Here is a 60,867-nt window from a genome sequence, read left to right on the forward strand (position 1 = left end):
TCTCCTGTGTAATCTACAAAGAAAGCTATGAAGACATGATGTGTTAAGAATAGACTGAGCACAAGCGCACTGAACACCTTTGGGATTAACTGGAAGTGAAGCTTTCTCGACACTCTAACATATCAGCACCTGAGCTCACTAATGCTCCTGTAGCTGAATGAACAGAAATCCACACAGGCATGCCAGAACATCTAGCAGAAACCCTTCCCAGAAGACTAGAGTTCATTATAACAGCATATCTGGAATTCTACACTATATGGACAAAAGCATTTGGCCAAACCTGTAAAGACATTGTATCCAAATACATATACTTGGAGTTGGTCCACCTTTTCCATCTCTAACAGCTTCCACTCTTCTTGGAAGGCTGATTTTGGAGTGGTTCTGTGGGAATTCCTGCCCGTTCATTCTGTAGAGTTCTTTTACGAGGTCAGGCACTGATGTTGGATGAGAAGGCCTGGCTTCTCCAGTTCATCCCAAAGATGCTTGATGGGGTTGAGTTCAGGGTTCTGTGTTCAGGCCAGTCAAGTTCTTCCACAACAATGTCTTTATATCGCTGTTAAAATCATCTCCAGAATATATTTATAGTCCTTGCTTTGTGCATTGAAGCAGAGTCATGCTGGAATAGAAAAGAGTCTTCAACAAACTGATGCCAAAAAGTTGCATAGAAGCAAAGCATTGTCCAAGTGTCTTGGTATACTAAAGCATTAAGATTGCCCTTCACTAAGGGGCATAATGAAGGGCCTGACTGAAACAATAATGAACAGGTTTGGCCAAATACTTTTGTCCACAAAGGGTATATTTAGTAGTTACATGTGATGAGCAGGAGTGTACAAACGTTTGGTATTTAAACGTATTTGGGAATATCAGTACACAGACAGGCATACATGGGTTAAGTGTTTAGAAGCCACGTGGCTTTATCTTACCTGTCAATCTTCCTTATTCTGTCCTTCTCGTGGTACTATCTCTCACCTGTCACTCTTCTTTTTTCTCTCTTTCTTGTATTTCTATCTTTCACCTGTCACTTTTCCTTATTCTGTCTTTCTCATGGTTCCATCTCTCACCTGTCACTCATCTTTTTTTTCTCTTTCTCATGGTTCTATCTTTCACCTGTCACTCTTCTTTTTTTCTCTTTTTCTCATGGTTCTATCTTTCACCTGTCACTCTTCTTTTTTTCTCTTTTTCTCATGGTTCTATCTTTCACCTGTCACTCTTCTTTTTTTCGCTTTTTCTCGTGGTTCTATCTGTCACCTGTCACTCTATTTTTTCTTGTATTTCTATCTCTCCTCTGTCACTCTACTTATTCTCTTTTTTTCATGGTTCTACCTCTGGGGTATTGGTGGTTCAGTGCCAGGTTTCTCGCCTGCCATGCGGAAAGCCCAGGTTCAATTCCTACCCAATGCCCAACCCTCAGCCACTGGATGCAGTGCCGGTCGCAAGCCCGGATAAAATGAAAGGGTTGTCTCAGGAGGAAGGGCATCCGGTGTAAACCTGTGCCGAGCTGTTGTGCGGACCGGGGTTCCACTGTGGCTACACCCTGATGGGAGCAGCTGGAAGACTAACATCAACTCATGGCTCCATCTCACACCTGCCACTCTGTCTTCCTCACTGTTTGTCAGCTTGTCTCTGTTTATCTCGTGAATATTTACTCTCTCTCTCTCTCTCTCTCTCTCTCTGCGCATGACAGAGTCTGTTGGACGTCTGAACCTTGATCCAGTCGATTTAAAAACGGAATTCTTCTGCGTTGTGCTCTCTCTCTCTCTCTCTCTCCCTCGTGATGTCATCCAGAGGGGGCGGGGCATAGTGAAAGAGTTCCGCTCGTGTAGATGCCCTCGCGCGTTTCACTTTCTCTCCAGCGCGCACAGCGTACCCAAAAAGCGCACGAGAGGACCTGAACAGGAGCGCACGCTTAACTAATACAAATAATAATAATAATAATAAATAAAAAGGACAGACCAGGAACAACAAACTTTGATTCAACGACTTTGTGATTATTGTTTTAAGAACTTATTTTTTTGGAGGATTTGATTTGTGTTGTATGTTGGATTACGGACGCGGGGGCTGTTTGTGTCTCCGGTGCGCGCGCGGAGCAGGACGATGAACGATCGCGCGTCGCGGGGACAGGAGACACAGTGGCTCCGAGGTGCAGAGGTAAGTGTGTCTGCGTGCGCGTGTGTCTGCGCGAGAGAGAGAGAGAGAGAGAGCGCGAGCTCTGGTCAGTTAATGACTCACACATTTGCCAGCGCAGAGCGCACGAGAGCTCCTGTAGTGTTTCTGCAAAGTGCTGCAGAGGAACAACAGACACAGGAGGACTTCATTCATACCACAAACAACAACAACAACAACAACTACTACTACTACCATTTCTTCTTCTTACTGCTTTTTCTCCAGTTCATTAACATCTCCATATTAGTCACACTGATAACACACACACACACACACACACACACCAAAACCAAACCAGTCTTTTACTGAAGAAACTCTCAGGGTGGTGTGAGGAAAACTCTGAAATTATTTTACATTAAAACATTTTGTAGCTCAAAGAATTTTAGCCATTTTTTGTTTTTAATGTTTTTTTTAGTCAAGTAACTTAAAAAAAAAAAACATTTAACACAAACAATGACCAAACTGCTGTACAATCCTAAAATAGCAGTAATAACAAAAAAAAAGAAATAAAATCGAAATAAAACTATAAACAGTAATAAAAAAAAATCCACTAACATCGTATACAATAAGCAAATTTAAACAGTAAAGCAATAAATAAATAATAAATAAAAAATTATTATTTTACATTATATTATATCACATTATATTATATATTTATAATATTTTTTGATATTCCAATTCCATTTAAATGCTACTTTATTTTATTTTATTATTTGTATATATTTTACATTTTTACAGCTAAACTTTTTCTAATTTTTTTTTTAATATTTGTATAATTTTTCTCTTATTTTTGTTCTTTATTTTAAAACTTTATTTTAAATAATTTTTAGCTTATCGGCGGTCATATATTCACTGCGTTTCATACTGTCTATGACTGTGCATTTGACAAAACAGAATTAAATAAAAATAAATGAAAAAAAAAAAACAGTGAAACAAATACCTTGTCACACTGTATTAAATCCCAAAGAGCATAAAGAAGTCTTGAGGTGAGATTTAAAAATATAAAGAGTAGGACCTCTGCCTGATGTACCGGGTCGGCTCATTCCAGAGTTTCGGGGCTGCTTCTGAAAATGCACGGTCGCCCCAACTCTTCAACCTGCATAAACCTATGTAGTTTATATAATAAATAAATAACATATAGAGCTCAGGATTGTGCAGTAAAAAGTGATACGTCCTTTTTTTTTAACACACCCTACTGTAGGCGATTTGATGAAATTTATGTTAACCAACTATACAAACATAATTGAGAAAAAATGTAAAAAATGGGTGACATAGGCAGAGAAATAGCACAGATACACACAATTATGGTTTTCTGGTTGTTTTCAGTTGTTTTTATGACCAAAAGAGTCATTTTGAGAGATCTTCATTTTTGCATATTCCGGTATGTAAAATTTTACACGTTATAAAAATAATGATAACTTTTGTTCTACCCGACGTATCCAAAAAACAAAATACACAGTCTGAAGCCTCCTCGTTAACACACACCTGCAATTGGCTTCCATATACAGTAAGCACTATCCTTTGTCTGAGGCTGCTTTCACACTAGGGACTCGGGCACGGATCTGAGTATACTCGCACAAAAACATCTGGTACATTTGAGTAGCATGAGGACTTGAAAAAGTGTTCTTGGTCACGGTTCGAATCCATACCAGTGACCAGCATGTGAGAGAGTTGCTGCTGAAATCATCACAGTAGTGAGAAGATCGAGTTCTCTTCAGCTTCATTACTGTATGTTTAATGCTGAATCGCAAGCCTGGCAGGTGCATTCTGCTGTGTCGCGGAGTGTAAAAACGCATGTGTACTCGGGTATGGAACAATATTTCTAATGTGAACGCTAAACAGAAAGGGAGAGTGTGGGAACCAGGAAGGGGGTGATGGGAGGTTGGGGGTATTGCACTCAGGCAGGGTAGAAAGCATGTAAAAACTAGCCTTGATGTTGTGGAATATTTACAAAGCAAATTATTTCCATATGTTCAAGCGTCTATGAAATCTCGTTCCCTCACTAGTTTCTCTCTCGAGCATTTGGCTTATATTTTACCCGACAGAATCACAACAAAGGACCTAATCATTACAGAGTTTAAATAACTTGTATAACATAAAGATTCCTCTGGAAATGAATGCATTAATTGTTATTAATCTGCAAATTTTGCAAAAACTAAAGCTCATTATAATATTTGACGAAGAAAAACAAGTGACGCCGCTAACAAAAAAAGAGACACTGGAGAACAGTAACATATTCTGCAAAGAAGAATGTTAAAAGTTTAACCTTATAAGAGCTTATACAGGGTATGTGTTTATGATTTATGAGTACTGTAATGGACGTTAATGAAAACTTTATGAATATTTCATCATTTAATATTTAATATTTAAACATTAGTGATCAAACTCTGTACAACTATGAGAATATATGTAGATATGAAATGTAGAGTAGAAATCATGCAGGGTTTGTTTTATAGGCACAACAGTTATTTCCGACTGATTAATCTGATTGGATGAGAGTTTTCACGAGTGATGATATCATACACTAACAGCACTGGGATGTTTAACTGTATGCATCATTCGGCGTTGTACAGTGGTTATGTAGGCTATCTGTGGGTAGCAGCATGAGGTGAGAGTGTGATAAATAAACCTTACAATTTAACCTACAGTAGAAGTGTTAAACCAACACAAACCATTTTTTTGCCATATTATATTATAGTCGGACATCATCTGTGGCATTTTGTAGACACCCTGGGATTTAAACTAATGACCTGATTGTAGCCTTCAGGTGAACTACTACTGCCCTTATGGCCCATTATATTATATTGTGCTCAGGTACGTGATATGAACTCCCAGGACCAGGTGGTGTACAGATACCGTGAAGATGACAGGAAATTACTACGATCTGGACATATTTTGGGATTAATAATCAAAACAAACCAAATGTCCAGTGGTGGAACGTCTACCATACATCTTCTCAGAGGACAAGAGATAAGATTAGCTATCATAAAACACAGACTCTTGGTAAGTGAAAATAACAGCTCTGTGACGGACAGGCTCGGGTTCGTTTAGACTCGTCCACTCTTCAGGAACAGAGCGGACACTGGAGATATGTGCTGCGTAGTAAAGCGTGGAAATCACTTTTTAAAAAAGATGTGTGTGTGTGTGTGTGTGTGTTGCATATCACCTGTCAAAAGTTTAAACACTGAACTACAGCAATCATTTTGGATGTCATTAAATGCCCTGGGTTACTTCAGTCTATTAAGTGTGTGTGCATGTTTGTGTGTGTGTGTGTGTGTGTGTGTGCACCATTAAAGTTCCTCTTTGTCCTGTTTAATGAGTCTGTTTTAGTGTGTGTATACACTTATGATGCTGATATTCTCCCAAGGGCTTGTGTAATGATTTTGTGTGTGTGCGTGCGCGCATGTGTGTGTGTGTGTGTGTGCGTGAGTGTAGTTTAATAAATTACTCCTGCTTTTTGGCAGTCTACAGGAATTCTGTAATGGGACACACACTGTGGTCCCAGATAACACATAATGTACATTTACATTTACATTTAGGCATTTGGCAGACGCTCTTATCCAGAGCGACTTACATTTTTTTTTTTTTAATGTCATTACACATCTGAGCAGGTGAGGGTTAAGGGCCTTGCTCAAGTGTGTGTGTGTAATGTACACACACACACACACACACACACACACACACACACACACACACATAGTGAGAGAGAGAGAGAGAGAGTGTTTACCTGTTGATACTGAGAGTGACTACAGGAGGCAGAGTTAAAACAAAGTAACAAAGTATGTGTGTGTGTGTGTGTGTATTAATCATAGATCATTAATATTCAACATTGGCCAATTATTGAGCAATTATTCTATATCAGCCTGACAGCTGACCTCATGTGACCCTCCAGTCAATTGACCCTAATATCAGGTCACATGGTCTTTATGCTGTTCTCTGATTGGCTCGTCTAGTTTTCCTGATTGCGGTAGGTCATGTGCGACAGGGTTAGACTGGCAGTGTGTCTGCACTTCCTGGAACTCTGTAGCTTGTGATGTTACAGATAAACCTTAAGAAGCATAACATTCTCTAAACTTAAACAGAAAATGAAACGCTACCTTGTAGCTTTATCTCAGAGGATTACAAAGCATCGACACTGGAGACTCCTTCTGTAAAAGGTCTCCACGCAGAAAATGTCATCAAATCGACAGATTTGGCGATTTTACCTAGACTACTCCAGCCACAGTTTTCCAACTTTACTACGTCTTTTTCCTTTTTTCTCTGTAAGTGTGTGTGTGTGTGTGTGTGTGTGTATAAAAGGTAATAGCTAATGGAGATCTCCCGGATCAGTGGGCTCTCCTGAGAATTTAATCAAATACTCTTTCAGACACGAGCGTGCATTGATTTCTCGCTTCCTTCGGACAATGACTCTGGATCAGTGACCCACTAAATTACCTTCTTTTTTTGTGCTTATAGAATTTCATTCAGCTTCAGCGAAAGGTTCTTCTTTTGATTTGTAACTACTTCAATCTGTTTATAATCTCACCCTTAATTCATCTTACTCTCTCTTCAGTAAACTCATTGCCACTACAGGTTAAAATACTGAAATTGGTTTACATAATAAAGCCTAAACCAAGCCATGATTAGTTTTGCTTGAATTTCATTAAAGGTTACAAACGCTCGTCCTAATCAGCGGACCAGTTTGTATACTTGCTCTTAGTTTCTTTCTCATTTGGATTGTGTTGCTTTTATGTTGCAAAGCAAATTTCATTAGCACAGATTAGAGCCATGTGATTGAATTGATCGCTGATCTTTTGTAGGAGGTTAGTTCTTAAATATAAATTTCGTATTGCAAAATGCATTTTCACATTGGCAATAATGTAGGATGTACATGATGTAATGGAGTGTGGAGCAAGACAAAAAATATACTAGACATGATATTAAAAAAAATCAATAAAACAAGTTATGCAGTTTTTCGGTGTTAATTATACAACAGTTAGTCCCGACCGAGTAATCTGATTGAAGGAGGGGGCATTCCACGTATGCTGATATAGAATATAACGGCACTGGGACATTTACCTATTTGCACCACTCTGCATCACACTTGTCTTAACAACCATTGCCTCCTGAACAATGGCACTACTTGGTGCATGGAACAAGGGTCTGTACACCCTTAATTGCTAGGTTTCCATTTGACGCTATTTGGGATTTAACCATTTAATTAGACATAGGAAACTCATGAGATTTGCCCACCACCTCCATGGTTTATTCTTCTTACCTTTTGAATTAATTTTACCAGTTAATAACACTTTAAATTCACATATTAATTGAACTGTTGGCCACCAATAAGTTGTTCTGCCAGACACGAAAGGATATTTGCTGAAAGAGTAAAACAACTGGTTTAATATAAAAGATATTACAGCTGTGCTGATGTTCAGTACAACAGCACTCCCTCTCATGTGACATTACATAATAAAATACTTTGAACTTTTGAAATTTTTAAATTTCGCATCGTGATTCCCCTGGATGTTTCTCAGTGTACAAAAAAAACTAAAAAAACTAAACTAATCCAAACCAAACCAAAGGGAAAATGGGGAAAACCAAGGGGAAAATGGACCAAATTCACATATTGGTCCACTGGTTCAGACTAGCGCAAGGTTTGAACGAATTTTAAGTGAGGCTCTTTATCAGCTCAAGTGAAGTGCGTTGGATGCGGGATTGAGTTGTTGCCCTCAGCACAGCAGCATCTTCAATTGCTTTTAGAGCCACACTGTGTTTCTCATTTTGCTGTTTACGACACTCATTGGCCTAAATAGCCTTTTACCCAGAACTCTTTGAGTTATTGGTTAGTCAGAGTCTCTGCAGCATGGCAGATACAGAAACAACTACAACAACTTTTATCTCGTTGAACAGCATTAGGTTGTGATGACTGTTTGAAGTTTTGGGAAACTCAGGGGTCAGGTCTAAAGAGATAATTATAGAGACATCTCCGCCTTGAAAAGTACAAAAGGAATGTGAGTTTCTAGCAGCTGAAGCACAATGGATGCATTTGTAATTGCTAAGGTCGTCACCTTTTGACCCACCTGACACAGTTTGTGTCCTGTTGCCCTGACAATAATCACCATAACAATCTGTATGCTATGTTTTTTAAGCTCAGTAGTTTCCAGTCTTCACAACTGAGCTGTCATATATTAATTAAACAGGAAGCCTTAGGAGTTGGGTGAGAGAGAAGGACATGTGCATGAATATTAGACATTCCTGGAGGCAGTGTGATGACCTGGGGTTGCTTCAATTGCTCAGGTCTATGCTATGCGGCAATAAAATTAGGTCACCTGATGATCTAAATGTACTAAATGATGGGGTTATCACATCTATGGTATTTTTTTCCCAGCTAGATTCCAGGAAACAGAGTGTGAATGAAGGGGTCTGGGAGGATGACAAATCAGTTTAATGCGTTAATTCACCACCACATCGCAATCTTTAAACGTTTAACAAATAAATCTTAGATTGTGCGCCTTTTTGTTTGGCCAGACGGTAGATGATGTACATTGTGTAGTGATTCGTATCTGGGCAGCAGTTTCAAAACACTGATATACTGATCTTCTTTTTACTCTGAAACCATTTCTTTGTTCACTTGGATTTTTTAAAGACTTGAGGACTGAATGATGGACAGATGGAATTAATGTATATATATATATATATATATATATATATTATATATATATATATATATATATATATATATACACACACACACACACACACACACACACACATCGTTATGGTAACAATTCTGAAAATAGTTTTTACAAATTTCAAACTGGTGTATTATTCTGCAGCGCATAAATATTGGCCCTCTACCGTATAACCCCTCTACCCTACAGTATCTATCAGTATAAATGGCTTTATAGACAATCTGTATCTCCCCTGTACAATGTTTCGAGGTTGTATAATACACTGTATGAGGAAAAAAAGATAAGCATCTAATTGAGTATACAGTGTGTACATCAATTTATTAACTACTAATCTAGCAAACCTGCATATAAAGAAACAAGTAAAGCATTATTTTACAGTATGTTAGTTTTTTTTATAGCAGGTAATTAAATTTAAGACCTAAATGTTGTGTCACTGGGTGTAAATCTTAATCCTGATTGAGTTCGAGGCTAATAGACATGGATTCGTTGAAGGTGAAGTGTTCTCTGTAAATTCCTCACATAACCCAGTTACTGCAATGAAATTTGAAAGAAATTAAGGGGTAATTAATTTTAATTAAAATACATGCGTTAGTGTTCTTGTACACACTTTTTCCTGAGACGTACAGTCATTCTCTCTCTTTCTCTCACTCTCTCCCTTTGTCACATCCAATACGAGCTCAAATTTATTACTGTTAAAGTAGCGAAGGCATGAAAAAACAAAACAAAACAAAAAAACAGCACCATGGCAATTGTATAAGAACAAATGAAAAAAAGTTTACACGTTTAATGATTCATCGCTCTTGAAAATGGGCCCAAGAGATAGCAACTAAACAAACATTTGTGTATAGGTGGGGTTTTGGATGTGTGTGTGTATACACACATTAGTGTTGCTTTACAACCAGTCACCTAAGACACTATTCTGAGGTAAAACTAGCGACTAAGTTACTGCTAATAAATTTGTGAGGTGAAACTAGCTATACTAGTTATTGTGAGGTAAATTAGAGTTCAAATTTAAACATCCATTGACTGTAAAAACAAACTAGAGAATGTGAAATAAAACTATTCAGGTAAAATTAGTGACTCTGAGGTAAAACTGGTGAACGTGTGATGTGGAATTATTGAGTCTAAGCTGTAACTACACTAAGTCTAAAACAATGAGAGCTACAGTATACAAAGTGAATAAACCTAGGAACTAGTAATTGTGAGGTAAAAGTTGTGTGGGGAAAGCAGGTCTGAGGTAACAAATTGTGATTTACAGTGAAACAGCTGGCTAGGAGAAAATGTATTTGTGATTTTGAGATATAGCTAGTTACTGTAAAGTACAGGATGGGCCATTTATATGGATACTAGCAGTTATATGGTTATTAACAGTTTGCTAACTGTAGCATGGGAGATGGGTGTAGGTCTCGTAGGGTGTCTTGCATTGAAATTTGCTGCAATGACCCGGTTACTGTGTTCACCAGACATCAAAACACAATTCTATCCACTCCTCACGTGTCATTAGTATTTAAACTGCTAATAACTGCTCTAGAAGTGGAAGTTAAACCAAGCACACCATTGTTTTTCTTGTGAAATCCCAATAAGTTTGATGTGTCACATGACCCTCTTCCTATTGACAAAAACAAAAGTTGGGTTCAAAATGGCCGACTTCAAAATGGCCACCATGGTCACCACCCATCTTGAAAAGTTTTCCCCCCTCACATACACTAATGTTCCACAAACAGGAAGTTAATACGCATGGTGTTTCTATGTCCTTGTTTGATTCTCATATGAAAACCATTAAGAACAATTTGTTTGACAAACTTCTTCCTGTTTGAATGATGTCCATACTGTAGTCCTGCCTGTTTGATTAAGTTCATAGTTACCAGGTGTAAATGAAGAGAAACAGTGACGAGAGAATTCAGTGTGACAGTAGAGTCCTCGTGATTCTAAGGTAGTACCAGTGACTGTGAGGTGAGGCTAGAGGATGGGTCAATTAAGGCGTGAAATTAGGTACTTGATGTCAATTCAAATAAAGAGTATGATGTAAAAACAGGGCATAAATTGTAAAGGTTTGAAGTAAGACTTGTTATGAGGCCAAGTAGTGAATACGGCAGGTAAAATTTGTAAAAGAGTGAGAGAGGATTTAGAAAAAAAAAAAGTATGAATAATGGAATAAGCACGGGACATGTGGAGAACACAGCAATGTTTGCACAAAGGTCAGTTTGTAAAGAAGTGTGTCAGGGGAAAAAGGAAGGTAGACCTCTGGAAGATGTGTGAAAGCCCAAAATTCTGCAATCCCTTTTAAATTAAACACTTCAGCATATTCACTGTTTGTGTTTTCTATTCCCCTGCTGCAAGACATATTGAATACTGTTCAATAAAGTGTAGTAAAACACTTCAGATTGTAGAACAGCCTTGAATTTGGATTTTTTAGGATGGCTTCGATTTCTCCTGATTTCACCTCTTTCATATGGACCCTATATAATATCATTAAAATACATAGTAATAGTGTAATAGGGATGCACCGAAATTTCGGTCGCCGAAAATTTTCGGCCGAAATAGCATTATCGGTTTCGGCCGAAACGTAAGAAAGCGCCGAAAATAAAAGCCGAAATTGTCGCCACGCCTCTCCCATCCTCCCGTCTCGTTCGCGCTGTCATTACGCATCAAACACGGAGTATGTCAGCGGTTCGGAAGCACTTGGAAGCAAGTTTTGTTATTGTTAAACAGCCTTATTACTGTTATTTATTATCAATAAAAGTTTGATTGCTTAATTAATTTGTAGTTTTTTTTAATACAAACAAAAAGAAAATATTTTAAACATGTTTTTTAATGAAGCCATTTTCGGTTTCGGTATCGGTTTTCGGCCAAGTGCATCCAAATATTTCGGTTTCGTTTTTGGCCCAGAATTTTCATTTCGGTGCATCCCTAGTAATAGTGTATAGGGCTATAATGGGACTATCCCTAGTATGGTAACATTGTATTTAAAATTAGACGAAACAGAGAGGTTGGTGAGAGGTCGTGCTTCATGTAAACCTTTTACCAACAGTAAAGCATCCTGAGACCATTCATGCGTGGGCTTGTTTCTCAAAAGTGATAACTTAGTGGCTCAGGGAACAAAACATCAAAAGGAACCCTAATTTCATTGAGAACTTGTGGTCAATCTTCAAGAGACAAGTGGACAAGCAAAAACCCAAACATTTTGACTAAGATTGGGCTGCCATCAGTGTGGATGTGGCCCAGAAATTGACTGACAGCATGCCAGGGTGAGTTACAGAGGTCTTGAGAAAGAGTCAAATATTGACTCTTTGAATAAACTTAATGTAATTGTCGATAAAAAGCCTTTTGTCTCTTATGAAATGCTTGTAATTATACTGGCGTATACCATAGTAACATCTGTCAAAAAGATCTAAAAACACTGAAGCAGCAGACTTTGTGAAAATCAATAAATTAAATCAAAACATTTACCCACGGCCGTACTTAAATTATTGAGAAACTCCCGACTATGCATATATTACATGTAATAAATAGCAGCCTTTTACAATTAAATAACTGCACAGTTCCATATCACAGTTCGATTTTTATGTGATTAATTGTGCAGCTCTGTGAAGGAATGAGCATTTGTACTATAGCTAATATAACTAACATGAGAACATGAACTCATTTGCTCCAGGGATGTTAAATATATAATACCTATAAACAGGTACGACATGCCATCCTGAGTTGTGGAATAAGAGCAATGTGTGTGTATATGTGTGCGTGTGTGTGTGTCCGTGTTTTCCAGCCCATATGGTTATGTGTCATCCTTGTTTGCTGCCAGATGTTAAGCCTGTGTTTGTGTGTCTGTTTTGTAGTTGCTGTGTGTGACCATAAACCTATGCTGACCTCCACTGTCTTGTGTGTGTGGGTGTGCGTGTGTATGCATGTGTGTGAATAAAAGTTTATAACAGTAGGGTGCGTCTGGCTTCATGATTAGGGGTTGAGGAGGAGGGGACTCAGGAACAGAAGTTTAAAGCAGGACATTCCTGAAATTCTCGAAGAAAAAGCAGGGAAATATGACAAGAGACAAAGACGAAGGTGTGCAGAGATGTTTTTATGGCTTTCAGCTGCACACCATTTTACAAGACACCCAGCTAATGCAACTGTCAGGTTCAAATTTGATTATTTTGGATTTCAGATATTGTTCATCCAGATCCAAGGATTTTATTACACCAGTGCAAGCCTTTCATGTCTGACATCACATTCTTCAAAATGCGATTTTATTTTCATGCGACACTACGCAGCAGTGCAGATGGTAACGTGAAAACCTTTGCTGTAGGCAGAACACAGTCCAGCTGTGTGCCCATACACACACAAACATACACACACAGGGCTGATTTATGGCTGTTTAACTTTGTTTTGAAAGTTTGCATCACTGTCTCTCTATGTTTTTGTTTTTCCCTTCTCAGTTTGACACCTCTCTCTCTCTCTCTCTCTCTCTCTCTTTTTACTTGTGTGATTCATGGCTTCACTAGACCTCACTGTTTACAGTAATTTACACAAATGCATTGTTAAGCCAATGATCTGTAAATCCTTCCATTTTATGGACAGACAGTTATTAGCAAAAAACTCTCAAATGACGAAAACACTTTATGTTTAGGTTTCGCAGTTTTATCATCGAGTTTATTTCTTCCAGATGAGCTTTCGACATCCCTGCAAACATCATATTTTCTCAAGTGGAGATGATCACAAGACTAAACAATCACCAGACGATGTTCAGCCTAATCAGCTCATTACCTCCTAAACACCCTGTTGGTTTATTTGCCCCATCACTTCGTTTCCCAGATCTGGTTTTCTTTGTCGTTTATCATCTGTATGTTCTGCTTCATTAGCCTGCTCGTGTGAGATGAATAATTGACAAGCACAAGTGTAAAAAAAAAAAACCTCTGTAACTGCCTGTTTAGGCAAAGGGAAAAAAATTTACACACATTCCGGTTTTAAAGTAATTGCGAGGACCGGATGTTTTTATACAGTATTAGAGTGTTTATTCAATATGATATTTTATACACTGGTACATCAAAACACATGATGAGAAATACATTGTAAAAAAACAAAAACAAAAAAAAAAAAACACGCTAAATAAATAAATAAAACCTGAAACACAACATAATTCTTCTGAGGACTCGGAATTAAAACTCCAAATTTATAATGATATGATTTACCTAGGGTGTGTCAACACAATCAGGCCCCATATAGATATTATAACAGTCCAATACATTACACCCCTGGCACCGCCAAACACAAATAAGTTAGTATCGATGAGAAACATATCTAGAGACTGAACACACATAAGCAGGAACTTGACAGACCTACAGTATGACCTGAAAGCAAGGAGTGCTACTGTAGGAACTGGGAATCAAAGCAAAAAACTAAAATGGTGCACAACACCCATGGGGGTACACTGACAGCTGATAACTGATAAATATTCAAAAACATTGTTAATTTCATTTTCATCACTTAATGGCAACATCTGTTCTTTTCATATGGTACACTGGGATATTATATAAGTGTACTGTTGCATGTATCAACGTTTCCTACTTATATAGATTTTAGGACACACTGTATAAATGAGTATTAATTGAAATTTGGACTGTGTAAAACTTTTTTGGGTGCAAACAATAGCATAGATACACACAAAAATATAAATGTCATTAAATGTGAGCAGCTAAAACATGATTAATTTAGTTATGGTTCAGTTTTTGCCTTCTTACAGTACATTGCCCCTAGACAGTGTTAAATTTCCCAGTTTCCATTAATTGGTTTTCATTCCTTATATGGCAGTATTTCCCATAATCCCATCTCTGCACAGATATCCATGCAACTTGTAACTGTTGCAGTTCGTGTATAACAATACAGGTGGTTTGCTTTAAACTATAAAAACATGGGAAGATATCACTGCATCCCGCACAGAAGAAGTAAAATAATTCTTAATTTTGTTTTTTAAAAAAATCTGAAAATAATAGAATCAGGATATTTATGAAATCGTGTTACTTCACAACTGAAATTGTGTTAGAATCGCAATACAAACTGAATTGGCACAGCGGTATTGTGATAATAATGTATCAGGTGGCCCCTGGTGATTCACATCCCTGTTATTTTATATATTCTGCCTTTTATCTGGAGTGGAACTAATAATTCCTAAATCTATTTATTTTATATATATATATTTAATTGCCTTAAAACACTTAAAAGCACAAACAATGTGTAAACAGGATATGTGGATGTATTAAAACAAAACAAAGTACCAGATAAATGTTGCATTCGTGTTTGATAACCTAATAAATAAACCAGATTTTATTACTGGACTCAGATATTTAATTTGGAATAAATTTGTACATTTATAATGAATAATGAGAATAATGTTTTAAGTAAGATGGATGCTCGATTACGCAGCAATCGTACTCGGCTAAACATATCTCCTGTGTCTCCTCTTGTCTTTAAGTCCATAAATATAAACACATCACAGAGAGATAAGCGTGCTCATTTGTCACTGTCATGTTTTCATATAAACGTTCCCCCCCTGAAGAGGTCAATTTCCGTATTGTTACACTTCTGATGATCCAGCAGGAACATTGTTTATAATGTTTGTGTCTATTTTCCTTAGAAATTGACTCGACATCCGTAAAATAATAGAAGCCATAAATGGTTTTTGTTTTACCATTTAAAATGCAATTTAGATTTGTTTTCCAAAAAGGCCAAAAATATAAACAATCATACATAGGGAACAGAATTTATTGTTTATTTTGTTTATGATTTATTCTGACTGGTACTTACTATTAACCGTGACTAAAAGTGCCACACAAATGACAAACCATTTATGAATATACAGTTTGATGTGTTATGTCTAATTTTCAAATTCAGCTTTAACCGTTTTAATGTAGTAAATTATTAAGTTTTTTCTTTTCATTTTGACTGAGAAACATTAAGCAAAAGTTACTAAACACAATGTTCCTTGTTGTGTGCAATATTTAAGTTGCATATACTCAGCCTGGCTTAGTGGTTAGCATGTCGCCTTGCACCACCAGGGTCTGGGTTTGATTCCCAGTCAGGTTCGATTCCCGCTCAGTGTATCAGTGCTTGGTGGGTCTCCTCAGGTCTAGGCTCAGTAACGTTATGTGGCAATCGCTCTGACCCAGTTCAGCGATCACAGTTTCACGTTATTTCACGATAGCTATAGTTACGATACAGTATGTAGTCACAATGGCTGTGGGTCGGACATGTTAAGCAGCAAGTGAACCTTTTTTTCTGAGGTTGATATGTTAAAAGCAGAAAAATGTGACAATGGCCAAATTGTTATGGTTTTTGCGATTGGTTCAGAGCAACTTCAAAACTGCAGGTCTTGTGAGATGGACATGCCTAAAGTGATAAAGAAAGGAAAACCAGTGAATTGCTGACAGGGTCATGGATTGCCAAGACTCACTAATGCACATGGGAAGTGAAGTCAGGCCCATGTATTCAATAAAAGAGCTACTGAAGCTCAAACTGCTGAAAGGGATAAAACAACAAAGGATGCCGAAGACTATTGCACAGTACATATTTGCATTATACACTAAACACTATATAGTATTTTTATAATTCAAAGCCAAATGGCCAGCTACTCCAGCATCAGTATTAATTACCAACCTTTGAAACGCTGAAACATGAGCTGGTTACTTAATGAAGCATGCTAATACTACAAGACTGTTACGGCAAGTCACTTACAGCAATACTGTACTATGTGTTAATAGTGTTTGAGAGCAAAAGGATCTATTTCATGTCTATATGTGTTTTGCTAATTATTATTCCAGAGCTGCCTCTGAATGGTCACAGTCTCTAAGAGCACTGACCCCATTGATGAAAACGAGAACCTCTCCTCGACAAAATCCATCTTTTCGCGAAGAGCGACGAGTCGTTGCTTACTCAGCCATCGTCTTTTCCACTTTATTTTCCTTTCATCCCCGATTTAGTCAGAGCCCAAACTGTATTGCAGGGTTAAGAACAGAATTTACATGAAAGGGGAAAGAAATGGGCTTATTATGTCCAATGATGAACACTCCAGTCCAGAATTTAAAACTAGATTAAAATAAACCAGCAATAAATTGCACTCATCATAATGTTTGTCCAGTTTCGCACATGAACGCTTTAGAAAAAAAAGAGCATTTTATTAACCAGGTATCACTTCTGTCGTGACACACAATAATCTATCTTAACGTTGTCTCATATATAAGCATAATAAACATTACTAATGGAAATTAAGCTAAGAAAGCCACACAAACTCCCACTCAATTGAATAATTACTCACTCATCATCTATACATGGGTCGGGGGGCTGTAGCCTGTCCCAGGAGACTTAACACACACATACACACACTTGCACACTACGTGCAGTTTTGGGAACGCCAGTTAGTCTAATCTGAATGTCTTTGGACGGTGAGAGGAAACCAGAGTACCCAGAGGAAACCCACCAAGCACTGGGACAACATGCAAACTCCATGCACATAAAGGCGGGAATCGAACCTGGCCGGGAATCGGACCCAGACCCTGGAGGTGCGTGGTGACAGTGCTAACCGCTAAGCCACCGTGCCATCTTCAATCCTATTAATAAGTACCAAATGATCCTCAGACCATCACTGACATAAAGGTGAGAAGGCTTGGAATGTCCAGTGCGTAAAAGGTGGGAAAGCAACATTTGAGACAGTCCTCAAAACGTCATTGAGATCCCAAGTATTCACTGTTTAGTACTATTCAGTGTTCACTTTAGATCCAATAATATTTTATCTATGAATAGGAACAAGTCTATTTTGTAAATAGTTGTTTTTTTAAAGGGCACCTATTATACAAAATTCCCTTTTTACTCATTATTAGACATTCACATGGGTCTCCAGTTTCTGCTTATTTGAATTGAAGACAAAAAGACTTTTCCCCCTTAATGTGACCTCATACAGTATAAGAAGATTCCCGTCACCAGGCTCATCGCTTAGCATTGCTGTTCTCTGACGGGGTGTTCCGCAGTATCTCATATACATAAACACTGAAATGCCATGTTCAGAGAAGGAGTGAAATGGAGGGAAATTGAGGTCTATGCGTTATCTGAGATGTATTTCAGTTGCTTCTTTATTGTCCTTGTCTTTAAATGCTCCATATTGCATTACGTTACAGCATACTGAAATATGAAACATTTTAAGTATAAGGGATAGAGCTAAGCTGAGTTGTTTTGCTCCTTGTGTCGAGCTAATTTATCAGAAAATCAGGAAATATGACAATTTAATTAAAAAATAATGACTGGCAATATTCCCACTTTCTAAACTATCAAAGAACTTGTAAACTGTTACAGAGATGGACATATACTGTACTTTTAACTACTTTTAAACAGCTGCATTAAATCTGTTTTCATTCATTTCAACATTATGAAGAGAAAATGTGCCAGCTGTGCCATTTCATCTTCCAACTTTTCCCCTATATTATTATGTTATTGACACAGAAATTAAAACCCTAACAGATCTGATTGATTTCAGTCATGAATGCAGCTAGCATCAGAGGTCAGTGAAGTGTGTTAAGCATTAGTGTTATTTCACAAGCTCAGGCCGTTTAATCACATACTCAGGCTGCTAATGCGCTTTTAATGAGAGTATTTATAACGGCGTTAAAATGAAAAACACACATCATTTTATTTAAACACACACACACACACGGTCAGCGCTAATACGTCTTAGCCGTGCTGAGTGAACCTCGTCTTTGGGCCACTTTTCATTTGCAATAATACGCTCGGAATTGGGAATTACTGTATACATGAAAGCAGGGAAGCTGTGCAGTAATCTCAGTGTGTTCTAGTAAAGTTCACTCCGGTCGCTACCACCATGGAGTTTCGGCATGCTAACATTTCTTTTATTTTAAAAGATTTGCATTGCATTAAGAATTGAAGATCATTGTCAGAGGAGCGTTCAAGTAGGCGTAAAAGCGATTAACATTTACAGAAGACTTCAGCACAGTATGGTAATGAGACTCTTAGCCGCGGTAAAACATTTGAATGGTGCAAATGTTTCAAAGAAGGCCGTACGTCCGTGAATGACGATCCAAGGCCACTGCGGACATTCAGCGAATGCAACTTACACATTAGCCATTGCATTGCAATAATATGTTGAATCGAGTAACTAAATTAATTAGATAATTAAATATGAATAGATGCAAACACTGAAATAAGCAAATGAGCAACCTTTTCATTATTTTTTGTAGTCTGTCTCTCTCGCTGTCTATCAGCAGCGGGATTTGTGCTGGAGTGTGTATTCTCAGAGCGAACAGTGTGTTAGTAAAGTGAAATCGAGAGCGTGATGTTCATTATCGATTGCATTACCTGTGGGAGTTTCAGTTGCTTGGCACAGGTTGAGTCACTGCTGGTTTTCTGAAGCCCTGTGTGAATGTAAGAGAGAGAGAGAGAGAGAGAGAGAGAAATGGAGTGGCAGTGGATCAGAAACAGCATAATTACTGCAACACAGCAGATAATTTGCTTCCCCACACACACACTTTAGGATGTTCGCTTTCAGATTAATTAGCGATGTGAGAAGCACGTGCTCTCACCAGGTGAGCATTGCTATAGAGGTTTGCTATCTCTTACTCTTTCTCACGCTCTCGCTTTTAAACACACACACACACACATATATGCACACACTATACAGACTATACAATATGTTCACCTATGTTGGAAAACGTTTCTCATGACCAAGCAGATTTGCGTGTGTCTGTCTGATGTACCTTCATGGAAATATACTCGCTTCAATGATATCTGGAGTCACTCACTCTCCAAAGAGATGTGAAGCAGCTCGGTCCTCCAGCAGTGTGACATGGAACAGAATGGAATTTGAAACGTTTTAGCCAAAAAATGTTTCCACGCTCAAGGTGTTTTTTGCAGAAACGTTTCAGATTCCGTTCCGTTCTCCGACTTCGAGAGCAATGCCGTCTCCAAGGGTCCCCAGCGGTCACCAGAAGGTCTATAACAGAGGAGCACTGCCTTCAGCAGCACAAGTTCAGACATAAACATGAAGTCCAGCAACCACCGGGTCCAAGCACTTCTCAAAAATTCTGTTGTTGTTCTACTTTCCGTGTCCTTGTCGAGGGTTTTTGTATTATTTTGTATTTGTATTAATATTTGTTACTTTTGTAAACTTTAGAGGACTTGTATTTGAATTTCAGCTCAGCTGTACATGTACTTCCTGTGTGTCTCAATAAAGCATTACTTATTATTCACTTACTTCCTTACTTACCCTATAGCTATAGAGCTGTGTAACTGAATTTATATAGCAATTAATTTATTTATAAAGTACAAGGGGTGTCCAAGTCAAACCGGGATTTTCTGTTGTGCAGAAAAATTACTGAAAGTAAACACTCCCTTTATTTCCTTATATAATCCCCTGCTACAGTAATGCACCCATCCCAGTGTTTCACTACTGCTTGGACACCATTGAGGTAGAAAGTCTTCTCAGTACACTTGAGCCATGATCGTACCCCATGCTTCATGTCTGAAACGCCGGGCTCCCAGGAATTCCTTTAATAGCCCAAACATATGCAAATATCTTGGCACGAGGGCAGGACTGTATGGGGGATGTGGCAATAACTTCCAGTTCAGTTACTGTAATGTGCAAGTGGGGCTCCGAGCCACCTCGGCCGAGATCATTATAAACGGATGTACAGCCTTCTCTTGGATGTTCGCACCGTTCAAACGTTTTGCTGTGGCTTAGAGTCTCATCACCATACTGGCTTGAAGTCAATTGAGGTCAACCTCTTATCCAAACCATTTTATCTTCCTTTTTTCTTTTTAAAATGCAATTTTGGGTTCATGTAATACTGCCACCTACTGGACCGGAGGGTGATCAGCAGTGCTTTGTCCGTGACATGACATTTAAACAGTCAACACGTTACACAGCATTTCATTGTTTAGACAGTTTTTTTTTTAGTAATTTAAAGGGTGTATAAGGTATAGCTGCTTGGGACAAAATATATAACTGATTGAAAATCCCAGTCATCAAAAATAGAATCGATGGGTTTGCCGGGGATTCACAGGTCTGTTACCAAAGATGCCATTTCCTTGGTTCAGGTTGAGTTACCGTTACCACTCTCGTTTGCCAAGACCAAAATGTTTTCATAAAGCACAAAGTTACAAAGTGCTGACAAGGGAGACTCCTTCCTTAATCGTTCGATCACATCTCTACACTAAGCGCCACAGTTTATTGATTACATTCATTAATGAATTCATTTGCAGCGCAGTACTGAAAACATGGCCTACTGTCAGAGCTGCTGTTATAGAGAATTAATCAACACCTTCTGACCAATCAGAATCCAGAACTCGTACTGAGTCATTTGGTTATACATACAGCATAATAAAGCGCTTTCTTTAAAGTCAGGTTTGTAAGAAAAATGTCAGGTCAGAGATGTAACAGAGTGAATTAGAGGATGATCCGATTCTTTAAGTTTTTTTTTTACTCTTGGGTAATTAATATATAAACGTATTAGTTATACTCTTGTTAAAACCGTACAATATTTTGTACTCTTAAAAAAAATAAATCTTCACACTACTCGACCTTATGTGTGTGTATTTGTGTGTCTGTGTTCATGTCAACATGGAAAATCTCCCTGAATCCTCAGAGGTCCCCACTCTCATGTCTGCCCCCCTCACACACTTCCTGTTTACCATGTTATCCAGGATCGCATGAATATGAAACTAAGGATAATCGTGACGATTATATGTACAGCGTGTTATATGAACCCATGTTTTATTCATAATAGCAGAAGTTTTTGTCTCTCTGTGCGCTTGATATGCAGGGACGAGACGTTGCTGTTGTTGTTGAGTGTTTCACGTCGAGGATAGACGCGTGTGGTTTCATAAGCCTCGCGCTATAATGTGGCGTGGAGGTGTGCTGAGAATAAAGAACAGCCTTTTAATGCTGTAGGTGTATAGGGACTAATGGGTCATTATCTCGCATTCTTCCCTCCAATTCGAAAGCTGTTTTCATGCAAATTAAACAATATAAGATATTCTGAGAGGAAATGCTAAAAAGGGCATCCATCCTCTGGGTTTATTGAGCACACAGACATGCTGAAGACAGATGGATTGGCTGAAAACTATCTGAGCATTTAAGGTGTTAAAGGTTAAAGATCTTGCTCATGTGTCCTACAGGTGCTGGGATTGAAGGACCTTATAGGTCGGAAGGTTGATTAATTTTCTATAACAGCAGCTCTGACACATTTATACTGATGCACAATATTTTAGCGGTTCTGTCGTAATACTTTCACGTTTCACAAAGACAACTTTAACACAAGCTTGTGTATTTATTTGTGTTGTAAATGATTTCTGTAAGAAGATCTTTATGTAACAGTCTCCATTTGCCATCATTTTGTAACAATCAGTGTTAGAGCTGAAGTTTTTAAACATACTTCCTTTTTATACCTCTATTTAGGTTCAAGAAAGGAAAAACGAGAGACCTTGTGTAGCTCATTGTTCATCAAATTATTGTGGAAATGTTATTTGGATGAATATGTTAAGTTGATAAATATGAAAATTACAGTTACTTTAAAAAAATTAAGATGGACCAATGTTGACTAAATGATTGTTTTTTTTTTTCGGGTAATGTTGAACACATTAAAGTTTTGCATTTAAGATGTCAAAACAATATTTTGTTATATTTCATAATTATAATATATCCTTGAAATGCCCATCCTGCACTTTTTTATGGCTAAGATTGGTTCCTTGATTGGAACTCGAACCCAGGCCACTGCAAGGAGAACACTAACACTAACACTAGTGAGTTCTAGCCACTAATCCAACATCAGACCTACTGCTGATGCTGATAAATGAACATACTGTACATCGAACATTGAAACAATCTGGGTTTTGGGTTTCCTCTGGATGTGGCTCCACTGGGGCCTCTGGGTGTGCGCTGTGGTGTCTGATAGCAGGATGCTGGCAGCGGATCCTTCGGGTTGTGAGGTGGTGCCTCTATGGATTGGACTTGTTTGTGGAGGCTGGGTCGGCGGCCTTGGGCTCTTTGCCTACTGGGCCTCCTGGGCTGTGGTGCACCGTGAGTTCTTGTGCCCTGGTATTGTGCACAGCACTGACAGTTCTTCCGTGAGTTGTGCTGCATTGGCTTTTTTGTGGGATCGGACCATTCGGGCTGGCAGCTGCTTCCCAGAGGCATAAAATGAACCTTAGGATCCCAAGTCTCATCTTTCACTAGTTTACTGGTATCTAAACATTTTGAGGTTATTTTTGAAATACATTGTGCGGATCGTTAATTCAGCATTATCCCAATATAATTTCAAAGATCTTCCGTCATAAATGAAGTAGTTTGTCATTGTTGGTGTTTTGGGTGGCAACAGCATTAGGGAGTCTGATGGGGAGCAGCTAGAATGTTAGTGATGATGTTTAGATATTAAAATTTAACATTAAATGTAATTATAAACAGAACAAATGTTAATGTTACTTAACAACATGCTGTACGGCTTGCGCAGGAATGTTAGTGATTTTGATGTAACGTAAAAAAATAAAAATTAAAGCACATAATCAGTTACATTTTCCCAGTTAACCTTTTATGCTTTTTATTTGTGCAGGTGCTATGTTAAGGGTAGCAGGGTGATGAATTAATTCTCAGGCTGAGGGATGTCCCTGCGGCTGCTCCTGCTCCTGCTCCTCTTAACATTCTCCTCACACACACAGGTAAGACATACACACACACACACACACACACACACACAGAACGTGAGTGTTTACAGAAAGTCATGGCCATCACTGTATCAAATGCTTACACTCCTTATTGCACTGATGCTTTAAGCAAAACCATGAACTTCATGTTACTAAAGCAAGTCTTATGGGCGTGGCTAAATGTAAACCATTGTTGTGTCATGAATGCACTTGGGAACTGATTTAACGTTTATCCACATACAGTACACATATAAGGGCAAAGCAATAATGCTTTTGTTTTTTAATAGTTTGTTCTGTGTGGGGTAGGAAAACATTTACACACTTCACGCTAAACGCTGATTGATTAATGAGGCCCAGTGTGGGTGTGTTTGTGTTTACACACCTTTATAAAACTTAAAATAGAACTCATGACTTTCAATAGAAATAGTTTATAAATCTGCAGTTACAAAAGGTGAAATCGTTTGGCCTCGAGAGCTAGTTTTGTTAAATGATCTCTACATTGTTCTCAATGTTCTTCTGGGGACCTCTGGAGAACCACAAAACAGACAAACACACACACACCTAACCGTTTATCCCTGATGTACAGTTCTCACTTCTCAATTTGAGGATGATGTGAAGATGAGTCAGGTTGTTTTTATTTGTATATCAACTTTGCTTGGTCCCCCACTATCTCTCTCTCTCTCTCTCTCTCACACACACACACACACATAAACACACTCATAACCACACTAAGTTGTGAAGATTCAAAACATAACACACACACACACACAAACTTAGATTCATACATGGAATTCAACTGACATAATCTCATTAATGACCAGGAAATAGTGCTGGAATTAATCAAAAAACAGCATTGTAGTAACATTATGAGGACATTGGACATGGTCCTATCATTGTGAGGACCGGGGACTCTTTGGGGGTTTGCAAAGCGTTAAATACCTGCACAAACACACAGACACCACTGATGATCACTAGTCGTTCAAAGTCTTTCACATCTACTTGAAAGTTAATGAAGCGTAACGAGCACGCGCACAAACAGACACACACACACAGGAATGTAGAAATGTCAGATTTTCATCCCCCATTACCTGTTCTAGTTCTCCTTCACTGAGACATTCCTGCACATTCAGGCAGATGGTTAAAGAGATAAACAGAAATAGATAAAGCACATGACTGTCACACCGTTCCACAGAACAAAACGTCGATCAGCAGGAACAATACTAACCATACAGAAACACCATTGTTGGCATTGTAAAGAATAAAAATAAACCTTCGTCGGAAATTCTTTCAGATACAATGTGCTGTGATGGGTGTGATTGGGTAGATAGAAATCGAGTGTGCATTCATTTAATCATTCAGTCATTTATTACTTGTGTTGGCCAGGTACAGTAGTTGGGGCTCCGGCGGTTGAGGGTTAGGGGTTTGAGCCTGCAACTGCCAGGTTTTCAGTTAGGACCTTGGACAAGGCCCTTATCCCTATGCCCATGGAAGACATTTTCTGTGCCAGTCTCAAGACTGAAGAAAAGGGTACTGTAGGTCATAACTTACAGATTGAACGATCCAATGTAGCGATCCTAAGAAAGAGAAAAAAAGCCCAGGGGGAAAATTTTATACTGTTGTAATTTTAGATCAATGGATTACCAAAAAACTAAACAAAATCCTGCATTTGATTAAACTAGCATTTTATTGTCTCAGATGTTTTAAATCTGATGAGAAACAGTCGAAAATAAAAGATAGTGTACCAGGGAAGGAGCAGGGGAATGAAAGTTTAGAAGCATGTTTATCAAGGATCAATAGATTATAAGCGCACGTGCAAGAAACAAGAGAAGGCGAAGAGGAGGAGGAGGAGGATGAAAATGAGCTATAAATAAAGCTACTGATGTGATGTATGTGGTGTGGAACGCAGAAGTGAGATTGTCTCTGTGATAATTGGTTGAGTCATTACCGCAGCTTTGGCGAGCTCTCGCTTTATATTCACATCAAATTAACCCTGAGTCTCTATCCAATACAACGTTTAATGACATGACTGTGTCCTTGTGTCATCAGCCGCTTGCAGTGATGAAAGCATGCGTTTCATTACTTAAATGGAAAACTTTTGTGTCCTTCATTGCAGGAAAAAAAGGCTAGCAATTTATTTGTATTAAATTTCATTCATTTAAAGGGCACATATTATGCAAGATTCACAGTTTAGGCATTTAAATGGTCCTCCAGGATGTGTGCACACAAACAGAAATGCCGTGAAAAAAGAAATCCCTGCTTTTTGCTTTTTGTCCTTTGGCTGAGGATTTAACCTAGAAAATCATTTTCCCCCTAATGTGACATCATATAGGAAGAGCACCCCCCAATTAAACCTACTAATGTCATAACAGATCACAAATGTAATTGTCCCACACACATAGTAAATTGTCCACAAACATATACAGTGGAACCTTGGATTACGAGCATAATTCATTCCAGAAGTGGGCTCGTATTCCAAAACACTCGTAAACCAAATTTAATTTCCCCAAAAGAAATAATGGAAACTCAGATCTCAGATTATTCGTTCCACAGCCCGAAAAAATTTATACCTAAAAATAATTACCACACAATTTTAAGTAAAAATTAAACAAATTAACCTGCACTTTACCTTTAAAAAAAGTACAAATAAATCCCGACAGATAAGTGTTTCCATTTGTGCACGCATATACAGGACCTTTAAGTGTTTTTATTCTTGTTGGTGTTGTGGTAATAACAAAAGTATTCATGCAATTATATCATTACTATTTTTAAGACAGCAATCCAAATAATAACATAAAGTCACCACTGAAAATTGCTTTTATCCGCTCCAGTATTAGTATTTATTTATTTATTCATTTATTTATTTAAGATATTGAAGCCATGTCTATAAAAGCACACACACTAGAATCCTTCTCTTAACAAATAATCAGGTTTTATTTTCATTTCATTCTTTTTGTGGTACTTTTATACGTATCAGTATTTTGGCGTGTGTGTGTGTGTGTGTGTGCGCTCATACATGCTGTGTAACAGTTCAGAGTTTGATGTTTTCCCCGCAGGTCTGTCTGGCTCTGAAGATATTGCGGGAGAAATGGGCCGTCTACCGGAATGAGTGTATTCAGAGTTTCGACAGCAGCCCACCTGCTACAGGTAAGAGTCTACACGTACACATGTGTCTACAAACACACACACACACACACACACACACACAAGTAAAATGAAGTAACTTTTTATTATTGTTATTATTATTAGGTTTGGTGTGTAACAGGACCTTTGATCAATACACCTGTTGGCCTGATGGCTCGCCCGGATCCATCATTAACGTTTCCTGCCCATGGTACCTGCCTTGGTACCGCAACGGTGAGAAACACGGCACAAATCTGCAACGATGACGGACTGTCATCCAGAGCAATAATATAATAATATTACAACGGAATAAATCAAAAATGTTTTTCACTTACATAGTTTGAAAAGTCGACCGAATGAATTTCTTTCTGTGGGTTGTCAACGTGTGTGTGTGTGTGTGTGTGTGTGTAGTTAAGCATGGTCGAGTGTATCGTGTGTGCGGCACGGACGGTCACTGGGCCAGCAGTAAAAACACCACCGAGTGTGACGAGAACGACGAGCGACGGGTGAGATGATGTGGATTTTATGAAAATATTGTTAATTATAATTAATTTAAATAATTACTTACATTATACGAAAATATGTGTATAGACCTGTATGATGTCACTAAAGAAGTGTAACTTTAGACAACTTTTTACATATTTAAAAGTAATTTTTCTTTATTGTCCTTCCCTGTGTGTGTGTGTGTGTGTGTGTGTGTGTGTGTGTGTATAGGAAGAGTATTGGCAGATTATAAGTAAATTCAGGATTATGTATACAGTGGGTTACTCGCTCTCTCTGGCAGCTTTGGTTCTTGCGCTTGGAATCCTCGCAGCATTCAGGTGAAGATGCGCACCACACACACACACACACACACACTTAATTGTATTTATAACACTGTTTCTATAGAGACAGCTCATTCACACCGACGTGTACAACAGATCCATCACACAAATGGATTTAAAGTGATAATAAACTATAATCTATGATAAGGTGAGACACTCATGTGTCATGTATGGAAGAGTCTCCAGTGTCAGAAATCTGACGTCTTTAGGACAGAGGGGTTTACACTCCCGGTGACCAGATTTGTCTGGTTTGCAGTTTGATCAGCCTGCAGAAGCTCCTGAGTGGCGCAACAGAAACACATTTTCATGGCGTTATGTTATCAAAAACTGCGCTCGTTAGAAGCCCCGCGTACTCATGGGCTTGCAGCCACTCAACCTGCTCACTGTTGAGTTTCGCGGCTTTGGAGGCATCTAAAGCAGTAAAACATCATTCTTTCAGGATGATCCTACAGGTGGGACTCTCTGAACTATTTACACATTTCCATTCCGTGTGGAAGGAGTGAATTATTTGCTAGGTTTTAGAAATAATAATAGTTGCAGATGACAGAGATACGTGCTGCTCAGTAACAATGTAGCGTAAACATGTAAGTTAAATGTTAAACTCTTGTATTTGTAAGCTTGTAGGGTTTAAATGTTGCGGTTGGTTTTTAAGTGAGAAAATTGATGTTGTAAGGAATGTGATACTTTTTAAAATAAAAAAAAAACATTGAAACTTTTAAACATTAAACTTTTTTTTAAAGGTTTAAAATTGTAACAACATCAGGGGAAATGTAATATCAAATTGTGACAATCACGATATTAATCAAATCGGGAAATGACTGATGATTTACATCTCTTATAGCTGCTATAACATAAGTGAAACGTTTACATTATTTCACAACTGTAAACAGATTATAAAGCGTGCCTGGTGGCTTATTAATCAGTGAACTGCAGTGATCGTCAGGGCTTGTCGTGTGTTCGTTCTTGTGTTTTCCCATGATGCCACTCAACAGGAAGTTACACTGCATGAGGAACAACATCCACATGAATCTGTTCGGCTCGTTCATTCTGCGCGCCGTGTCCATCTTGGTGAAAGATGCACTGATGGATCTGATCATCACCACGCAGACAGGACGATACCACAAACTCGAGCAGAGTGTCGACATCAAGGTGCACACACACACACACACACACACACACAAACTCATGCACAATATTTCTTCTATGACTGTTACTACCTTACCCTAGTGTGTAGTGTGATGTACGATGTCGTTGCACAAAGTGTGTAAAGAAAGAAATTGTGACAATGACGGCAGATAACTGCAGCGTGCCGGGTCGCCATGGTGATGATGCAGTACAGCGTGATCGCCAATAATTACTGGCTGCTGGTGGAGGGGCTGTACCTGCACAGCCTCCTGGTCATAACCGTCTTCTCTGAGAGAAACTACTTCTCCATCTACCTGTGCATCGGCTGGGGTGAGCCCATGTGTGTGTCTTGTGTCTGTGTGTGTGTGAAACTCAGAGCTAGAAATGACAGGTTTAGGGACCACGCCTCTTTCACTGAGACTGACAGGTGTAGTGGTCATGCCTGTCTTAGTACGCTACATGATATACGTTTGGATGCAGATTGGAAATGACGTCTACAGATGATGTTTTTTTATATTATTTACTCATAGACTTTTAATTGCAGGCACGCCGGTGATATTCGTGTTGCCTTGGGTGACACTGAAGTATCTGAATGAAAACAATCTGTAAGTACCGAACAACTTTCTCCCATTTAGTAATGTGATGTAAGTAAAAATGTAATTTTTTTTTCTTAAAAATTAACTCACCAGGAATTGCATCGCGCCATGATGATCGGCACAAGCACTTGTGCCATGACCAGCTGTGCGCAACATACAACCTGTGAGACTTTTGAGCATGTGGGCCGGGTTTGGTGGCGATTGTAACTGCGCATGTGCCTGGGCCGGTCATCGCTTGTGTAGAAAGTGTAGTGTGTTTGTGTGTATAGTGTAGTGTACAGTATGTTTTTAAGTAAAAAAAGGAATAACTGTAGTTGCAAGCAATGATGAGCGGTCCCAAGCACCTGTACCATCACCACCCGCGGATGTGCACAAAGGCCCTCACAACATTGATATGCTCAAGCACCTGTGCCTTCACTTTTTGGGCGCACGATTTGTGTGTGTCCGCCTTTTGAGCCTGTTAAGACCTCCGAAAAGACAACACCGCCTGTGTGCACCGTCCACCCGTTCAATTTTGTTACACTCTTTCTAAGGAATCAACTTAACATAGAATCCCCCCTATTTTACACACACATACTGTAGACATCACAAGTGTTAACACTCACACACTCGCATCTCTCTCTCACGAATGCAGATAGACACACACACACTGACAATTCACATGTCTCACACACATACACATCACAAATGTTAACACACAGACTCACATACCACACACACAAACACACACACCTACATGTCTCTCTCTCACACACACACACACACACACACACACACATACACACACACACACACACATGCACACACGAGGTTTAAATGATGCTTTATTGACATGACAAATATTTAGGTTGCAAGCTGACATTAGTCCTATTACATCATAGTGTGTGAAGTTGTGCAAGTTGTGTGGTCCACCCAAGCGGCGATGGCTTCTTGTTGGTCTTAGCACACTCAAAAAGCACACAGGTTGTGTAGTGCACCTGGGTGGAGATGCCGCAGGGTGCTTGGGCCCACTCATCGTTGCATGCGCCTGTTATTATTATTATTATTATTATTATTATTATCGTTGATTTAGATAGTTAGAAAGTAATTTTATTTAATTTTTAGCATTTCCTGTCAACTAATGTGTAAATATTTACCTTTATTAACACAAGATACTAGACCTTTTCTGGCATGTTAATTTTTTTAATTTTTTTTATTAAAACTTTTTCTGCAAGTAGAAATATTAATTAACCATTTCATTGCCATTTCAGTAATGAAAGGTAAATATCAGCGAAGAATACATGATGATTCATTCTCGTTGTCATGGATTTTTGAGGAAGAAAAAGTTATTTAGAGCGGAGTCTAAAATTATAATCTGTTCCATGTTCCATGTAGGACTGCGTATTTAAATTATGAAATGCATTTAATGAACAGGGATGTATCCATGGCAACAGGGCAGAGATATCTGCAGGATAACATGGGCAGGATCAGGTTCTCCCATCTACATTTACTTTTCTCATGCCAAAACAACAACAACAACAACAAAAAGATTATTTATCAAAAGTCACTGAAAGGAAGATTATCATTCTAAAGAATCTTTACTGGAAACTAAGTTGAAATTCCAATTAGAAATTTCTGGTTCAATGTTTACATTAACGCTGATCCGACAAGATGTTGTTTAATCATATTATAAAAAAGTGTTTAATCCGATTGTAACTTTTTTTTTGACATGCACAAAGTGGTTTCACTGTGAAGCGTTTTATCTGCTGGAGATATAATGTACTGTCTTGTCAAAAAAAAAGTTGGGTTGCATCAGGCAAAGAAAACAACTAAGGAGATTTGAAATAACTGGAGCTGGGTTAAGAACCTTTCAAATCATTACTAAAACCTGGAAGGGTAATGCTGAACCATGTTTAACACTAGAAGCGCCGAGCAGCGGTCATTTGACCGCAAGGGGGTAAAAAAAAAATAATACTTCACACTCGTTTAATTTCCAGGACCCTCCTTCCATGACTTTTCCTAGATCTGTGAGCTTAATCACCCTGTATGCTTAAATTTTCAAAATCGCACCAGTAAAAGCCAGTATAAAGCTATTTTGCTCTTATTTACGTGAAATCGCTGACAGCTGCGCGCCGGTCATGCCGTTTCCTGCCTTTTCCAACCTGCGATTCTCATTTCTCTCAGCAGATGGCGCAAGGAATCGCGCATACTATCTATGCGTCATTCAGTGTGTAACTGTCTCAGGTTTCATTCCATATATGCAGTTTATTATATATATATATATATATATATATATATATATATATATATATATATATATATTTTTTTTTTTATCCGTGAAATATTGACAATTCGCCATTCATTCTGGCGTTGATAATCAGCGATATTTTATAAGGAGATTTAGAGGATTTAGCTTTACTTTATTTTATAACGTTTCGAGAAAATTCATTAGTTTGTTCATTCTGTTTAAAAATTTCTGTTGCAATTATCTCTAAAAAATGCAATGACCCATCCTGAGGATATAAAGCTTTATTAATGTGTTTGAATAAATCAGATCTACCATAGCAGATAATAAACTATGCTATGTCATAACCGAATCAAACACCACGACTATGCCTCGTTTCGTTCGTCGGGAACGTGGTTCACTTGGCCGCGGTGTATTATAAACCTGCGGAACCTGCGGAGTGAAAGTAGGAAAGTTCCCATACACACACAGGGTGATGAACTCACAGGATTGGGACTAAACAGGTGTGTCTCCCTAAGAAAACGGCTGGTTAGTGAGACTCGTCAGAAACACTAGACTTTGGAGTGATTCCCGGAGTGATGAGGGGAGGAAGGGAAGGACATGAAGCGATGCTCCCATCATGCATCGTGTCCACTGTACAAGCCTCTGGAGACAGTGTTATGATCTGGGGTTGATCAGTCGCTCAGGTCGAGACTCAGCAACGTTATGGGGCAATAAAATAAAGTCAGCTGACGACCGGAATGTACTGAATCACCAGAGTATCACATCTATGTTTTTTTATTCCTGATGGCAAAGACAAATTTCGAAATTTCGATTGGAGCATGAGAAATCAGTTACACACAAGAACTGGACCACAAAGTATGTTTTATGATCAAAGCTAAAGCAGACTAAATACAATCTTAGCATTTGCCTTTTTTTTTTTTTTAGTGTATAACAATAGTATTTTTTTCTTTTCAGCTTTAATTTAGGCTTCCAATCTTTTCTGATGAATCCCACTTTCTGCGTTATGATTGGTTATAAGAACTAATTTATGGTTGGTAAGATCTTCACTATGTGTGCACTTTTAAGTCAATCATCTCTTCTTCCTCAGCCAGAAACCCATTCAATAAAAGTAGGAAAGTAAGTTATATGGTGCTTTAAGAACATGTGGAACGATAAGGGCTTAAATAGCATTATTTATTGGGTTAAAGCAAACATAATAATTTACAAAAGCTTTCTCCGTCCATATCAATGGTTCTGATCCATGGTGTCACCTGACATACAGGTCCTGGCGTTCTCTTGCGTGTCTCTCGGCGTGTGTATGAAACGAAGTGATGTACGGTCTGCACTCAGTCATATGGAGAATGTGTTTACAGCTGCAGTGTTGAAACAAGTTTGTGATGCGTTTGTGTTCGCTGCGCAGATGCTGGGGGGAGAATGTAAACATGGGCTACTGGTGGATCATCCGCTCGCCCATCCTGTTCATCTGTCTGGTAGGACACATGAATTAATTTGAGTTTGTTGCTTAAAATGTATTACCTACTGTCATATGAACAACTAGATAGGTAGGTTTGATATAATATATACTCCAATGTTCCTGTTCACCCCAAGTTGTGTGTGTCTTGTCTATAGTTACTCTTTTTAAAGCTCTATTAGATTGATCTGTCTACATTATACAGTATGTGCCATATACAGTATGATATGGACAGATCAATCCATCCACTAAAGTCTTACAAGTAACCAACAACAAGCAGTAAATATGAGCTGCATTCGAGTCAAACTGGGACTACATTTATGGTGAACCAGGGCATTTACAGAAGAGCAGCACAGTACAGTGATGAGACTCTCAGCCAGAGTAAAACATTTAAACAGTGCAAATGTTTTAAAGAAGGCCTAATGTCCGTAAATGACAATCCCAAGGTGGCTTGGAGCCCGTGAACCACTTGCACGTTACAGGAACTCGGCTGAGAGTTATTGCCACATCCTCCGTACAGTCCTGACCTCGCTCCAAGCCCTTTCTGCATGTTTGGGCCATCAAAGGAGTTCCTGGGAGGCCGGTGTTTTAGAGAAAAGGCAGGCAGTCCGATCATAGCAAACTTTCTAACTCAATGGTATCTCAATGAAGATGCATTAATGTAGCAGGGGATTGTATAGAGAAATAAAGAGTTTTTACTGTCATAAGTGTGTTCTGTTGTTCTGCACAATTATGACTTGAACCCACCCCGTACTTCAGTTTAGAATCTGGAAATGTTGTGGCCTGATTTGCACTTCTTTAAACCAAGGAAACCGTTGTCCTCTGTCCAAAGCTCTAATACGAGTAACTATGGTTAGCACACACACAACATGGTGCGAACAACAGCCTTAGGTGTTGATGTCTCCAGACATTTTTTTTTTCACACTTGAGCACAAAAACAAAACGTTGAGCTCAGTTCAGTAACAGGTTACACGCAGCCCTGTTGTTAGTGTGTGTTTTCTCCAATTTTCACCAGCTGGACAGTGTTAACTAGCTAACAGATTGCTAACACATGTGCTAACAGTTTCATATAGCAAACACACTCTGGGTCTTGTACTGAGTGTACCCGTGTGAAAAATAAAATAAAAAAAATAAAAAAAAAATGTTGTTTAAGAGGAGAATTGGTTCTGCTTGCATGAATAATGTGGCTTACAAACAGCTTTGTTTTCTTCTTCTTCTACTCTCCTCTTCTTCTGCTCTTCCCCCCCTCCCCCTCTTTCTCTCAGATTAATTTCTTTATATTTATTAGAATTATAAAGATCCTGATGTCCAAACTTAAGGCTCATCAGATGAGGTACACAGACTATAAGTTCAGGTAATGTTCACTATAAAGTTCACAACATTATATTTAGTTTGCGTGGTTCGATTTAAGATATTATACATTCAATAATAAATAATTAACTATTTCTATTAATTTAAATAAAATCTCTTTTTAGATTGGCTAAATCTACACTTACACTAATTCCACTGTTGGGGATTCATGCCATCCTCTTCACCTTCGTCATTGACGAGTCTGTGGAAAGGGAATCTCTGTTGCGGCTCATTCGTCTCTTCTATGACCTGTTCTTCAACTCCTTTCAGGTCAGAAATCAAAGAGTCATTCAAAAAGAATTAAGTAAATGGCAGAAAAGAATATATTTATAATATACATAATGTTCACCAAAGACGCTAAGATCACTAACCGGCCAGAGTTAGTGATCTTAAGTTGCGTGCTGAAATGCTGATTTATCTTTTTTATGAATCTCTGTCTTTGAATTGAATGTGCCGGTCAGGGTAATCTATCTAAAGGTTCTGTAGGTTGTTATCAGGTGCGGAAGGTAACCAAGCACATTTACAGCATTTGGCAGATGGCATTATTTAGATTGACATACCATTTTTTTCTCATTATACCTCTAAGCAGTTGAGGGTTAGGGGCCTTGACTATGGGCCCAACATTGGAAACTTGGAGGTGCTGGGAGCTTGGTGCAAGCTTAGGATTTTGATTAAGTAAATTTGAAAGTACTTTTGTACTTTAACTCACATAGAATCATAAATGCCAAATGTCAACTTTTATTTAAGTAAAATCTTATCTATTATATCTAACTCAAGGAAAAGAAAATGCTATACCATACTCAAAAATAAGAAAAAAATCCATAATAAATGTTTTTATATTTCCTTTCACATTACTAACTTGCTAGTTTAGCAGGAGAATTAACCTAACATTAATACTGGGGACTCAGATACCCAATTAAACCAGACCTTAAAAGATGATACGTTTGGGTAGTGTGAACGCTCTGCACCATGCCAAGCCAGGAATCAACTAGGTCCACTTTACAGTGCCTGGAACTTTTTAAAAATTTTGTCATATTACAACCATTTGATCTAAACCAATCCATTGTAGCTCTGGCTGTATGTTTACGGTCGTTGCCCTGCTGCAAGGTGAACCTTTTCTCCGGTCACAAGTCTTTTACAGACTCTAACAGGTTTTCTTCTAAGATTGCCCTGTATTTGGCTTAAACCATTTTCCCATCAACACGATGCTGCCACCACCATGCAGTGTTAGTTTTCCACCACAAATGTTGTAGCAATTTGCATTTTGGCCAATGTTGATCTCAATGGATTAGTTCAATATTGGTCTCAACTGACCAGAGAACCTTCTTCCACATGTTTGCTGTATCACCCACATGGCTTGTCGCAAACACCAATTGGAACTTCTTCTGTCTTTTTCTCAACAACAGCTTTCTTCTTGCCAGTCTTCCATAAAGGCCATATTTTTGGAGTGCACAACTAATAGTTGTTCTGTGGACAGATTCTCCCACCTGAGCTGTGGATGTGCACATGGGCCACAGTTACCATGGGCCTCTTGGCTGCTTCTCTGATTAAATCTCTTCCTTGCCTGGCCTGTCAGCTTATTGAACAGTTCTCTGTGAGATGTTCAAAGCTTTGGATTTTTTTTTATAACCTATCCATGATTTAAATTCCTCCACAACTTTATCCCTGACCTGTCTGGTGTGTTCCAATGGCTTCATGATGCTGTTTGTTCAGTAATATTCTTTAATAAACCCCTGAGGTCTTCACAGAACAGAAGTATTTATACTGACATTACTTGTAAATTACACACAGTTGGACTGTATATATAATTAGGTGACTTCTGAAGGCAAGGTTCCACTGGTTTTTCAGATTTATATTTATAAAATACTTTAAAAACCATTAATAATTTTCCTTCGCCAAAACAATTATGTGCCATTTTGTGTTAGTCTAGCATATAAAATCCCAATAAAGTACATGTATGTTTGTGGTTGTAGTGTAACAAATTGTGGAAAAGTTTAAGGGATATGAATACTTTAGGAAGACCCTGTAAAGGGTGGTCTCAAGCATTATACAGTGTACTTGGCTGTGGTTCGAGTCAGGTCTAAAAAAACATAACGAACACAATGGGCCACTGTTTAGAATGCAGGACCATCAACAGAACAGGTCTTCTCTGAAAGTTGCACATGCATGCATTTAATATTATCCTCTACAGTACATTGCACAGTCATAGCTAGTGAAGTGCTAAGTCATGCAAGAGGATCACAAAATATCAGTATTATTTGGCATACTGTAGTATTGTTCTTGTTTTGTATATTGGCGAATCACACAGTAGTTGTTATTTGGGGCACTGTATGATGCAATCATCCATTAGGTGAATAGGTCAGGCTTATGATGATGCTAGGTTAGCTATTTCTGTCACGTGACTGTTAACTTCCACAACAAACATCATAATATCCATCACTATCCTACAGATTATTCAGCTGTGGAATTACTTACACAATCACACAAGCAGTATAAAAAGCCTTTCATTTTACCAACAAAGGGTATCCTAATATTGATCTTGCTGTATACTTTGGAAATGTATTCCTATTCTTTTAATAAACCTTTGGCTAGTTTGCTAATAGCTAATAGCTCCTTCCCTCCTCACCAAAGTGGAAATAAACTTCCATATTAGATCTGACATGAGATCAGATAGTTAAGATAAATTTACCTGCTTAAATTTAAGATAAACCGACCATTTTATGACCCTAACACAAATTAGTTTTGACGTACACCGTATCTCTCTACACACAGGGTTTGCTGGTGGCCATTCTGTACTGCTTCATCAACAAGGAGGTGAGAACTTGTAGTCAAGTAAAATTTAAAAATTATTTTTTTTTCTATATGAATTATTAATTTCTTCATAACCTACCCCTTTGTCCAGGTGCAGAATGAAATGTTGAAGCGATGGAAGCGTTGGAAGCTAGGGAAGGACATTGAGGAGGAATATCGCAACACCCACAGCCAAACAGCTCATGGCAAGAGTGCGAGCATTAATGTGGCTTCACCGCAAGAACGTTCAGACACCCCCGAACCTGCAGCCTCAGCCCCACCCTCAGAGGAGAGCCGTAGACTTGTGATAAGCTGCCGCAATGGTGCAGGACTGGTGCAAGGAAACGGCAGGGTGGCGCTCCATGAGGGTCCCAGTAACTGCAGTTCTTTGACTGAGGACATCTGCTTAGATGAGCGAATTTACAACACGGACCATTCAGTAGTGACTGAGGAAAGTGAGGTCTGAGATAACTTCGACCATTTGAGGCCTTTAATGGTAAAAAAGGGAAGAATAATAAAAAATGGTGTAGATAAAAACTACTTAACACAGTACAAGACACATATACAGTACACTATTTAAAAAAAATGGTGCAGGCAGTACCACATCCCAACTGGTTGAAAAGACACAGGGGTGAGTTGGCTGGTGTGTGGTGGACATGTCCTAGAGGATATGCAGTGTGGGTGTGTTTTGATCTTTGCTAGCCACCATACATAATGACGTGATGTAAAAACTTGGCTGAACCGCAAACATGTGTAAACTTGTGTTATGTAAATGCAACACAAATTGTGTTGCAACACCACAAAACCTATTTGCGTAACCTAGTTAACATGGCCCCAATTAAGTAAAGGAATCCGCAAAATTTAGATTTTTTTTTCTGTCACCCAAGGTTAAAACTATAATCGATGAATGCTCACAGTGCGTTATGGAAAATCCCATAACCCGCTTGCTCTGTAGGACGAGTCGCAAACACACAACTCAAAGAGGATTTCGAGGCTTTCTAGCAAATGAACAGATGTTCAATCTGGCACTCGACCCCCTGTTTTGATTGCTTATGAATCAGGCTTCGTCTTTGCCCCAAGCAAGCAGCAGGCAGAGTTGAAAATCTCATACCAGTGTTAGATTATAAAAGCGACTTCACATCCATTTGTGTGTTTGTGACATTATGAGGACCCGAATGGACATTCTACTGTATATGGAAGAAAATGGCATCAACAGCTGAAAGACACCTCACATTTTGTCCCTTATGGGGTCCTGTGGTGTTGTTTCTGGTACAGGAACCATACCCCCAAATATACTGTACACACATAGACACACATACTTAGTGTGTCATTGCAGTTGAGAAATTACACACAGTGGGGAAAATGGTCTCTTTCAGAAAGTTTAACGTCCTTTAGGGTTTGTTGGCCAAACAACGGTGTCCATGATGACTAAACACTGAGAGTGAACACAACCACACACACACACACACACACAAGAAATTACATTTAAATATAATAGTCATGCCCACAGTGGTTGAAACTGACATCTATGTACGTATGTCCGTATCTATGTATGTACTGTACAGCGTTTTACCATCACCCCCAACAGCATTTGGGTAAAAAAAAAAAAAAAAAAACGTTCTGTGTAATGGTCATCAACTGTAATTAGTTCTGGTTTGTTCCCACAAACTTTCTAGTCCCTGTTAGACAGGTGTCTAACACGAACGATAAATACCACACATGGGGTCCATGTTGAAAGCCAAAAAATTATGAATCAAAACAAAGTAATAATATTAGCATCATGAAGTAATGAACAGATTTGAATGCAGATACAGGTCAAACAAACTTTACAGATGGTTTATCCAAACAATCAAAACCAAACACTAAGAGCAAACGAAACGTAAACAAGCAAAGGTCACTGGACCAGCAAACCAGGCAAACAGGAACAGGACAGAATCAGACAACTGGGACAGACAGAGGCAGACAAACCAGGAGAACAAACAAAGACGTAAAGCCTTGACATGAAAATTGCAGAGAACACACAGAACATTATTTACCATCCGGGTGAGCGAGCTGCCTGGCCAAAAGCATGTCATCATTGCAGAAAAGTCAAATGACTTTCCTGCCTCCATCAAGATAAAAACTAAAGAGGTAGCTTGAATTACTGGAACAGGGTTAAGAACCGGCCAAAATATTCAAACCTGGAAGGAAGGATTAGTGATAAAAGTCTGGACTTTGGAGCAATGGTAAAAGGTCATGTGGTCTGACGAGTCCAGAGTGATGGTGCATCAGTGTAAAAAGGGAAGTGCATGGAGCGATGCACCCATCATGCATAGTGTCCACTGGACAAGCCTCTGGAGGCGTTGGTATGATCTGGGGTTGATCAGTTGCTCAGGTCTAGACTCAGCAACGACTTCAATGTACCGAATGACGAGGTTATCACTTCTATGGAGTGCAAAGGAGTGTTTCTGGGATCACGAGGATTCATTTTCACATTGAACTGGACACCAGAGTGTGTGCTGTAATCAAAGCTAAAGGCAGCTGAATGAGATTTTAGAGGGTGCGAGTTCATTTTTGACCAGGCAGTGTATACTGTGTGGGTGTTACAGTAGTAGTGTGATCCGACTCAGGTGTATAACGATCAGTAATCAGGCTGAGAGTGCTGAGAGGTCGAGTTCTGGGCAGCACTATTTGTAGTAACTGGAAAGTAGAATCAGATTCTGAATCTGGTGTGTTTAGGGCATGTACTGTAGTAGCAGTAACCAAGTGATAAGTAAAGTATTGAAGACGATATACAATAGGCCTTAAAGAGTTGCCAAATAAGGATATTAAATACATAAAGGTACATGCAATTCCAGTTGCTAAAACCAACTTTGAAAACATTCCCAGTGTAACTATTGCATAACTTTGCATATTATTATTTTTTTTTTTTTTTCGAGAAAAACATTAGACATGAAGAGATATGGATGTCTTATAAGAATGACAGGAATTATTCTTAATCAAGCTTCCCTAAGAGGAGGAAGTTTTTGTCCACACAGCATTTTCAGGGCCTCATAATGCTGCGACCAGAATGAGGTCTCTGTTAGGAAATAAATGCCAACACATGTTCACACACAGAACCTCTCTCTCTCTCTCTCTCTCTCTCTCTCTCTTTCTCTCTCCATCTCGCACTTTCCTCCAGTGGGCAATTCCAGGTCATAAATCATGCAGGATGGGAAAGACGTTCCTGGGAGAATCCAAAATGTCCTGTATGTATTTAACAAAATATTACTTAAATCTCCAATGGCTGTGTGGGACAATATTTCCTTAATGCTGCTGGGGAAAAAAAAAAAAAAAAAGGGAACAAAAATTCCACATTGCTTGAGACGATCACATTTGTAACACGTTGTTTGGATGTGTTTTAAACTCGGTGCTTGCTTTGTCACTGTTTCAAAATTATTTATTATGGCTGATGATGTTTTATGAGTGTGTATGTGTGTGTGTGTCTCACCTGTGTGTCTGCTTTCTTATATGTGTCTCATAGTGCGATATTTTCCAAGGACATGTCATATGAGCTGTGATAAAAAAAAAGGTATACCATAATGTTTGTAAATGAAACCAAAAAAAGAGAAGAGAATAATGTGATAATGTTATAAAGACAGTACTCAAGTCGGTGTGTGATTTATCTTGATTACTAAAACATGTGCAGCGCTGGGAACTTCACATGGTCACCGAAGAGTTCATGGATGATAAATCATGGGTACTTAGAGAACACTAAACACGCTTATACACACACACACACACACATACACACACAGGGGCTTGAATTCCATCCAAGCCTGCTCACCAGTTATCTCTATCAGTTATCTAAATTCCGGCACTGTGCCCCAAACCTTCAGAGATGTAAAGCCCACCTCTACCAGACAGGAAGCAAACGATACGCTCTGTAAACTCTCATTACACACGAACGCACACTAAAAAACATGACCCGGAGGTCACGAACAGAGCGCTCCCGTCGTAAGACGCACACCCTCTCATTAATTTCACGAGGAATGTCGACAGTAGCCAGATTTAGCCACTGTTTACACATTAATGTCTATTAAAGTCACACAGACACTTCCTTGCCGCAGACAGAGACGGATTTTTGTTTATGCAATCGGTCTGGAGGCTTTTAGAGCAATGACTTGTTTTTACCTTTGTTGTTGTTGCAGTTCTGTGAGGATAAGTCTTAAGGTCACATGGTCAGATCTTGGATCATGGATGTTCAAGCCAGTATAAGAGCGTCCTCTAGGTTTGAATATGTAACAGGTCATCACTTATGGCACAGTGTACAGTATACTGTACCATACTGACAAGTCGTTTTCTATGGCATTTTGCAGTTACTCAGTAACATGACAAATTTTCTTTTTGTCCTCTACCTACCTTACCTTAAAGGAGTTCTTATCTTATTTCATGGCATATTACGAAGACTGAAAAAAAAAAGCAAAACTGCGAAAGCACTTTCAGTGGTACCTCGGCATATGAACACTCTGCCTCCAGAAATAAAACTTTTCAAGAAATTTGCATTGGCATCAAAAGCATGTTCAGCATGCGAGTGAAGCGCTAAACGTTATCATCAAGGATGGTAGCAAAAAGAAAAGGGAGGCACTTTCAGTTTTGTTTTTAAAGCAGCCAGAGCCAAAAGAAACAATAAATTGAGGCAAAATGCAGTTTCTATTTATTATATATTTTACTCCATTTATATATTTAAAAATGTTTTAATGGTTTTATATAAAAAATGTGTTTACTTACTCATAATCTATACCACTTTATCCTGTATTTAGGGTCGTGGGTGGTCTGGAGCCTATCCCAGGAGGTTTAGGGCACAAGGTGGGGTGCCAATGCAGGGCACACACATATACACACTATTAGCAATTTGGTAATGTCAATTAGCCTGATCTGCAGGTCTTTGAACTGTGGGAGGAAACCCACCAAGCACAGGGAGAACATGCAAACTCCATGCACATAGAGAGAGGAATCGAGCCTGGCCAGGAACCGAACCCGGACCCTGGAGGTGCAAGGCGACAGTGCTAACCACTACACCACCATGCCACCGAAATGTTTTCAGTAGTTTATTCGAGAATCACATTTCAACACTCTGTATTCCTCTTTAGGGGTGTTATTAGTGCTAAAACACTTATTGAGCACAGTAATACCATGGTCAGTAAACCATTTACTAGGGGGTTTGGCACTGTGAGCAGGTGTCAGGTCGTGCTGAAAAATTAAATCTTCATCTCCATAAAGCTTTTCAGCAGATGGAAGCATGAAGTGCTCCAAAATATCCTGATAGCTAGCTGCATTGACCCTGCCCTTGATAAAACACAGTGGACCAACACCAGCAGCTGACATGGCACCCCAGACCATCACTGACTGTGGGTACTTGACACTGGACTTCAGGCATTTTGGCATTTCCCTCTCCCCAGTCTTCCTCCAGACTCTGGCACCTTGATTTCCGAATGACATGCAACAGTCCAGTGCTGCTTCTCTGTAGCCCAGGTCAGGCGCTTCTGCCGCTGTTTCTGGTTCAAAAGTGGCTTGACCTGGGGAATGTGCCACCTGTAGCCCATTTCCTGCACACGCCTGTACACGGTGGCTCTGGATGTTTCTACTCCAGACTCAGTCCACTGCTTCTGCAGGTCCCCCAAGGTCTGGAATCGGTCCTTCTCCACAATCTTCCTCAGGGTCAGGTCACCTCTTCTCGTTGTGCAGCGTTTTCTGCCACACTTTTTCCTTCCCACAGACTTCCCACTGAGGTGCCTTGATACAGCACTCTGGGAACAACCTATTTGTTCAGAAATTTCCTTCTGTGTCTTACCCTCTTGCTTGAGGGTGTCAATGATGGCCTTCTGGACAGCAGTCAGGTCGGCAGTCTTACCCATGATTGCGGTTTTGAGTAATGAACCAGTCTGGGAGTTTTTAAAAGCCTCAGGAATCTTTCGCAGGTGTTTAGAGTTAATTAGTTGATTCAGATGATTAGGTTAATAGCTCGTTTAGAGAACCTTTTCATGATATGCTAATTTTTTGAGATAGGAATTTTGGGTTTTCATGAGCTGTATGCCAAAATCATCAATATTAAAACAATAAAAGGCTTGAACTACTTCAGTTGTGTGTAATCAATCTAAAATATATATGAAAGTCTAATGTTTATCAGTACATTACAGAAAATAATGAACTTTATCATAATATGCTAATTTTTTGAGAAGGACCTGTACTAGGGTTTAAAAAGACATCTTTAAAAGTTGAAATATCAACTCGAGCTTTTTACTCAAGTAAAAGTGTAAAAGTACTGGTTTCAAAACTACTTAAAGTACTAAGTAAGTACTTGAGTAAAAGTAACGTGAGGGGGAAAAACGCATTAAGGATAAAAGCTTAGGCTGTGTCATGGGCCTATATACTGCACTAACACCTCATAAAAAAAGAAAAGAAAAATGTGTTGTTTTCTTTGTTGTATTTTTTAACGTCCATAGTGATTTGGGATACTGTATATGGCAAATGAAAAATAATTCATTTAAGTACAATGCAAATACATTAAAGAACCATATACGTACTACTGAGCATTAACATGTTTCATGGAGAAGATGATATGAGAACTAGTTGCCTAAAGTATTTTAATGGTGCAAAAAGTCAAACTTCAGAGGCATGTCATCGGGAACCTTTATTGGAATGTAAATGTACATCCAAGCTTAGCTGCAGGAATCTGTGAGGGCAACATACAAGGAAATTAGTGCACCCAGGGCAGGCTTAGTAACAATTACCCTTGTATGGTTGTCTACAATAAACATTAGTGCTGTCAGAATGAAAGATTAATCCAAGTTAATTATTAATTAATAGGTGATTAATCTAATATATCATTCCTGTTACCTTCCTGGTGCTGTTACCTTCCTCGCTGGTGCTTGGTTGTGACATTTCGCTCAAATCTTGAGTCTCTATCACGGACGTCTTTGTCTACTTATCACAACCTTATCAACCGAAAATGCTATTTTATTCAGACGTCCTTGCTGGAGTGTGTGACGTGACGTCATGTGCAGGTGCGATGGATCGATTCTCATCCAACCACAATCAAATTAGCTCCATCCGGATGGTGCGATTTATCCAGATGTTTTTTTTGTTAGTTTTTTGAATGACAAGAATGAAAATTTACATTTAGGCATTTGGCAGATGCTCTTATCCAGAGCGACTTACATTTTTATCTCATTATACATCTGAGCAGTGATGGTTTAAGGGCTATGCTCAAGGGCCCAACAGTGGCAACTTGGTGGTTGTGGGGTTTGAACCTGGGATCTTCTAGACCGTAGTCCATTGTCTTAACCACTAAGCTACCACTGGCCCAATATAAAATAAAATAGTAATGAATGTATGAAATAAAATAGTAACGAGGCTATTTTTAAAATGTAAGGAGTATTCAAGTAAAGTAACAAAGTATTTGTACTTCATTACTTGACACCTTTGCCTACAGTATATGTGGATTTGGGGGTCTCAAAAAAAGAAGTCATCAGATAAATAGAGAGCTATGGAATATTGTGTTCAGGTTTCCCTTATGTGCTAAATAGAACTGGGAAACATAGAGCCCTGGGAACATACAGGTAGGACCTTAAAACTGGAAAGAAAAAGCAGAATACCTATACAGTCTTGCCAGATGTATGAATATTTTGTATGATAATTACATTTTTATTTAGGGATTTGGTAGATGCCATTCTTCAAAATGACTTACATTTTTATCTCATACATCTGAGCAGTTGAAGGTTAAGGACTTTGCTCAAGGGCCTAAGAGAGGGACCTTCTGCTGAGTACTGTAGTTTAACTTCTTAATCACCAATATGGGTCCAAGAGATGACAGCCTTGCTTAAAAGTCCTGAGTCCATTATGGGTGGAAGCCAAAAACATTGGTTACACACAACATGAGGGTTAACAAAAAGTAAATAAATAGCTCATTTAAATAGACAGATATTATTGGACTTGCTATGGAAAAGAATAAAAAGTGCTGTTGGAAAATAATCACCCCCCTGCCCACAATCATAAAATTGAAAATTTTCTCACGCTTCCCAAAATAATTCTCCTATCTGTTCACCTGGCCACAGCTCTCCAGATAATGAGACGATATAATTTACAATTCTAGTCGATATGTTTACAGACCATAGAGATTTTCCATCCAGGTTCCATCATGGACATGAGTGGTGCTTACGGCAATTCAGCTGAACCTCAGTCATTGATTTTAATGCAGCAAAATGAAAATTCATGACGCGAGATCACTTAAACAACAATCTGAGAACAGATTCCCGGTGTCCAGAGGCAACGATAATTTCACACTGAATGACTTTGGGATGTTAATGCCAGGACACTGAGAAATGCTAATGTCGTCTGGGAAATTTACATTTTCAGATCATGCAGCACACATGTGGAATGTAGAAGATATTGAAGCCATTTTTAATGAGCACTAGCTGTTAGCAGTTCAGAGTCATTATCCAGTTCAGTAGTGCAAAGGATTTATTTCAGATCATGTCCTTGTCCTTGCTTCATTTTTATGGACTTTTTAAGGGCAGCTATTATTCAAAATTCATTTTTTAAGCATTCAGGTGGGTCTCATATGCACGTATGAACAAACAAAGCAAGAAGGGGAGAAAAAAATATTTTATTTACCAGGTTTCAACAAGTAAATTAGATTTTAAACCTAATGTGATGTCATATAAGAAGAGCCCCTACTCAGCGTGTTGCTCAGCTCTGCGGTTCTCTGGAGGGGCATGGCTCAGCAGTATCTCATTTACATCATTTAGAGGAGGAATATTAAAATGAAATTAGCTTTAAAAAAACACAAAAAATCTGGGGTTTTGGAGGAGCTTTGAGAACTTCATCAACAATTGGTCACATATGGGACCTTTAATGCATTATTGGTGCGAATCACTGTGTATGATACATTTATAAATCTGTTACTATATTCAAACCACAGCTAACAACTTATAGACAGAGGAACAACAAAAAAAAAAGGATTAGAGAGGCTGATAAGGGAACAACTTACCCGTTTACAACTTACAAGTCTACCTACTGTAAGTAATAACATAGTATAAGTAAGTAGTAAGTAGTCATTCTCTAACTTTCAACATCAAATGTAACTATAAACAGATATGACTGAAAATGCTACTGTAATGTATCAAAATTACATCATGATGGTTCACTTTCAAAATAAAAAAAGAAGTGATTTTTATCTGACTCTAATGTGGAAGCCTAACCCTAACCCTGTCCTCCGAAATGGCACGTGTACGCACACTAGTTCGTCTTTGCTGAGTTAAAACATGGCACATTTGTGCAATCACTCATTCATTTCAAACAATCATTGCAATTAGCAAAAACAAACTAAATAAAAAATACTTGGGGTTTTCCTCTAGAGGACGATGAGCAGTTAGTCGGATGCATTTGTTGAGTTCAAGAAAAAGTAAGAATGCTAGCTGTTTTAGCAGCTAGCACTGCTACAAATCCCTGCGCTGCCAGTGAAGAAAGTTGCTTAAATTTTGATATTACCATTCTCATGCAGGTCAAAATGACATCATGTGATAGATATCCGATCTACCCACTAAACATTGGATGTCGGATAGACGTGCAGATCATGTCTATATTGGGTCCGTCGGTCCATGACCAATTCTGGACATCTATTCGACGTCCAAACTAGGTCCACTATTTGGACGTCCAACCATGACCCAACTTGGACGTCATTTTGACGTTCAACATTTGACCTAATCTGGTTAATATTTTTTGGACGTCATTTGGACGTCTATGGCAGTGGCAATAAATGTGTTTTACAAAATAGAGCCTATCAACATATGATTATACATATGAATACAGATTATTTATAAATAAACAAGATTTATTTTCTGTATGACTATTAATTTATATATGTAAATTATGTTTTATATAAAAAAAAATCATGGTAGCTTAGTCTATCCACCTTATTCCTATCTTACAAAAGACGGTAATTGGACGTCCAAAAATGACATGGAAAAGACGTTCCACCGACGTCAACATTAGACGTGCGGTAGACGTCGAAAAAAAGACGTCGCCTGGCGTTACAAAACAACCCTATCAATGGACGGAAATTGGACGTCTAAAAATGACACGGAAAAGACGTCACTACGATGTCACATTGTGCAGTGGGTAGGACCACAAGTGACCTAAATCTGATCTGAAAAACATTTGATTTTTGCATTCAGACAGTCCAAAAAAAAATTAATCTATGTCTATGAATAAAGTTATTTCAGGCACATAATGAACATAGCTTTGGTGTGGTGAAAGAGGAATAAATTGCTTTAAAGTATACTGTGAAACTTTTTGCTTATTAAAGAAATAATATTAAGTAAGCAGAAGCATAATTGAAGTATTGCAGCATTTTAATGCATACATAGCAAGATAGAGATAAAATACCTGTGATATCTTCTGTCTATAGATTAGATCAACCTAATTTTAGTTAATATATATATTTTTTTTACAGTATACTACTGTACCACTCCAAATTAAAGGCAGAAATAATGCATCAGGTTACAGCGTATATTCTTAATATTGTGTGTGTGTGTGTGATTTTTTGTAATTTATAATATTTATAGTAGAAGTATTAATTATGTACATTTATTTTGCAGTTTAAAATAAATACATAAATAAGTAAATAAATCCCAGTTGAATTATCCCCAATTTTGAAATTCCACACTTTTGTATTTTTTTTTTGCCAGAATTTCTATTGAAGAAGTAAAAAACAGTCTAAAGGTTTCTCTCACCCACACTTTTACTGAGTATCACCTCAAACTAGATTTCATCCTACATCCTCCATTATTCACAAGGTTTTGAATAAATAAACCTTATCTTTATGACTTATATATAAAATGTTTTATACCAAAAGAAATAAGAATCCATTTTTAACACTACAGTGTGAGAGCAAGGAGATATTAAATAACTGCACCTCGGTGCTCAAATGACATCATCATACTCTCCAACCTCTACATGCGGAATAAGTCACTTTAAGGTCTTTAACAGTGGGCAGAGAGTGGAAAATATCACAGCATACAGTATGTAAAGGAAATGAAAGAAAGTTCAAATGTCCTACCAAAATATAAACAAGAAAGAAAACACAATGTATGTTTTTTTATAGGAAAATAATACGAGATATTGTAAAGTTACTGTTAATACACCTTCAGAGTTGGAGGTTCGAATCATGACTCGAGCTGTACTTGGGATGGGTTTCCTCTGTGTACTTCCACACCGATTGGTGTTTCCAAAATGCTAATAGTGTATGATTGTGTGTGTGTGTGTATGATTGTGTGTGTGTGTGTGTGTGTGTTTGTGTGTGTGTTGGCACCTTAATCGAGGTGCACATTTCCTTGTTCCGTAAGTGCCTACACAGGATAAGCGGTACAGATAACAGGCTGTTGGTGGGTTACTGTTAAAATCTTAAGGCTGATAATTTTCTTTCAACGAGACGCCCAAAAGTGTTTTATATAGTTGGTTAAATAAAACGTTAAATAAAATATATTTCATCCCATTACCAAGATGATGGCACTGGCAGGGTCGAGGGTTCGATTCCCATCGGGGTACTCTGGTTTTCTCCCACATTAAGCTTTAAGTTAATAAGAGTTCCCAAATTGCCCATAGTATGTGAATGAGTGTGTGAGTGTACAGTATGTGTGCCCCGTGATGGATTGGCACCCTGTCCAGGGTGTACCCCGCCCCGTGCCCTAAGCCTCCTGGAATAGGCTCCAGGCCCCCTCGACCCTGAATAGGGGGGTGGAGGGTGGGAAGCTTGAAGTAATGAGGCTTGGTCACATTACTAAATGATACTTTCTCTCTCTTTAAATTATCTCTTAAAGATCTAGTGATGAAACTTAGCTACAGCTACAGCTCTAACACAGTAGCTCTATAACATCTATAACTAAACAATCAGAATCCAGGTTTCTCCATCACAGCTCATTTCCAAGCCACTCAATATTCCCAGAGTTCCATTCCATATCAGACGTTTTCATTTATCAAGTTAAAAGATGGCAGAAACTCTTTATATCTACTATCTGGCTTGCTTATTAAACATATACTGTATTAAAGTACCACAAAAAAATATAATTCGCTGATCAGATAAATATTTGGACATTAATTTAAAGCAATTAAACAACAAGCAAATGTTCGGGTCCTGTTTTAAGCCCTGCCGCACCATTGTTCCATTAAAACGGTCTCTTATTAAGGTAAGGGTCCGACCTTGTCAAGATATGATCCTGATATTGATTGCCATAATCTAGTCTTTGAGTTGAACAACCTCACAATCAGGTTCTCACTTGATCCAACCGTATTGTCGGGATAAAAGAAATTTCCCAAAGGAGTTTAAGCACCTTGCTTTATTCGATCAAGTTATATGGAAGAACTACATTTGCTCATCTGGGATTATACACGAACAGGAGATAGTGTATCAGAAAGCAAAAAAAAAAATTGGAAACAAATAAAAAAGGTTTCTAGGATTTGTCTCAGCCTTTGAAATAACACGTCTTCTTTTAGTGAAAATGCTCTGAAGGGATTAAAGATTACTGAAGCCTGCAGGGGTTTGGTGTATCACACTGGAGCAAAAACTGTTCACACACACACACACATACACACACACACATACAAATATATATATATTCCAGTATTGCATATGCAATACTGTGCAAAAGCCTTAAGCGACCCTCTATTTCTTTCGTTCTTTTTTTCGCTCAGTTGTGTTTGGGGAAATTGTTTAAAATTTACTTAAATTCAGTTCATACAGTAATATTGCCTATTTTGTGCCTATTTCATGCTCTGAGGTTTAAGGCCTACACCACAGAACATAAAACGCATCTAACTTAAGGGTTGAACCAGTGAGAAACCGATGATGGTGCAGATGATGACAGATGATCAGGTCGGTGATTACTGTAGTATACTGCTGATGCTGGAAGTTCGGAACAGACGAGAGGGGAAATGAGGTTGCTGATGACGTTTCTACATAACCAACTGTATCTTTAGGCACTTTGCAGCCTGTCACAGTAAAACATTTAATCCCCTTTTTAAATTGAATCTACATCATTAAATTTAATATGAAGAATGCTTGGGAGTCAAGACTTTTGCACAATACAGCATGTACGTACTTTCACATAGTATGGAAGGAAATACTAGAAATCTAAGAGACTAAAAAAAAAATTAAAAGAACATCGCTCCTGACTTTAAACCATCAGGTATTTTTTTAAATGTACTATGTGTGTGTGTGTGTGTGTGTGTGTATAGTCAAGATGTGATCAAAAGCAAATATACAAATATGTTAATTTTGAATAAACAGATAATACAGTCTAAAGATACAAATACAGATAAGAGATACCCTATTTTTTACCTTTTATTTTTTTATTATAATTTCAGGCACAAGCAGTGAGAAATGAATCTCAGGGGATAAATAAAGAGCATGTTAATTAACATTTATTTCACATTCATTTATTCATTGAGTTTAGAAAAGCAGCTGGAGAGTGGTATAAGGGTGCGTGTGTGCATGTGTGTGTGTGTGTGTGTGTGTGTGTGTGTGTTGATACTGACTATATCTTATCTCATGTCCTGCTGTATGTGTTTCATTCTGGTTGTGTTTATGCAGCATTTAATTGACGTAGGTTTGCTTAGCCCTTAGGCTCACTCCCGTCACAGAAACCTGTCCCTATTGTATGTGTGTTAGTGAGAGACAAAAACAACAAGAGACAAACAGATCTTCTATACGATAAATACAGTTGCATTCAAATGATATAAAAAATAATACGAAGAAGAAGAAAGAAAGAAGAACACATAAACAGGATACATATTAATAATTATAATAATCATTTCTCTTTCTCTTTTGGTCTCTTTCTTTTGAATATCTAATGGAGCTACAGTAGGGGAAAAGCTTTAGTACGTGTTCTAAAGAGAGAGAGAGAGAGAGAGAGAGGTAGAGAGAAAGCAGGAGAGAGATCCAAAAGAGTAAAGTTAGTAAGACAGAAATTCAATTGTAAAAAAAAAGAGAAATGAGAAGCAGGATGAGTGACATACTGTAGTATTAAAAAATGATGAACAATGACATGAATGTGAGAAATATGGAGAAAAAAAGAGAGAGAGGAAAGAAGGCCGGAAATAAAGATAACAGAAAGAAAAGTGGACCAAGGAAAAGAATAAGAAAGAGGTAAAGAGGAAAAGGAAGGAATGACTGAAAGGGAAGCAGAAGGAGAGAGGGCAATTAAAAGTAGAAAATGTGATATAATGAGAGAGAGAGAGAGAAACAGAGAGAAGGAGAGAGGGAGAGAAAGGGGGGGGGGTTTGTGTGATATGTAATCAGGTGACCTTCAATCTCATCTTCAATCAGAAGGACTCTGTGGAATAGGAAATGGAGTCTGGATTAGTGAAATTTATCTTAAATGATGATAAAGTGGTGGATTCTGGGAATTTTAATTCATAGGTAAACCTGGTGCTGACCTGGTAACATACGCTGTTAGACATGTCTGTAATTTGCACAGTTTATTTATCCAGCATAATACCCTAAATTATATTTACAGTTAAAAACTGCATTTCTCTTTGCATCATGGGAATATTCTGTGACTTCAAACAACAAATACAGCGATTCACTGTTTTTTTGTTTTTTTTAATTGATGTATACTGTAATACTGTGTTTTCCACAACGGCTTTAGCGCCCAAAGCATAGATGTGATCTGGATCCACAGGATTTGTTCAGGTTTTGTCTGAGGACGGTGGCGAAACTCCAGAGGACATCCTTATCGACACGCCAGAGTAACATTTTTATATGCCAAAGACCAACCAACAAGAAAGGTAAAAAGTGTGTGTGTGTGTGTGTGTGTGCTGACATCAACTTTGGTAACATTGGGTAACGAAAGCTTTACTACGCTAAACTGATGTGACGTTAACGGTAGTATTTAATTTTACATACGGTTTTGTGAGTTTATTCAATTTCTAAAATAAAATCCAAATTATTTTAAACGAGCAAAGTTTACCTTAGCCAAGTTGGTTAATGTAATTGTCTCTGTTTTGGAGTTAACGTTAGTTAACGTGGGTTAGTAAGAACCGAGTTGAGAAATTTAACATCTGGAGTTATACAGTAGGTTAATACTTTAAAAATGTCTGTTGATGATAAGCCATCGTTCTTGTTTTACATTAACGTTAGATTTTTGTATGTTAGATTTATTTTATGCAGTTAGAGATTTACTTTTTTTTTTCAATTGATGTTTATACTGTAGTCACATCGGTCAAATGCCAGTGTACCATTTTTAATTAATCCAGACATAACTTACAGTACTTTTTTTTTCTTTTTTCTCATTTTTGACATTAATTGATTTGATTTATTTAGCGATTTCAGGAGACACCAGCAGGAACGATTTCAAATAGAAACCAGGAACTGCAGCGCCTCGGGTTTGGCCTGAGAAGGAGGGAGTTTCAAAAGGACATGTTGACGGGCACAGCTGATGAAACGTTTGTGCCTAAAATATGCAGTTCAGATACTTAAATTATTTTATAAATGTATTTCCATGTGCTTTGTGTTATTTTAAATGTTTTTTCTTTAAAAAAAAAATGTGATTTAAATGTTTAATGTGTTCACATTCACATAGTTTTTTTCATGAATTTGCAATGATTTAAATAAGGAATGGGATATTTTGTAATTGTGTCTGTTTGAATCTCAGTAGTAGCAAGATAAAAATGGTAACATTTACATGTAAACATAAATAAACTACATTTAAAATAAAATTTATATTTAGGACAAATTATAATTGCTGTAGTGAACTTTCAACCTATTTTTATCACAGTAATAACCCTATTATAATATTACAGTAACACTGTAAACTGATTTACAGTTGAATACTGAAAATCTCAAATACAGTAACTTAAGTTACTGTAAAAACTCCTTGAAATGTCTAACGGTGTAGGGGGTCTAAAGGTGCTCTAGATTTTCTGCCTTTCGAAATTTTTTTAACTGTGTTTCTTGAATAATAAGAATATCTTCATCATCATCATCATCATCATCATCATGGTCCTATGCAAATCACCTTATTCAGACATGCTGTTGTTTATTATTTTGCCATACACCTTTTTTTTTTTTGCATTACATTAGACTTATGTATCTCATTCCGAGATGATAACCACATAACCATTCCCATTTTAGCTTATATTTAATAAGCTGCTAACTGCATTCTGCTCGGCCAGTAACGGCCTCCAGTTCCGCTTCGCTCACCGTGGAAATGAAAAGGAGCATAGGTTATTACCTATGTGGAGCTGCGGTGTGTTAAAGATAGCAATAACTACTAATCACATAGCACAAAAAATGTGCAGTAATAGAAAAAAGTTAAACACCAAGCTAAATCATCTTTTGCTGGACAGCATCTCTGTACAAACCCAGCTAATAATCTCCACTTTCTGAACTCCATCATTGCTCATGGCCTGTTTCTGAGAGTTATAGACATGGAAAGTGTGATGAACATGATCATTCTGCGGAGGGAGTGCTGATATGTGAAAAATGTGTCTGGGTCATTAGTCAGACAGAAGCTCAACAGTGTGCAGAACAGTGTGCAGAGAGTTTGCTGGGAACCATTCCAGTTTTTCATCCTCTGTACCTGCCAAGTTCCCTGTTACAGGATGCGCTCAACCATTGCAAGGGCAGTTCCATTTCTTTATTTCCAGACAGCAAAGGTAGGATTCCAGGACATCAGAGACCTATTGAGGATGTATTAAGAACTGACTATTTTGGAGATTATATCAAATATCCTTTAGAGTCTTAGGTTTAAAAAATGGCCAACACCCTCATTTAGACTGGTCAGCTATAACATAAATGCCATATAGCATTAACATTGATTATTAATTAGATACCAGTAGACTGGTGTCAAGTGGTGACATGTGCACTGGTTATTTATGCCTGTGGAGAGCAAAAGCCATTCCCTCTGGTCTGAAAAGCTAATGCAGCACTCAAAAAAGTCAAAAACTGACAGAAAAAGTCAATGCTGCCATCCATAGAAAGACACCAAAACGCCACTGGCCCATTCTCCAAATACCTCAAATCTCAATCCAATCAAGCACCCATAGGATCCACCGGACAAACAAGTGCCACCCTGCAACCTAAACACAGACGAGACACTGTCAATGTCCTGGAACCAGACACCACAGCACTCCCTCAGATGTCTTGTGGAGTTCATGCCCTGAGTGGCCAGAGCTGCCCCAGTGGCACCAGAAGGTCTTACTGGGAACAATGTTCTTTGTTGTAATGTTATGGCCAATCAGTGTATAATAAACACCAATCATGCCTCTGATTGTTCAGATGGTATTGATTAATTTTCAACCTGAAAATTGTGCAGTTACAAATCACAAGTAACTTAATATTTATTCCATATTTATAAGTAATGCCATTTATTGAATTCCACATGATGCTTGAGACACCATTGAGGTTCCCTGGTGGTGCAATCAAATCTGACACTTTTGGCAGATTTTTAAATACACAATATCCTGTTCTACAGCATCCCAAAGATGTTCTACTTGACTCAGATCCAGTAATGCGAAAGGCCACTGAGGAACTCATTGTCATGGTCATGAGACCAGTTTGAGATGACTTTTTCTTTGCTTTGTGATGCATTATAATGTTGGAAGAAGCCACTGTACATAATAAATAAATGGTAGCCATGAATGGATGCCCATGCTCAGCAACAGCACTCAGATAAGTTGTCGCCATGATTCAAGGCATGATTGATTGTTTAAACGTCCTCGAACAGTGCCAAGAAAACATTCCCGACACCATTACACCACCTCCACTAGCTTGAACTGTTGAGAATGTTGTTGTCATGTCGTTGGTGCTGAATTCTGACCCAGTGTGGCTCAGCATGAATTATGATATATTAGATCAGGTTACTTTTCTACAATCTTTTATTGTCCAGTTTGGGTGAACCCATGCCCACTGCAGCCGTAGCTTTCTCTTCTTGGCCGACAGAAGTTGTTGTTGTTGTTGTAGAATGTACAATATAGTATGTACAATATATTGAGTCTTTACAAAACAGTACAGAGAGGTTATCTGGGTTACTATATCATTTCTTTTACCTTGAACCAGTGTGGCTATCCTCAAGTCCACACACTGAAGTCCACAGAACTGCGGCTTACTGTACATAATGGTTTTTTGGTTATTGGACCATTCTGAGCTAACTTTGTTCATTTAAAAAGTGTTTTGTGTGTAATTCCCAGGATATCAGATGGTATAGAACTTCTTAAACTTGGCCACCTGGCACCTACGATCCTGCCAAAAAATCACTGAGATGACACTTTATCCCCACTCTGGTTGATGAACATTACCTGAAGCTGCTGGCAAATATCTCCTGGATGTTAAATATTGAAAAACTAGGAGTACAGATTTTCTGTGAGTGTAAATTATTCATTTCTTTTGCCAGTGGACTACTACTTTTGAACCCTATTGTAGGCACTTGCACAATAGGAACGGAAAGGGGAGGGATGCATGTGGGCAGAGAAGTGCATTTCCTGTTGACACACTATAAAACCACAATTTTCTTGACTGATTGGTTTTCATTGTTTTCTCTTCCTATTTTGTTCTAGTAACTGTTATACCGTCCAGGCTTGGTTGTTTTTACCCAACATTGATTTTCACTGGCTTCATCAAGAACACCCAATTGTGTACTCACATGTAATTTGTTCTGTATTTTACAGTATGTATCATGCTCACATAAATGTATTGTGTACATCCGTAGTGCATGCTTTACCCTGGCCTTCATCTCCCCCCCGCCTATTTATACATTTTCCTTGTGGTACCTAAGAAAGAAAAATGACAGCAAAAGAATGAAACTGGTAATTTGTGAAGACAAATCTACTGTATAAACCTAGATTTCACAAACCACCTACAGTTTGGAAGGAATTCTTCTGTCAAAGCAGTCCTGTTATTATGAGCAGGACCTCCCTAAGAATTAGTCCCAGTTGTGAACTCTAGTATTTCGACCAATGTTAAAAACAATCCTTATCTCATCAACCCACTATAATGACGTAAGCTAAAAAATATGGCTCTAAAAAATGAATTTTTTGGCGAACAATTGAGTAAAGAGCTTCTCATTGTTGAACTGGTCACCCATTAAAAAAATTGTAGAATTTGTGACTTTATTGACAGAGATAGATGGATATTTATACAGTAACTAGTGCGTTAATTAATTGGCTGTGCATTGCCCCATATTCACCTCCCTGACTGTCACGCATTGTCGGTTAGTTGCGGTTAGTCTTCCCAGCTGCGGTTTTGAGAAAGGTCCAATAGGTGGTGCTGTAGTACCTGCCCTAACTACAGTACATGCATATGCTGGACAATGTCCGCAGTGTGGGAGTATTTCAGTGTGTTTCAGCTATCAATCTTTTTTTGTTAATTGTAAAAACAAACATCAGTACTGGCTAAGAGTTTGACACTCAGTGGTTTCCTAATACAGCGTACTTGTGCTCTATATGCACCATAAATGAACAGTGTACCGGCAGCATCACAAACTTCTTTGTCTTTCTTTAGAAATAGAGTTAGCCAAAAGTAATTTGTGCTTTTTTTGGTGTGTGTGTGTGTATGTGTTTTTAGTTATCGACTACAAGCTTTTTTTTACTTGTATTAATTAATTATTGCTGTTAGAACTGTTCTGAGACTCTATTTTCAAACCCCAACTGAACCACGTGAATTAATGAGATTTATGTAAGATCACATTTTGTGTGTGTGTTTGTACTTCTGTGAACTTGATGAATTATTACTGCTGTTAATGTCATTAATCAAGGTTCATTGTCCCACTGTAAATTATCCTGGACATTTGTGTACATAGAATAGAAATTTTTGGTCTCAGGAGGAAAAGCGGAGTTGCATTCTTAACCATTTTGTGCATGTGTCCATGTGAAAGGAAACACGGTAGCTGAAAACATGAAATTCAGCTCTAACCACCAGGGGTGTACAATTACTGTGTAATTATTCTATTGTATTATCTTCTCCATAAAGAGGAGGGAGCTCAGCGACCATTTAAACCTGACATGTTTTTTCATATCTTTGTAAAGACCTAAAAAATATATAATAATATTAATAACAACATGACATGATCCTGATTCATTTTTTAAAAGCAGTTAGATGTACACTAAAGGATTATTAGGAACACCTGTTCAATTTCTCATTAATGCAATTATCTAATCAACCAATCACATGGCGGTTGTTTTAATGCATTTAGGGGTGTGGTCCTGGTCAAGACAATCTCCTGAACTCCGAACTGAATGTCAGAATGGGAAAGAAAGGTGATTTAAGCTATTTTGAGCGTGGCATGGTTGTTGGTGCCAGACCCAGTATTTCACAATCTGCTCAGTTACTGGGATTTTCACACACAAACTATTTCTAGGGTTTACAAAGAATGGTGTGAAAAGGGAAAAACATCCAGTATGCGGCAGTCCTGTGGGCGAAAATGCCGTGTTGATGCTAGAGGTCAGAGGAGAATGAGCCGACTGATTCAAGCTGATAGAAGAGCAACTTTGACTGAAATAACCACTTGTTACAACTGAGGTATGCAGTAAAGCATTTGTGAAGCCACAACATGCACAACCTTGAGGCTTTTGGGCTACAACAGCAGAAGACCCCACCGGGTACCACTTATCTCCACTACAAATAGGAAAAAGAGGCTACAATTTGCACGAGCTCACCAAAATCAGTTGAAGACTGGAAAAATGTTGCCTGGTCTGATGAGTCTCGATTTCTGTTTAGACATTCAAATGGTAGAGTCAGAATTTGGCGTAAACAGAATAAGAACATGGATCCATCATGCCTTGTTACCACTGTACAGGCTGGTGGTGGTGGTGTAATGGTATGGGTGATGTTTTCTTGGCACACTTTAGGCCTTTTAGTGCCAATTGGGCATCGTTTAAATGCCACGGGCTACCTGAGCATTGTTTCTGACCATGTCCATCCCTTTATGACCACCATGTACCCATCCTCTGATGGTTCCTGCAGGATAATGCACCATGTCATAAAGCTCGAATCATTTCAAATTGGTTTCTTGAACATGACAATGAGTTCACTGTACTAAAATGGCCCCCACAGTCACCAGATCTAAACCCAATAGAGCATCTTTGGGATGTGGTGGAACGGGAGCTTCGTGCCCTGGATGTGCATCCCACAAATCTCCATCAACTGCAAGATGCTATCCTATTGATATGGGCCAACATTTCTAAAGAATGCTTTCAGCACCTTGTTGAATCAATGCCACATAGAATTAAGGCAGTTCTGATGGCTAAAGGGGGTCAAACACCGTATTACTATCTTCTTCTTCTTTGTCTTTCGGCTGTTCCCTTTCAGGGGTCGCCACAGCGAATCATTTGCCTCCATCTAACCCTATCCTCTGCATCCTCTTCGCTCACACCAACTAACTTCATGTCCTCTCTCACTGCATCCATAAATCTCCTCTTTGGTCTTCCTCTAGACCTCCTGCCTGGCAGTTCCAACCTCAGCATCCTTCTACCGATATATTCACAATCTCTCCTCTGAACATGTTTAAACCTCCTCAATCTGGCCTCTCTGACTTTATCTCCAAAACATCTAACGTTGGTTGTCCCTCTGATTATTTCATTCTTGATCCTATCCATCCTTGTCACTCCCAAGGAGAACCTCAACATCTTCAGCTCTGCTACCTCTAGCTCTGCCTCCTGTCTTTTCTTCAGTGCCACTGTCTCTAAGCCGTAGAGCATCGCTGGTCTCACCACTGTCCTGTACACCTTTCCTTTCATTCTCGCTAATACTCTTTTATCGCACAACACACCTAATACGTTTCTCCACCCATTCCAACCTGCCTGTACCCGCCTCTTCACCTCCTTTCCACACTCACCATTGCTCTGGACCGTTGACCCTAAGTACTTAAAATCCTGCACCTTCTTTACCCCTGCTCCCTGTAGCCTCACCGATCTTCTTGGGTTCCTCTCATTTACACACATGTATTCCGTCTTGCTGCGGCTAACCTTCTTTCCTCTTCTTTCCAGAGCGTACCTCCACCTCTCCAAATTTTCCTCCACCTGTTCCCTGCTCTCGCTACAAAGCACAATGTCATCTGCAAACATTAGTATTAGTATGGTGTTCCTAATAATCCTTTAGGTGAGTGTAGGTATAGCATAGCATTGATCGTTACATCATTGGACGGTTCTTAAAAGTACAGTCCAACAAATTATATTTGACCAAAAAAATTTTTGACAGACCAAAAAAATTATATATTTTATATATATATATATATAAAAACATTATATCCTTTCCCAGACATTTTTTTTTTGACTGTATTAATGAACACTGAGATATCAGCTTATACTTTCCTTTCCTCAGGAGCACGATTCAAGAGTGACAGTCGTTCAGGTGATTCTTTATGATTATTAAAGGTGAGAGAGACAATAAAAGGGAGAGACATTTTGAAAGAGAATAAGTGGAAGTTATGGCCTAATAAAATAAAATGTTTGAGTAAAAGGCTGAAGGGCGAGAGAGAGAGAGAGCCAGAGAGAGAGAGATTATCTTTACTTTATTGGTCATTATATCAACATTTTTGTCTTTACTGGCCTTATTGGAGCAAAAGGATGAACATCTCCAAGCATAAAGAGGTCATGAATATTAAATTTGAATAAAGAAAAAGGGTGTTTATTTATGCACAACACCCCCACATACAAACATCACTCTCACACTTTCTCCTCCTAACTATTCGCAGTAAACAAACAAAAAGTCTACTTCTTACATTACGTATTTCTAAATCCTGTCACTCTGTTTTATTAAACTCAACACGCACCTGTCTGATTTCTGCCAGACCCATTAGATACAATCTCATGACGCACAAAACAGAACTAGCATATTATGATAAATGGCCTGACATCATGCAAAAACACACGCGCACACACACACACACACATTCATTATTCATTTCAGACTGCTTTCTTCATTTTCCCTCCAATCTCACTAAAATGCCATCCTGCATTATTTACTTAGAGAGCAGACAGACGGATTGATTTATTAATCAGAGTTGCATCCCATTATTTCATTTCCATAATTGCCTTTGTTCTGTGCGTGTGTGCGTGTGTGTGTGCGCACGCACATGTGTGCAGGAGTTTGCACAGGTCTTAAAAGCTGGCAAGTAATTATATACTATAAACAATATTGCCACTACAGTAATACAAATTCCAAATGTAGACTGAGTTTATTTTTAGACTTCACAGCTGTTCATGGAAATTCAGTATCATATAATTGCGTTACATTTACATTACATTTCAAGCTCGGTAGGATAACACAAGATTTACAATAAAATCAGCATTTTAGTATCAAAGGAAATATTAACTCTTCCAGGCTAAGCTAAACAATAACATTTATTGTCAACTTACCCTCCATTGATCAGTACCATTATTATAAATGGATGTTTAGGCTTTATACTTAAGACCTTATATAGTCATTGTATCATATACAAAGGGATATTAAAAATAGGTAGCATTTCAACATTCAAATTGATGGAACCTACATAAGTGGAAAATGTTTAATACCATGGCTTATTCTTTTAGGATTGTGAAAATTATGTTCTTCATGATAATTTTTTTTTTAGTTTTGCAATGCAAAATTACAAAAAGATTAATCAATGCAAAAAAAATAAAAATACTATAATTAATTTTGTTTAACAGTGGGGTTTTGGTGTAATAAGCACAGCTTGATATTTGAATCCAGTGAATATTTTTTCACCTTTTAAACAAAAATAATTATAAAGAATCATAAAAGGAAACAAAAGAAAAACATTTGAAAAATTAATTGAAGATAATAATAAAAATATCTTTATGCCTTTTAATGGTTTAATACTATATTATAAACTAAACATGTATAATG

General features: G+C 38.3%; 1 protein-coding gene across 2 annotated transcripts; it reads left to right on the forward strand.

Moving 5' to 3' along the window:
- Nucleotides 1-1,883: 1,883 nt before the first annotated feature.
- Nucleotides 1,884-38,223, forward strand: gcgrb (glucagon receptor b). Of its 2 annotated transcripts, none has more exons than XM_053476526.1 (14): nt 1,884-2,148; nt 23,435-23,540; nt 26,579-26,669; nt 26,772-26,879; nt 27,057-27,151; nt 27,360-27,466; nt 28,462-28,618; nt 28,765-28,924; nt 29,139-29,199; nt 32,817-32,886; nt 34,133-34,221; nt 34,343-34,487; nt 36,990-37,031; nt 37,120-38,223. In XM_053476526.1, the coding sequence occupies exons 2-14, from the start codon at nt 23,484-23,486 to the stop codon at nt 37,471-37,473; spliced, it is 1,536 nt and encodes a 511-aa protein (XP_053332501.1). In that variant the 5' UTR covers nt 1,884-2,148; nt 23,435-23,483; the 3' UTR covers nt 37,474-38,223. The 2 variants fall into 2 exon arrangements, with proteins under 2 accessions (XP_053332501.1, XP_053332502.1); XM_053476527.1 differs by having other exon boundaries at nt 34,133-34,200.
- Nucleotides 38,224-60,867: the final 22,644 nt, after the last annotated feature.

This window comes from Clarias gariepinus, chromosome 18 (assembly GCF_024256425.1).
Source record: "Clarias gariepinus isolate MV-2021 ecotype Netherlands chromosome 18, CGAR_prim_01v2, whole genome shotgun sequence".
NCBI classification, from domain to species: domain Eukaryota; kingdom Metazoa; phylum Chordata; class Actinopteri; order Siluriformes; family Clariidae; genus Clarias; species Clarias gariepinus.

Coding starts and splice junctions, on each gene's coding strand:
- gcgrb (XM_053476526.1), top strand. CDS start 23,484: ATGTCCCTGCGGCTGCTCCTGCTCCTGCTCCTCTTAACATTCTCCTCA. Junction 26,670..26,771: donor CAGCAGCCCACCTGCTACAG/GTAAGAGTCTAC, acceptor TATTATTATTAG/GTTTGGTGTGTAACAGGACC. Junction 29,200..32,816: donor TATCTGAATGAAAACAATCT/GTAAGTACCGAA, acceptor TTCGCTGCGCAG/ATGCTGGGGGGAGAATGTAA.